General features: G+C 38.7%; 2 protein-coding genes and 1 non-coding gene across 3 annotated transcripts; 2 read left to right on the top strand and 1 right to left on the bottom strand.

Annotated features, from left to right (window-relative positions):
• The first annotated feature begins 49,500 nt into the window (after positions 1 to 49,500).
• Positions 49,501 to 49,607, top strand: LOC127098914 (small nucleolar RNA R71). The gene has a single exon (XR_007793598.1). It is a non-coding gene; the product is annotated as a small nucleolar RNA R71 (small nucleolar RNA).
• A 727-nt stretch (positions 49,608 to 50,334) lies between these two features.
• On the bottom strand, positions 50,335 to 51,365 carry LOC127092422 (ribonuclease S-7). The gene is made up of 2 exons (XM_051031288.1): positions 51,059 to 51,365; positions 50,335 to 50,978 (listed from the first exon to the last, which is right to left on the bottom strand). Exons 1-2 carry the CDS (start codon positions 51,335 to 51,337, stop codon positions 50,547 to 50,549), a joined length of 711 nt encoding a protein of 236 aa, XP_050887245.1. The 5' UTR covers positions 51,338 to 51,365; the 3' UTR covers positions 50,335 to 50,546.
• Positions 51,366 to 68,324: 16,959 nt separating this feature from the next.
• LOC127096548 (F-box protein CPR1-like) lies at positions 68,325 to 69,197 on the top strand. The gene has a single exon (XM_051035103.1). The coding sequence runs from the start codon at positions 68,325 to 68,327 to the stop codon at positions 69,195 to 69,197; it is 873 nt and encodes a 290-aa protein (XP_050891060.1).
• The last annotated feature ends 2,892 nt before the right edge of the window (positions 69,198 to 72,089 follow it).

Below are 72,089 nucleotides of genomic sequence, written 5' to 3'. Positions count from 1 at the left end.
TACGTGTAAAACTTCTTAGGCTTTTGTTCGCTTTTTAGCCAATCCTTTGGATAAATAAAAGTGCGGTGGCGACTCGAAACTTCATTGTATGCTTCGCTTATGGTTTAATCGATAAATCATATAGCGACGAATACACCGCTACAGAAAAGTGGCGACTCTGCTGGGGACCCTAGTTTCCTTGGCGGTAGTGCCTACTTTTCACCTTTGTTGTGATATATTGTTATTTGTTATTTGATTTATTCTTGTACCATTTGGGATCACTGTATTGACTGTAATGTGTGAATTGCTTGATATGCATTGCTGTTTGCTTTGGTGGTCTGTGAGATGAGTTCTATACCCGAACTCGAGTGCACTCTAGGATAGGAGAATGGCATAGTCTTGTCGACTGGTGTGGAGTATTCCTTAGCCAGTTGACTTGCGAGTCCATTCACTTGGTGGAGGTCATGTTGAATTAATAATGTCACACAAGTTATTTGTGGTTAGGCATTATTCTTTCAATCATGTGCCGCAGAAGCCAAGGACCTTAGTTTACCAAACCCATCTTGGCCTATTTTTAGGACCGTAGTGCGGAGGTCGTTCAGATGTCAGTTCTGATACGATTGTCACGCGATACTACACTCATAAGAGTTTCTCTTGAGAATATTCTTGGAATACGAGTATTCGTTCCTCCGATAATATTCGAAAGATGGAACGATGATTATGGGAACCTCTGATAGAACATGTCTGGCAGGTGTAAACCCTATTACACTCCCTTTGGGTGGTTCTTAACCGAGACTCCATGCTCGTGACTCTCAACAAACCCGTGATTCGTGGTTGAGTCGTTCAAACATTGTTAATATCAATGGATCCCGGATCAGGTGTAAAACCTAAAATCCATCAAAGCGGCTGGTTGATATTAAGAATGTTTGAACCGGCTCATGTACCGTTAATATCAATGGAACTTGGGTGTCGATAAGGTGAAAACCTAAATCCACCAAAATGGATGATTGATATTAGGGATACATAGGGCTTTCCCACGACCTTTGTCTGGTGTGCCTTGCTTGATCCTTGAGTGTGTTTTTTGCATTCATGCATTCACGCATTCATCCGCATACATGTCATCGTCAGAAAAAGAAAATTTTCAAGGAACTTAAAGGGTTATTTTGCAAAATTTTCAGACAATGGAAAGACCAAAGAGGCATACAAAGAAGTACAGCTTCAAGCAGCCCGATGTAAAAGAGTTAAGGAATCTGACATCGTATGTATTAGATCCCTTGGGTTTCAAAGCTCGCTATGGGAAGCTCCTGCCTCTGCTCACCACTCAGGTTGACGAAGGATTGATGAGTACCTTGGCTCAGTTCTACGATCCGTTGCATCATTGCTTCTTATTTCCAGACTTCCAGCTATTGCCAACTTTGGAGGAATACTCTCACCTCATTGGGATTCCGATTCTGGATCAAGTGCCGTTCAGTGGCCTAGAGAGTATTCCATCTGCTCGAGAGATTGCTAGTCTGTTGCACATAGACGAAGATCTGATTGGAGCTAATCTGACTACCAAAGGCGGAATTCAGGGTTTTCCTTCCGAGTTCCTCATTGCCCAAGCTACCTTCTATGGGAAGGCCATGAGTGAGGATGCCTTTGAGGCTCTATTTGTGCTACTCATCTATGGATTGGTACTATTCCCCAACTTCGACAAGTTCGTTGACATGAACGCCATTAGGATCTTTGCAGTCCTTAATCCAGTTCCGACCTTGTTGGGTGATACATATGTCTCCATGCACCTGAGGAACATGAAGAATGGAGGAGTCATTGTCTGTTGTTTACCCCTGCTGTACAAGTGGTTTATTTCGCACTTGCCGCAGACAGTTGCTTTCAAGGAGAACAAGGGATGTCTACGGTGGTCTCAGAGACTCATGTCTCTCACCAATGATGATATCACCTGGTATGATCGCGTGTATGATACCGTTCAGATCATCGACTATTGTGGGGAATTCCCTAATGTGCCTCTTCTTGGCACATGTGGTGGGATTACCTACAATCCTATTCTTGCACGACGTCAGCTTGGGTTCCCCCTGAAGGATAAACCTAATAACATTCTGTTAGAAGGCGCGTTCTTTCAGGAGGGTAAAGATCCCCAAGGCCTGAAAGCCAGATTTGTCCGTGCTTGGCGCAGTATCCGCAAGAAGAGTAGGAATGAGTTGGGTCCAAAGAACTGCATTGCTTTGGAACCATACACCTCTTGGGTCAGACAGAGAGCTGTCACCTACCTGATGCCGTATGATCATCCAAGACCTACACCGTTGGATATGGTTGGGCCTTCAACCCTCCCTACCCAACGTGTAGAGGAGTTGAGAGAGGAGGACCTTTCGCGTGCCTGGATCCGTGAGAGGGAGGAATTGCTGCAGCAGCTCAAGGAGAAGGATGCTATGATTGAGTTTCTCGAGCACCGAGTGATCGACGATCCGAACGACACTTGGACTTCTCTGCTTCCTCAGTCATCCAAATTCTGGAAGAGGAAGTATGATCGACTTGCAAAAGAGAAAGCTGACATGGAGGCTGCCTATGAGAGAGAGATCAAGAAGTTGTGCACTTCGCGTCTTCCAGCATCCCGAGCTTCTAGGGATCCATAGGATGTCATTTACCTTTTCTCTTTGTAATAAATCAAAAATGTTGTATTTCTTTGTCTCAATATATTGAATGAAACATTTCCATGAGCAATTAAAATGTTTAAATATTCAAATATTGCTAATAATACCCCAAGGGTTCCTTGAAAACAAAGCATTTGCACAAGCATTGCATGCATCATACTCATCTCATTTGCATAACAGGTGTTCTCAGGCCGTCTTCTCACTTTGATTCCTGTGTCCAGACAGGATAGCTGATCAAAGGCCGCACCGCTACTCAACGAGGCTCAACCATCAACGCAACATGGATCAAGTTCAAGCCGAGTTGGCAGAGATGAGGGCAAGCATGGCCCAGTTTATTCATATGATGCAAGGGGTCGCACAAGGTCAAGAAGAGCTCCGAGCACTGGTCCAGAGGCAACAAGCTGCATTGCCACCGCCCAACCAGCCTCTGCAAGAAGGAAATCCAGTTCCTGAAGTCCCTGCTGCTGCTATTCCCGTCAACAATTATGCTGTGGGTGAAGAGTTGAGGGGTATCCGAGTTGACGGTCAACCGATTGCTCTAGATGTTGTTAGTGCCAGAGCCATTCATGTTCCAGCCCGTAATAGAATTCCTATTGTTGACAGACAAGAGGATTTGTTTACTATGCTCAGCGAAGACGACGACATCTTGGGTAGAAATGATGCGAGAGATCGCAAAGTTGAGGCCCTTGCTGAGAAGATCAGGGCAATGGAATGTCAAAACTCCCTTGGTTTTGATGTTACAAACATGGGATTGGTTGAAGGACTGAGAATCCCGCACAAATTCAAGGCGCCATCATTTGATAAATACAACGGTACCTCCTGCCCTCGCACCCACGTGCAGGCATACTACAGAAAAATATCCGCATACACTGACGATGAGAAGATGTGGATGTATTTCTTCCAAGACAACCTATCTGGGGCGTCCTTGGATTGGTATATGGAGTTGAAGCGGGATTCCATCAGATGCTGGAGAGACCTGGGTGAGGCGTTCCTCAGGCAGTATAAGCATAATATGGACATGGCTCCGACCAGAACTCAGTTGCAGAGCTTATGTCAGAAAAACAATGAAAGTTTCAAAGAGTACGCCCAGAGATGGCGCGAACTAGCTGCTAGAGTTCAACCCCCTATGCTGGAAAGGGAGTTGACTGACATGTTCATTAGCACTCTGCAAGGTGTTTCCATGGACCGGATGGGAAGCTGCCCATTCGGAAGTTTTTCTGACGTCGTTATCTGCGGCGAAAGAACAGAGAGCTTGATCAAAGCTGGGAGGATCCATGATGCTGGTTCCTCGTCTTCTTCCAAGAAACCCTTCTCTGGGGCACCTCGCCGTAGAGAAGGAGAGACCAATGCTGTACAGCACAGAGGGAGTGCGTACAGAGCTAATACAAACAGGGACCAGTATCGTCCAGTGGCTGCAGTGACCATTCCTGCACCTCAACCTCGTCCACAACAACAAAGAGTTCAACCACAACCGCAACGACCTCAACAACAGCAGCAACAACAGCAACGTCCTTTCCAGCCTCAGCAGAGACAGAGGTTGAATCCTGATAGAAGATTTGACCCATTGCCCATGACGTACGCCGAATTGTTACCCGAACTACTCCGGTTAGGGTTTGTGGAATTGCGTACAATGGCGACTCCTACTGTGCTGCCTCCAGGCTATGACGCAAATGTCCGCTGTGACTTTCATTCTGGGGCACCAGGCCACCATATTGAAAGATGCCGAGCTTTGCAGCACAAGGTTCAAGACTTGATCGATGCTAAGGCGATCAACTTCTCTCCAGTTCCGAATGTGGTGAACAATCCTATGCCTCAGCATGGCGGGCATAGGGTCAACAATGTTGAAGATGGAGAAGCTGAAGACTTGATTGTGAATGTTGATGAAGTTCAGACTTCTTTGTTAACAATCAAGGGCCGTTTGCTGAAGGGGGGTGTTGACCCAGGTTGTGAAGAAGATTGTTTGGGCTGTGCAGAAGCCGACAATGGTTGTGACCAGCTGAGGGCTGGTATTCAGAGATTGATCGATGAGGGTTGTTTGCAATTCAGCCGGGCCGTTAAGAATGATGGGGCAGTGTCTACTGTCACCATATTTTACAAGCCGTCTGAAGGACGAGGAAGAGGGGCTGTCAGTGCGCCGACAACGAGCAATACTCCGGTTACCATCCCTGCTCCGGTAACCATCCGTGCACCAGTTACTATTGAGGCGTCCGGCAGAGGACGAGTTGAAAATAGTAGAGCCGTGCCATGGAGATATGACGACGCCTATCGCCGTGATAGGAGGGCTGGTAATCGGACAAGGCCAGTTAATCAAGCACCTGTTACAATCAGTGCTCCGGTGAGAACTCCTGCTGTTGCAAGTCCGGTAGTGGACAATGTTGGAGGGCCAGGAGGTTTCACCAGGAGTGGACGACTGTTTGCTCCTCAGCCTTTGAGGGATGCTAATGCTGAGGCATCTACCAGAGCTAAGGGCAAACAAGCAGTGGTTGACGAAGAACCGGCTCAGAAGGAGGCCGAGGGTTCTTTTCAGAGAGATGTTGAGGAGTTCATGAAAATTATAAAGAAGAGTGACTACAAGATTGTGGATCAGCTCAACCAAACTCCGTCGAAGATTTCGATACTCTCTTTGCTGATGTGTTCTGAGGCACATCGGGACGCCTTGCTAAAGATGCTGAATATGGCTTACGTCCCGCAAGAGATATCCGTCAACCAGTTGGAGGGTGTACTAGCCAACGTGAGCACCAGGCACGGTGTGGGTTTCACTGACCTAGACCTAACGCCTGAGGGTCGCAATCATAACAAAGCTTTGCACATCACCATGGAGTGCAAAGGTGCAGTGTTATCTCACGTGCTAGTGGACACCGGGTCGTCCCTGAATGTCCTGCCGAAGCAGATTCTAAAGAAGATCGATGTCGAGGGAGTCGTGCTCACTCCCAGTGACCTGATAGTTCGTGCATTTGATGGATCCAAGCGTTCTGTTTTTGGTGAAGTCACATTGCCGGTGAAGATAGGTCCGGAGGTGTTCGACATTGTTTTCTATGTGATGGACATTCAGCCTGATTACAGCTGTTTGTTGGGGCGTCCTTGGATTCACGCCGCTGGAGCAGTTTCGTCAACTCTCCACCAAAAACTCAAATATGTCTGGAACGGTCAGATTGTGACCGTGTGTGGCGAAGAGGAAATTCTGGTGAGTCATCTCTCCTCATTCAAATACGTTGAGGTGGATGGCGAGATCCACGAAACCCTGTGCCAGGCATTTGAGACTGTGGCGCTTGAAGGGGTTGCTTGTGCTGAGCAGAGGAAGCCAGGTGCTTCGATTTCATCATACAAGCAGGCCAAAGAAGTGGTTGATTCCGGGAAAGCTGAAGGCTGGGGCAAGATGGTTGACTTGCCAATCAAAGAAGACAAATTCGGCATTGGGTACGAGCCTCTCCAAGCAGAGCAGCATGTACAAGCAGGTCCGAGTACCTTCACCAGCGCTGGGCTGATGAACCATGGAGATGTCTTTGCTACTGATGGTGAAGACAGTGATCGTGATTTGGATGTCTGGGTCCGCCCTTGTGCACCAGGCGAGGTTATCAACAATTGGACGGCTGAAGAAGTGGTCCAAGTTACTCTACTGACAGAGTAATTTTCTTTTGTTTTTTCATTTTGCATGAAAACCCTACGTTCTGCCCAAGGCGTAGTGGTTCATTGTAGGGCCACATCATGTTTTACAATGTTTATAAATAAAGGACGTCTTTCAATCAAATTTTGAGATCTTCGTCTTTCTATTTTTGTTTTCCACTTTTTCAAAACAATAAAAATGGCAATGTTTTTTGTTTTCTGTGACTTTATTGAAATCTTTTTCTAAAAACAAAACATTAAACATGCAGAAGAGATCTTTTGGCATCCACTGTGAACGACTCTGTTATGGCTCAGTATGATTTCAACAATCCCATCTACCAAGCTGAAGAGGAGAGTGAGGAAGACTGTGAACTCCCTGCAGAATTGGTCAGACTACTGAAGCAAGAGGAAAGGGTCATCCAACCTCATCAGGAAGAGTTGGAGATTGTTAATCTGGGTACTGAGGACGCCAGAAGAGAGATCAAGATCGGGGCTGCTTTAGAAGACTCTGTCAAGAGGAGGCTAATCGAGATGCTAAGAGAATATGTGGAAATATTCGCCTGGTCATACCAAGATATGCCTGGGCTGGATACAGACATTGTGGTGCATCGGTTACCTCTTAGAGAAGAGTGTCCGTTGGTCAAGCAGAAGCTTCGTAGAACTAGTCCTGATATGGCTGTCAAGATCAAGGAAGAGGTTCAGAAGCAGTGGGACGCAGGTTTCCTGGCTGTTACCAGTTACCCACCGTGGGTTGCCAACATTGTTCCCGTGCCGAAGAAGGATGGCAAAGTCAGAATGTGTGTCGATTACCGGGATTTGAATAGGGCGAGTCCGAAAGATGATTTCCCACTACCTCACATTGATGTATTGGTGGATAATACGGCTCAATCCTCGGTATTCTCTTTCATGGACGGTTTCTCGGGCTATAACCAGATCAAGATGGCGCCAGAGGACATGGAAAAGACGACATTCATTACACCTTGGGGCACGTTCTGCTACAAAGTTATGCCATTTGGGCTGAAGAATGCCGGTGCTACCTATCAGAGGGCAATGACGACTCTCTTTCATGACATGATGCACAACGAAATCGAAGTGTACGTGGATGACATGATTGCGAAGTCGCAGACAGAAGAGGAGCACCTAGTTAATCTGCAGAAGTTGTTTGACAGACTGGTCAAATTCAAGCTGAGGCTGAATCCGAACAAATGTACGTTTGGGGTGAGATCCGGGAAGCTCTTAGGCTTCATTGTCAGTGAGAAAGGGATTGAGGTTGATCCAGCTAAGGTCAAAGCTATTCAAGAGATGCCTGAACCAAAGACGGAAAAGCAAGTCCGTGGGTTTTTAGGGAGGTTGAACTACATTGCAAGGTTCATCTCTCATCTAACTGCCACATGTGAACCAATTTTCAAATTACTCAGAAAGAACCAGGCGATCAAATGGAATGATGACTGTCAGAAAGCTTTTGACAAAATCAAGGAGTACTTACAGAAACCTCCAATCCTGATACCTCCGGTTCCAGGAAGACCACTGATCATGTACCTTTCAGTCACCGAGACTTCGATGGGGTGTGTATTGGGTCAGCATGACGAGTCTGGTCGAAAAGAGCATGCCATATACTACCTAAGCAAAAAGTTTACCGACTGTGAAACAAGATATTCACTGCTCGAGAAAACTTGCTGTGCTTTGGCCTGGGCTGCTCGCCGACTAAGGCAGTATATGTTGAACCATACTACTCTGTTGATTTCTAGGATGGATCCGGTAAAATACATCTTTGAGAAGCCAGCTCTCACCGGACGTGTTGCCCGTTGGCAAATGATCTTAACCGAGTACGACATTCAGTACACGTCACAGAAGGCCATCAAAGGTAGTATTCTGTCAGACTATCTTGCCGAACAACCAATCGACGATTATCAGCCAATGATGTTTGAATTCCCTGATGAAGACATCATGTATCTGAAGACGAAAGACTGTGAAGAGCCGCTTGTCGAGGAAGGACCGGATCCTGATGACAAGTGGACACTGATGTTTGATGGGGCTGTGAATATGAATGGCAATGGTGTTGGTGCAGTGCTAATCAATCCCAAAGGTGCTCATATACCTTTTTCTGCCAGATTGACATTCGACGTCACCAACAATGAAGCTGAGTACGAGGCTTGTATCATGGGGATAGAAGAAGCCATTGATCTGAGGATCAAAACACTCGACATATTTGGAGATTCAGCTCTAGTGATCAATCAAGTCAATGGAGATTGGAATACAAACCAGCCACATTTGATTCCGTATAGAGATTACACCAGAAGAATACTGACGTTCTTCAAGACGGTGAAGTTGTATCATGTCCCTCGGGATGAGAATCAAATGGCTGATGCTTTGGCTACTTTATCTTCCATGATAAAGGTTCATTGGTGGAATCAGGTGCCACATGTTGCGGTAAATCGACTCGAGAGGCCTGCGTATGTGTTTGCAGCCGAGTCTGTTAATGCTATTGATGATAAGCCGTGGTATTATGACATCAAGAACTTCCTCAAGACTCAAGAGTATCCGGAGGGTGCGTCGAGGAATGACAAGAAGACCCTGAGAAGGCTAGCTGGAAGCTTTTATCTGAATCAGGATGATGTGCTATACAAGAGGAACTTTGACATGGTTCTGCTCAGATGCGTGGATAGACACGAAGCAGACATGTTAATGCAAGAAGTGCACGAGGGTTCGTTTGGTACCCACGCTGGTGGTCATGCAATGTCGAAGAAATTGCTCAGAGCCGGATATTACTGGATGACTATGGAATCCGATTGTTTCAAGTATGCTCGGAAGTGCCATAAGTGTCAAATCTATGCTGACAAGGTGCATGTACCACCAAGCCCATTGAATGTCATGAACTCGCCTTGGTCGTTCGCCATGTGGGGCATTGACATGATTGGGAGGATAGAGCCAACTGCTTCTAATGGACATCGCTTCATCTTGGTTGCGATTGATTACTTCACCAAGTGGGTGGAAGCAGCTTCCTATGCCAACGTCACCAAACAAGTGGTTGCCCGGTTCATCAAGAAAGAAATTATCTGCCGTTATGGAGTTCCCGAGAGAATCATCACTGACAATGGTTCGAATCTCAACAACAAGATGATGAAAGACTTATGCAGAGATTTCAAGATTGAACATCACAATTCTTCTCCTTACAGACCGAAGATGAATGGTGCTGTTGAGGCGGCTAACAAGAATATCAAGAAGATTGTGCAGAAAATGGTCGTTACGTACAAAGATTGGCATGAGATGTTGCCTTTCGCTTTGCATGGATACCGTACCTCAGTACGTACGTCGACCGGGGCAACCCCCTACTCCCTTGTGTATGGTATGGAAGCAGTCCTACCAGTTGAGGTGGAGATCCCTTCTCTGAGGGTATTATTGGATGTCAAGCTGGACGAAGCCGAGTGGATTCGTACAAGGTTTAATGAGTTAAGCCTTATCGAAGAAAGACGGTTAGCAGCTGTTTGCCATGGGCAGTTGTATCAGAGAAGGATGAAGTAAGCCTTTGATCAGAAAGTGCGTCCCCGGACATTTCAAACTGGCGATCTAGTTTTGAAGAGGATCCTTCCTCCCGGTACAGATAACAGGGGCAAGTGGACTCCTAATTACGAAGGTCCATATGTTGTGAAGAAGGTTTTCTCTGGTGGAGCCTTGATGCTTACGACTATGGATGGTGAAGATTTTCCTTCCCCTGTCAACTCAGATGTAGTCAAAAAATACTTCGCATAAATTGACCCGCTGGACAAAAAGAACAAAAGAGTCCAGGCAAAAATGGGCATCCCGGCGAACCAAAAAACAGAAAGAAGAGGTTCGGGCAAAAGTTAGGGATAAAATGAAAAAACTGTACACCCGGTAAGTCGAAAACCCGCAAGGGCGGCTTAGGCAAAAATGGGTATCCCGGTGGATTGAAAACCCGAAAGGGCGATCCAGCCAAAAGAGGGACTAAAGCGAAGACTACAGTCTGAGTTATCTGTACTTCATCATGCTTCGTCAGCTGCCATCTCGACAGATGTGATCGGTCTAGTCAGTCTTCTCAGAAAGCAAGGAATTGGGAGGAAACTGATGGTCTATGAGTTATAACAGAGTTGGGAAACAGTGGATGTCGTGTTCACATTGCCATTAGGATAGTTTATTTTTCCTTTTGTGCGCAATTACCTCTTCCTAGGAATTGCTTCCCAATGTATTTGCCTCTTCAGGCACACTTTCAATCAATAAAAGTCGTTATTCAGATAAATTGCTCTCCTGTTTTTATTTTTACCGTTTTGATTGCAAAAACGTCCGAATTTTTGATAAACATTGCATATAAAAACATGAAGGCTAAACAATGACGTGCAGAAAGATTAAAACATTTGAAAATCATTTTGAATGTTGAGGACACTTGACCGTGTCTTGTCCATGTACTCCCTGGGGCATCTGTTGTCCCGATTTACAGGTCGTCACCTGTGAATATTTTCTCCAGTAAGGTCGTCACCTGTGAGCATTCCCCAGCAGTGCTTTCCCCAAACGGATTCATTCTCCTAACCATGGTTTGCTTAAGCCTTCCCCAGCGAAGCAGTTATCTCTCCAGCAGAGTTCATCCTATCAGTGGATTGGACAGGTGTCCAATGCAGACGGATGCCTACATCCCCAGCTGAGTCGTTTCTACTGGTGAACATTGTGGGTCGTCCCCGGCGGAGTAGCGGTTATTCCTCAAGGCACAGTCTATTTTATATGAGGTTTGCATAGGCCTTGTCCCCAGAGAATTGCCTGGTTTGGTTTCCCCCAGCGGAGCTTTCATTTCCCCAAGCGGAATTTTTGTGGATTGATCGGGCTATCCCCAGCAGTTTACCTTTGCTTTCCCCTAGCAGAGTGGCATTACGGCTCCCCAGCAGTTGCCTTCTTTTCCCCCAGTGGATTTATCTTGAAGATTCTTCAGCACAGTCGTCCTGTGTATCTTCCCCGCAGAGTTCTCATCATACTGCATTGCATATAGAAATCATTGCATCTTCAAAACTGCGTAGCATTTCCATCCCATATGGAGCATTACGCCATAGAAAAATTCAAACATATGCATTCATGTGTTCGAAACCACATCGGACTGTATCCCCCGGCAGAGGAGGATTGTCTTGTTCAACATCAACACAGCAAATCAGCTACAGTTGCTTCGACAGCATTCAGAATTGTTTATCCCCACAGAGGTTTATCTCCTCACCCGATGGTGACAGAGGTTTATTTCCTCACCCGATGGTGACAGAAAGCTTGTTTCTCCCCAGTGAGACCCCCAGCAAGTGTTCAGCCTTGCCTTGACATATCTAAGATATCGTTCTTGTGATACCAGTAAGTGTCATGTCAGCACCCGCGTGTGTTTCTTTGGTGGTGTCGGTAAACACCATCGCTTCGGTGTCGGTAAACATCGAGTCTCACCCAGTCATCGGTAAATGTCTGGTCATTTTTGGTGTCGGTAAACACCATCGCTTCGGTGTCGGTAAACATCGAGTCTCACCCAGTCATCGGTAAATGTCTGGTCATTTTTGGTGTCGGTAAACACCATTGCTTCGGTGTCGGTAAACATCGAGTCTCACCCAGTCATCGGTAAATGTCTGGTCATTTTTTTGGTGTCGGTAAACGCCATTGTTTCGGTGTCGGTAAACATCGAGTCTTTCTTTCAGTCATCGGTAAATGTCTGATTAATCCCCAACAAGAAATCCCCAGTAGAGTCATCGGTAAATGTCCTATTTGGTTTCCAGTTGCAAATTTTTGTTTGTCTCTCACCATAAATTTCCCATCCCAGTCATCGGTAAATGTCTGGTCATTCTTTTTGATGTCGGTAAACATCGTGTCTCACCCCAGTCATCGGTAAATGTCTGGTCATTCTTTTTGATGTCGGTAAACATCATCTTTCGATGTCGGTAAACATCGTGTCTCATCCAGTCATCGGTAAATGTCTGGTCATTCTTTGTTCTCTTGTTAATAAAATCAAAATCCCCAGAAGTCGTCGGTAAACGTCTTGTCTGTTATCACCACGAAGATTTTGTTCCTCCCCAAGCGGAGATGCCATCGGTAAATGGCCTAGTTTTCTTCGATATCGGTAAATATCGAATTCCCAGTTGCAGCAGCCATCGGTAAATGGCCTTGACATCGGTAAATGTCCAGTTTTCTTTGAAGCCACCATCGGTAAATGGTCTTGCTTCCTTTCTACATCAAATTGTTTCCCAGCAGCCATCGGTAAATGGTCGTGCTGAAGTTGATATCGGTAAATATCAAGTTTTAACCATCGGTAAATGGTTTTGTTTTTCAGAAATCTGTTTCCCGGCAGCCATCGGTAAATGGTCTTGCTGAAGTTGATATCGGTGAATATCAAGTTTTAACCATCGGTAAATGGTTTCCTTTTCAAAAGTTTGTTTTCCCCAGCCGCCATCGGTAAATGGTCGTGCTGAAGTTGATATCGGTAAATATCAAGGTTCCAGTCCTTCAACCATCGGTAAATGGTTTTTGCTTTTCTGAAGCTGTCATGCAGTTTGTCATCGGTAAATGACGTGGTTCTTGTATTATATCTAGTCGGTGCAAATTTCTACGGTTCTTTTGTATTCAATCCCTGTTTACCCTGAAAGTCTGACAGCCACTGCTATCATCCGTTCGGGTTCCCAGCTGATTGAATAGGGGCAGCTGTAGCACCTCAAATTTGCACCTATCATTGTGCATACCATCTCATATTAGGTCATAGCATATCATGATATATTGCATAGCATTTGCATTGTCCCCAGTTGCCTCAAGAGCAAGCAAGCAAGAATTAGGTCAAACTGATCAAGAGATCAGTCAACCAATCAAGCAAAGTGTGTTTCTCAAGAAGCCAAGGCCCTAGGGTTTGTCCAACAAGTTCACATGACTTGGAGGTCCATTTGAAGTGTTTAAGTCGAGGGTTGAAGGCTCAGAGGTCATCAGTTCATGCACAGACAGTCAAAAACCCTAGAAAGTCAACAGTCAGTCAAAGCAGTGGATGGTGGCCATTCTTGTGGAATTTGGGCACCATGATCAATAATCAAGAGTCTATACAACTTGGGACATCATTTGAAGTCAAGGTCTCAAGGAATTAGGGTTTGGAATTCATCAGAAGTGCACAGTCAGTCAAAAACCCTAGAAAAGTCAAAGTTGGTCAACTGTGTTTGATTCTATGGTTTTGATGGATGGAAATGGTTTGAGAGAGCTTATTCATGTCCCAATAGGCCTCATGTATCATGGAAATCAACATCATTGAAGAATTTGAAGCCAATCAGAAAATTTCCCAAAATAGAAAGTGGACCTGTAATTTCAACTGCCAAAAATGGAAACTTCTTGATCCTCAACTTACATCATGATACAAGCTTCAAATGAATTTTTTCCCAACATGAAAGTTGAAGATCTTGTTCTCCCATTTTCAAAAAGTCCAAGAACTCTCAAATCCCATGTATGGTTGTCAAGATATGATCAATTCAATTTCAAAAATTTGTGAACTTCAATAAGCCATATCTCATGAACCATAAGGCCAAATTTGGTGGGGTTTTTTCCTACAAACCACATTTTTCCTCCTCTTTCCAAAAATATAAACATCATGAACCAAAACCTTACCAATCAAAATGGCATTTTTTGACCTTTTGCATTTAAAAATCAAGTTTGACCAAACTTTGACTTTTTGATTCATTGATTTTTTCACCATTTTGCCAATTGGGAAATGTTCAATATGTCATTTGCAACTGGTCTAGAGCTTAATTTCATGTTCATGCTGTAACACCCTTCTAAATACCCCCAAATTATTATAATTAAAATAACCATATATTCATCAGAGTAATTATGCCCCGAAGGGTGTCACACAATCATCTCACAAACTCATTAAAATATCCTGTCATGCTCATTTATTTAATCAAAATAGGGTTCTTTGCATAATTCGCAGCGGAATAAAATTCAACTCAATGTAAAACATGTAACACAATACATGTAAATCAATCAACAAACAATATCAAATTAATTAAAACATTCCCTCCCGATGTTACATCTATCAGAGCATGACCCGTAAGAACTACTCTAGACTCCAAGCATTAGCTTCTACTCAACTCATTTCTCGTTACCTGAAAAATAGGTGTAAGGGTGAGTTCCTCAATCAATATAACAAGCATTATAGAACAACATGTAATGCTAAGTAATTAACACATTAATTCACCCTAACCAGACTACACACTCAGCAACGGCAGTATCCGTTCAAACATCATATTCAACAATAACATATAGCATATATATAATCTCAACCATACTCAACATCAACAACACAACACACAACACACATATAATACTGGAATACATCCATTCATATTATATGCCATACATTTATTATGCAATGAGACTCTATGCATGCGGTACCGACTATTTGTGAACATATAGTTCAACCTCACCGTCCAAATCCAGGCACGGCTACCAAGCTCACTAGTCCCACTCATTTGAGACATAGTGACTCACTCACTAATTCCTCACCATGGGAATTAGCTACCACCCCAAATGGGCCATGAAATGCACGCTACTCACCTAGCATGCAAACAATCAACAACAGTCCAATAATCACTAAACTCACTAATTCCTCACCATGGGAATTAGCTACCACCCCAAATGGGCCACAATGTGCAAGCTAATCACCTAGCAATTGCAACATCAACAACGAATTCAGAATAGACACATGTTCACACTCTAGCCACAAAACAGTCTATTCACAAATGCATCCATAACTGATACAATCACAGCATCATGCATATCAACACACATCGTTAACACGTTTTATCACAAAAGCATATCATATCATGCCACATACTCAACCACAGTATTAGCTCACTCCACTAATACCTATACTACTCAAAACAACGGGAAATGATCCCTACAACATCACACCTCAGCTAAGTACATCACTCAGCCTACACAACCAAAACCTGCACAACAACAGTTCAGAAAAACCACAAGTCTGCCCATACGCGTATCGCCTATGCCCATACGCGTATGGCGCATTCTCTCGCCCATCCCATACGCGTACCGCCCACACTCATACGCGTATGCTACGCGTACCACATCCTCATACGCGTACCAACAGAGACGTTTTCACGTTCAAAAACTTCATCTTTTCCACTCATACGCGTAAGGCATACCCCATACGCGTACCACTCCAGGGATTACGCGTATCACATGCGTATGGCGCGTACCAGCGCCAAAACCCCCATTTCCAAGCCAACCCATACGCGTATTGCCTAGTGCCATACGCGTATGACCAGAATACAGTCTTCCAGATCTGCTATGGGTTCTCTCTGCTACGAGATCCTATCCGATCCAACCTTCCACAGTCCAAATTACACAAAATAATCGTCCATATCATCTACACGAATCATATCCTATTCATCTTCACCAACCCTAACATTATCTCTTCTAATTCCTACGAATTCTTTTCAATTATCATCCAATTTCATTCATCCAATTTCATTCATCATGCATCAATCAAATCAGAGATACAACCAATGGTTATCACTACCCAGTACATATTATCATATAATACCCTTTAACCGATGATAAACCCCCCTTACCTGAGTTAATCCGGCAGCTTCCGAGCTCCAAGCTTCTCCTTCCTTCAACCTTCGTTCTCTGACTTTTTGCCCTTTCTGCCTCTTTTCCCCTTTTCACGTGAAAAATAACCTTTTTACCAAAAATGGGATTTTTCTAAATTCCAACTTATATATTATTCCAATAAATAATTATCCCAATAATTATTATTCCAAAATAATAATAAAATAATAATAATCCAAACTTCCAATTATTCAATTAAATTAATAAATAAAATATTAATTTAAATTAATTAATTAGCTTAGTTTAATTGGGGTGTTACAACTCTCCCCCACTAAAAGAGTTTTCGTCCTCGAAAACATACCTCAATCGAACAACTCCGGATAAGCCTCCTTCATCTGGCTCTCCAGTTCCCAAGTCACATTGCCACCTGCTGGTCCTCCCCAAGCTACCTTCACCAAGGCAATCTCTTTACCCCGCAACTGCTTCAACTCTCGATCCTCGATCCTCATAGGTGATGTTTCAACAGTCAGGTTATCTCTCACCTGTACATCATCTACTTGGACTACATGCGACGGATCATGAATGTACCTCCTCAACTGAGACACATGAAAAACATCATGCAAATTCGCAAGCGACGGCGGCAAAGCGATACGATAGGCTACCTCTCCTATCCTCTCCAAAATCTGATAAGGACCAATAAATCGAGGAGTCAACTTCTTTGACTTCAAAGCTCGACCAACACCAGTTATCGGAGTAACACGAAGAAACACATGATCTCCCTCTTGGAACTCAAGTGACTTCCTTCTCTTATCATGATAACTCTTCTGACGACTCTGAGCAATTCTCATCTTCTCCTGAATCATTCTAATCTTTTCTGTAGTTTGTTGAACAATCTCCGGTCCAACCACAGCACTCTCACCGGACTCATACCAACATAAAGGTGTCCGACATCTCCTACCATACAAAGCTTCAAACGGTGCCATACCAATGCTCGAATGAAAACTATTGTTGTAGGTAAACTTAATCAAAGGTAAATAACAATCCCAAGCACCTCCCTTTTCCAAAACACAAGCCCTCAAAAGGTCCTCCAGTGACTGAATCGTCCTCTCAGTCTGACCATCAGTCTGCGGATGATATGCAGAACTCAATCTCAGCTTAGTTCCCAAAGCCCTCTGCAAACCTTCCCAAAATTTCGATGTAAATCTAGGATCTCTGTCCGAAACAATACTCGACGGAATACCATGCAAACTTACAATCTTCTCAATATACAACTCGGCTAGCCTCTCTAACGGATAATCCATTCTGATCGGAATGAAATGAGCCGACTTCGTCAATCTATCAACAATCACCCAAATAGCCTCAAAATTCTTACTTGTCCTCGGCAAACCAGAAACAAAATCCATACTGATACTATCCCACTTCCACTCTGGAATAGCCAACGGTTGCATTAGCCCAGACGGCTTCTGATGCTCAATCTTTGACTTCTGACAAGTCAAACAGGAATAAACAAAACTCGCAATTTCTCTTTTCATTCCCGGCCACCAAAATAACTTCTTCAAATCATGATACATCTTTGTAGCTCCAGGATGAATACTCAAGCCACTACGATGTCCTTCTTCAAGAATACTCTTCTTAAGCTCGGCAACATCCGGAATACACACCCGGTCACCAAATCTCAAAACATCATTCTCATCAACTCGGAATTCACCACCCTGACCTGAGTTCACCAAAGTCAACTTATCAACCAAAAGCATATCAGATTTCTGACCTTCTCTGATCTCATCCAGAATACCACTTGTTAATCTCAACATTCCCAGTTTAACACCATTGTGAGTACTCTCACACACCAAACTCAAGTCTCTAAACTGCTCAATTAAATCCAATTCCTTAACCATTAACATAGACATATGCAATGATTTCCGACTCAATGCATCAGCCACCACGTTTGCTTTACCCGGATGGTAATTCAAACCAAAGTCATAATCCTTCAGAAATTCTAACCATCTCCTCTGTCTCATATTCAGCTCTTTCTGATCAAACAAATACTTCAAACTTTTATGGTCACTGAAAACTTCAAATCTTGATCCATACAAATAATGCCTCCACAACTTCAGAACAAATACCACAGCTGCCAACTCTAAATCATGTGTCGGATAGTTCCTCTCATGAACCCTCAGCTGTCTCGAAGCATAAGCTATAACCTGCTTATTCTGCATCAACACACCACCTAAACCCAACAATGAAGCATCACAGTAAACCTCAAATAGTTCCGACGAACTCGGTAATATCAGAATAGGAGTAGTAGTCAACCTTCTCTTTAACTCTTGGAAACCTTCTTCACATTTTGAATCCCAAACAAACGCTTGCCCCTTTCTAGTCAACATCGTCAACGGTAACGCCAACTTAGAAAATCCCTCAATAAACTTCCTATAGTAACCTGCAAGTCCAAGAAAACTCCTTATCTCAGAAACTGACTTCGGAGCTTCCCACTTAGATACCGCTTCTATCTTAGAAGGATCAACAGCAACACCACCTCTTGAAATCACATGCCCAAGAAAACTAACTTCTTCTAACCAAAATTCACACTTAGACAGTTTAGCAAATAGCTTCTTTTCTCGTAGAACTCCCAAAACCACTCTCAAATGCTCAACATGCTCTTCTTCAGATTTCAAATACACCAAAATGTCATCGATAAACACCACAACAAACTTGTCTAGGTACGGATGGAAAATCCTATTCATATACTCCATGAATACTCCAGGCGCATTAGTCACACCAAAAGGCATTACAGAATACTCATAATGTCCATACCTTGTTCTGAAAGCAGTCTTCTGAATATCCTCAGTTTTCACACGTATCTGATGATACCCAGATCTCAAATCTACTTTGCTGAACACACTAGCACCAACCAATTGATCCATCAAATCATCGATCCTCGGCAAAGGATACCGATTCTTGATCGTCACTTTATTCAGTTGCCTGTAGTCCACACACAACCTCATAGTACCTTCTTTCTTCTTAACCAACAACACTGGTGCACCCCACGGTGACACACTCGGACGAATGAATTTCTTATCCAACAAATCTTCCAACTGACTCTTCAATTCAGCTAACTCAACAGCAGACATACGGTACGGAGCCATCGATATCGGTCTAGTACCAGGTACTAAATCAATCGAGAACTCAACTTCACGCTCTGGCGGTAATTCATTCACTTCTTCCGGAAACACATCAGGAAAATCACACACCACAGCGAGATCGCCAATCACCAGTTTATCTTTAGCCTCCAAAGTCGCTAACAGCATAAACAACTCTGCCCCATCAGCTACTTCCTCATTCACTTGCCTTGCTGATAGAAACAAACTCTTTCCTTCCTCAATCTCAGGAAATATCACAGTCTTATCAAAACAATTGATGGAAACCCGGTTAAACACCAACCAGTTCATACCCAAGATAACATCAATCTGCACTAGTGGAAGACACACGAGGTCTATCCCAAAGTCTCTACCAAAAATACTCAAAGGACAATTTAAACAAACCGAAGTAGTAGTCACTGAACCCTTCGCAGGAGTATCAATCACCATACTTCCGAACATCTCAGATATTTCTAACTCAAGTTTCACAGCACAATCCAAAGATATAAAAGAATGAGTCGCACCTGTGTCAATAATAGCTACAAGAGGAAAGCCATTAATATAACACGTACCTCGGATCAAACGATCATCTGCAGAAGTCTCAGAACCCGATAAAGCAAAAACCTTGCCTCCCGACTGATTCTCTTTCTTCGGCTTAGGACACTGTGGGCTGATATGACCCACCTCTCCACAGTTGAAGCAAGTCACAGTCTTCAACCGGCAATCTGCAGCCAAATGACCACCTTTTCCACATTTGAAACACTTCTTCTCGTTACTGGTACACTCATGGATACGATGTCCAGCCTGACCACATCTGTAACACTTAGCAGGAGCACTAGAGTCTCCCCCACTAGGCCTCTTCATCCCACTCTGTCTCTGAAAACCCTTGCCAGCTGCATACGGTTTTCCACGATCAATCTGATTCTTGCCTTTCCTATCAACTCTCTGCTGATAGCTCTCAGCTCTGGCCTTGGAATCCTGTTCAAAAATCCTGCAACAGTCAACCAAATCAGAAAACACTCTAATCCTTTGATACCCAATAGCCTGCTTGATCTCGGGACGCAACCCGTTCTCAAACTTCACACACTTTGAAAATTCCCCAGCAGCCTCAGCATAGGGAGTATAATACTTCGACAGCTCTGTGAACTTAGCAGCATACTCAGTAACAGACCGGTTACCCTGCTTCAATTCCAGGAATTCTATTTCTTTCTTTCCCCTGACATCCTCTGGAAAGTACTTCCTCAGGAATCTCTCTCTGAACACAGCCCAAGTGATCTCAGCATCTCCAGCAGCTTCCAACTCAGTGCGGGTAGCAACCCACCAATCATCAGCTTCTTCTTATAGCATATGAGTACCGAACCTGACCTTCTGGTTATCAGCACACTCAGTTACTCTGAAGATTCTCTCGATCTCCTTCAACCACTTCTGAGCACCATCTGGATCGTATGCTCCTTTGAACATTGGAGGATTGTTCTTCTGGAACTCACTCAGTTGACGAGCAGCTCCCATTCCCACAACATTCGGATTCCCTCCAAGTACTCCAGCTAGCATACCCAGAGCCTCAGCAATCGCAGCATCATCTCTACCTCTTCCAGCCATCTCTGTTCTGAAAACCCAAACAAGCTAAACAAATAAGTACTGATAGGGTTACACAACACCTATCCCGTACAGGGAAACAGAATAACTACGACTCGACACGACCAACTATGCTCTGATACCACTAATGTAACACCCTTCTAAATACCCCCAAATTATTATAATTAAAATAACCATATATTCATCAGAGTAATTATGCCCCGAAGGGTGTCACACAATCATCTCACAAACTCATTAAAATATCCTGTCATGCTCATTTATTTAATCAAAATAGGGTTCTTTGCATAATTCGCAGCGGAATAAAATTCAACTCAATGTAAAACATGTAACACAATACATGTAAATCAATCAACAAACAATATCAAATTAATTAAAACATTCCCTCCCGATGTTACATCTATCAGAGCATGACCCGTAAGAACTACTCTAGACTCCAAGCATTAGCTTCTACTCAACTCATTTCTCGTTACCTGAAAAATAGGTGTAAGGGTGAGTTCCTCAATCAATATAACAAGCATTATAGAACAACATGTAATGCTAAGTAATTAACACATTAATTCACCCTAACCAGACTACACACTCAGCAACGGCAGTATCCGTTCAAACATCATATTCAACAATAACATATAGCATATATATAATCTCAACCATACTCAACATCAACAACACAACACACAACACACATATAATACTGGAATACATCCATTCATATTATATGCCATACATTTATTATGCAATGAGACTCTATGCATGCGGTACCGACTATTTGTGAACATATAGTTCAACCTCACCGTCCAAATCCAGGCACGGCTACCAAGCTCACTAGTCCCACTCATTTGAGACATAGTGACTCACTCACTAATTCCTCACCATGGGAATTAGCTACCACCCCAAATGGGCCATGAAATGCACGCTACTCACCTAGCATGCAAACAATCAACAACAGTCCAATAATCACTAAACTCACTAATTCCTCACCATGGGAATTAGCTACCACCCCAAATGGGCCACAATGTGCAAGCTAATCACCTAGCAATTGCAACATCAACAACGAATTCAGAATAGACACATGTTCACACTCTAGCCACAAAACAGTCTATTCACAAATGCATCCATAACTGATACAATCACAACATCATGCATATCAACACACATCGTTAACACGTTTTATCACAAAAGCATATCATATCATGCCACATACTCAACCACAGTATTAGCTCACTCCACTAATACCTATACTACTCAAAACAACGGGAAATGATCCCTACAACATCACACCTCAGCTAAGTACATCACTCAGCCTACACAACCAAAACCTGCACAACAACAGTTCAGAAAAACCACAAGTCTGCCCATACGCGTATCGCCTATGCCCATACGCGTATGGCGCATTCTCTCGCCCATCCCATACGCGTACCGCCCACACTCATACGCGTATGCTACGCGTACCACATCCTCATACGCGTACCAACAGAGACGTTTTCACGTTCAAAAACTTCATCTTTTCCACTCATACGCGTAAGGCATACCCCATACGCGTACCACTCCAGGGATTACGCGTATCACATGCGTATGGCGCGTACCAGCGCCAAAACCCCCATTTCCAAGCCAACCCATACGCGTATTGCCTAGTGCCATACGCGTATGACCAGAATACAGTCTTCCAGATCTGCTATGGGTTCTCTCTGCTACGAGATCCTATCCGATCCAACCTTCCACAATCCAAATTACACAAAATAATCGTCCATATCATCTACACGAATCATATCCTATTCATCTTCACCAACCCTAACATTATCTCTTCTAATTCCTACGAATTCTTTTCAATTATCATCCAATTTCATTCATCCAATTTCATTCATCATGCATCAATCAAATCAGAGATACAACCAATGGTTATCACTACCCAGTACATATTATCATATAATACCCTTTAACCGATGATAAACCCCCCTTACCTGAGTTAATCCGGCAGCTTCCGAGCTCCAAGCTTCTCCTTCCTTCAACCTTCGTTCTCTGACTTTTTGCCCTTTCTGCCTCTTTTCCCCTTTTCACGTGAAAAATAACCTTTTTACCAAAAATGAGATTTTTCTAAATTCCAACTTATATATTATTCCAATAAATAATTATCCCAATAATTATTATTCCAAAATAATAATAAAATAATAATAATCCAAACTTCCAATTATTCAATTAAATTAATAAATAAAATATTAATTTAAATTAATTAATTAGCTTAGTTTAATTGGGGTGTTACAACTCTCCCCCACTAAAAGAGTTTTCGTCCTCGAAAACATACCTCAATCGAACAACTCCGGATAAGCCTCCTTCATCTGGCTCTCCAGTTCCCAAGTCACATTGCCACCTGCTGGTCCTCCCCAAGCTACCTTCACCAAGGCAATCTCTTTACCCCGCAACTGCTTCAACTCTCGATCCTCGATCCTCATAGGTGATGTTTCAACAGTCAGGTTATCTCTCACCTGTACATCATCTACTTGGACTACATGCGACGGATCATGAATGTACCTCCTCAACTGAGACACATGAAAAACATCATGCAAATTCGCAAGCGACGGCGGCAAAGCGATACGATAGGCTACCTCTCCTATCCTCTCCAAAATCTGATAAGGACCAATAAATCGAGGAGTCAACTTCTTTGACTTCAAAGCTCGACCAACACCAGTTATCGGAGTAACACGAAGAAACACATGATCTCCCTCTTGGAACTCAAGTGACTTCCTTCTCTTATCATGATAACTCTTCTGACGACTCTGAGCAATTCTCATCTTCTCCTGAATCATTCTAATCTTTTCTGTAGTTTGTTGAACAATCTCCGGTCCAACCACAGCACTCTCACCGGACTCATACCAACATAAAGGTGTCCGACATCTCCTACCATACAAAGCTTCAAACGGTGCCATACCAATGCTCGAATGAAAACTATTGTTGTAGGTAAACTTAATCAAAGGTAAATAACAATCCCAAGCACCCCCCTTTTCCAAAACACAAGCCCTCAAAAGGTCCTCCAGTGACTGAATCGTCCTCTCAGTCTGACCATCAGTCTGCGGATGATATGCAGAACTCAATCTCAGCTTAGTTCCCAAAGCCCTCTGCAAACCTTCCCAAAATTTCGATGTAAATCTAGGATCTCTGTCCGAAACAATACTCGACGGAATACCATGCAAACTTACAATCTTCTCAATATACAACTCGGCTAGCCTCTCTAACGGATAATCCATTCTGATCGGAATGAAATGAGCCGACTTCGTCAATCTATCAACAATCACCCAAATAGCCTCAAAATTCTTACTTGTCCTCGGCAAACCAGAAACAAAATCCATACTGATACTATCCCACTTCCACTCTGGAATAGCCAACGGTTGCATTAGCCCAGACGGCTTCTGATGCTCAATCTTTGACTTCTGACAAGTCAAACAGGAATAAACAAAACTCGCAATTTCTCTTTTCATTCCCGGCCACCAAAATAACTTCTTCAAATCATGATACATCTTTGTAGCTCCAGGATGAATACTCAAGCCACTACGATGTCCTTCTTCAAGAATACTCTTCTTAAGCTCGGCAACATCCGGAATACACACCCGGTCACCAAATCTCAAAACATCATTCTCATCAACTCGGAATTCACCACCCTGACCTGAGTTCACCAAAGTCAACTTATCAACCAAAAGCATATCAGATTTCTGACCTTCTCTGATCTCATCCAGAATACCACTTGTTAATCTCAACATTCCCAGTTTAACACCATTGTGAGTACTCTCACACACCAAACTCAAGTCTCTAAACTGCTCAATTAAATCCAATTCCTTAACCATTAACATAGACATATGCAATGATTTCCGACTCAATGCATCAGCCACCACGTTTGCTTTACCCGGATGGTAATTCAAACCAAAGTCATAATCCTTCAGAAATTCTAACCATCTCCTCTGTCTCATATTCAGCTCTTTCTGATCAAACAAATACTTCAAACTTTTATGGTCACTGAAAACTTCAAATCTTGATCCATACAAATAATGCCTCCACAACTTCAGAACAAATACCACAGCTGCCAACTCTAAATCATGTGTCGGATAGTTCCTCTCATGAACCCTCAGCTGTCTCGAAGCATAAGCTATAACCTGCTTATTCTGCATCAACACACCACCTAAACCCAACAATGAAGCATCACAGTAAACCTCAAATAGTTCCGACGAACTCGGTAATATCAGAATAGGAGCAGTAGTCAACCTTCTCTTTAACTCTTGGAAACCTTCTTCACATTTTGAATCCCAAACAAACGCTTGCCCCTTTCTAGTCAACATCGTCAACGGTAACGCCAACTTAGAAAATCCCTCAATAAACTTCCTATAGTAACCTGCAAGTCCAAGAAAACTCCTTATCTCAGAAACTGACTTCGGAGCTTCCCACTTAGATACCGCTTCTATCTTAGAAGGATCAACAGCAACACCACCTCTTGAAATCACATGCCCAAGAAAACTAACTTCTTCTAACCAAAATTCACACTTAGACAGTTTAGCAAATAGCTTCTTTTCTCGTAGAACTCCCAAAACCACTCTCAAATGCTCAACATGCTCTTCTTCAGATTTCGAATACACCAAAATGTCATCGATAAACACCACAACAAACTTGTCTAGGTACGGATGGAAAATCCTATTCATATACTCCATGAATACTCCAGGCGCATTAGTCACACCAAAAGGCATTACAGAATACTCATAATGTCCATACCTTGTTCTGAAAGCAGTCTTCTGAATATCCTCAGTTTTCACACGTATCTGATGATACCCAGATCTCAAATCTACTTTGCTGAACACACTAGCACCAACCAATTGATCCATCAAATCATCGATCCTCGGCAAAGGATACCGATTCTTGATCGTCACTTTATTCAGTTGCCTGTAGTCCACACACAACCTCATAGTACCTTCTTTCTTCTTAACCAACAACACTGGTGCACCCCACGGTGACACACTCGGACGAATGAATTTCTTATCCAACAAATCTTCCAACTGACTCTTCAATTCAGCTAACTCAACAGCAGACATACGGTACGGAGCCATCGATATCGGTCTAGTACCAGGTACTAAATCAATCGAGAACTCAACTTCACGCTCTGGCGGTAATTCATTCACTTCTTCCGGAAACACATCAGGAAAATCACACACCACAGCGAGATCGCCAATCACCAGTTTATCTTTAGCCTCCAAAGTCGCTAACAGCATAAACAACTCTGCCCCATCAGCTACTTCCTCATTCACTTGCCTTGCTGATAGAAACAAACTCTTTCCTTCCTCAATCTCAGGAAATATCACAGTCTTATCAAAACAATTGATGGAAACCCGGTTAAACACCAACCAGTTCATACCCAAGATAACATCAATCTGCACTAGTGGAAGACACACGAGGTCTATCCCAAAGTCTCTACCAAAAATACTCAAAGGACAATTTAAACAAACCGAAGTAGTAGTCACTGAACCCTTCGCAGGAGTATCAATCACCATACTTCCGAACATCTCAGATATTTCTAACTCAAGTTTCACAGCACAATCCAAAGATATAAAAGAATGAGTCGCACCTGTGTCAATAATAGCTACAAGAGGAAAGCCATTAATATAACACGTACCTCGGATCAAACGATCATCTGCAGAAGTCTCAGAACCCGATAAAGCAAAAACCTTGCCTCCCGACTGATTCTCTTTCTTCGGCTTAGGACACTGTGGGCTGATATGACCCACCTCTCCACAGTTGAAGCAAGTCACAGTCTTCAACCGGCAATCTGCAGCCAAATGACCACCTTTTCCACATTTGAAACACTTCTTCTCGTTACTGGTACACTCATGGATACGATGTCCAGCCTGACCACATCTGTAACACTTAGCAGGAGCACTAGAGTCTCCCCCACTAGGCCTCTTCATCCCACTCTGTCTCTGAAAACCCTTGCCAGCTGCATACGGTTTTCCACGATCAATCTGATTCTTGCCTTTCCTATCAACTCTCTGCTGATAGCTCTCAGCTCTGGCCTTGGAATCCTGTTCAAAAATCCTGCAACAGTCAACCAAATCAGAAAACACTCTAATCCTTTGATACCCAATAGCCTGCTTGATCTCGGGACGCAACCCGTTCTCAAACTTCACACACTTTGAAAATTCCCCAGCAGCCTCAGCATAGGGAGTATAATACTTCGACAGCTCTGTGAACTTAGCAGCATACTCAGTAACAGACCGGTTACCCTGCTTCAATTCCAGGAATTCTATTTCTTTCTTTCCCCTGACATCCTCTGGAAAGTACTTCCTCAGGAATCTCTCTCTGAACACAGCCCAAGTGATCTCAGCATCTCCAGCAGCTTCCAACTCAGTGCGGGTAGCAACCCACCAATCATCAGCTTCTTCTTATAGCATATGAGTACCGAACCTGACCTTCTGGTTATCAGCACACTCAGTTACTCTGAAGATTCTCTCGATCTCCTTCAACCACTTCTGAGCACCATCTGGATCGTATGCTCCTTTGAACATTGGAGGATTGTTCTTCTGGAACTCACTCAGTTGACGAGCAGCTCCCATTCCCACAACATTCGGATTCCCTCCAAGTACTCCAGCTAGCATACCCAGAGCCTCAGCAATCGCAGCATCATCTCTACCTCTTCCAGCCATCTCTGTTCTGAAAACCCAAACAAGCTAAACAAATAAGTACTGATAGGGTTACACAACACCTATCCCGTACAGGGAAACAGAATAACTACGACTCGACACGACCAACTATGCTCTGATACCACTAATGTAACACCCTTCTAAATACCCCCAAATTATTATAATTAAAATAACCATATATTCATCAGAGTAATTATGCCCCGAAGGGTGTCACACAATCATCTCACAAACTCATTAAAATATCCTGTCATGCTCATTTATTTAATCAAAATAGGGTTCTTTGCATAATTCGCAGCGGAATAAAATTCAACTCAATGTAAAACATGTAACACAATACATGTAAATCAATCAACAAACAATATCAAATTAATTAAAACATTCCCTCCCGATGTTACATCTATCAGAGCATGACCCGTAAGAACTACTCTAGACTCCAAGCATTAGCTTCTACTCAACTCATTTCTCGTTACCTGAAAAATAGGTGTAAGGGTGAGTTCCTCAATCAATATAACAAGCATTATAGAACAACATGTAATGCTAAGTAATTAACACATTAATTCACCCTAACCAGACTACACACTCAGCAACGGCAGTATCCGTTCAAACATCATATTCAACAATAACATATAGCATATATATAATCTCAACCATACTCAACATCAACAACACAACACACAACACACATATAATACTGGAATACATCCATTCATATTATATGCCATACATTTATTATGCAATGAGACTCTATGCATGCGGTACCGACTATTTGTGAACATATAGTTCAACCTCACCGTCCAAATCCAGGCACGGCTACCAAGCTCACTAGTCCCACTCATTTGAGACATAGTGACTCACTCACTAATTCCTCACCATGGGAATTAGCTACCACCCCAAATGGGCCATGAAATGCACGCTACTCACCTAGCATGCAAACAATCAACAACAGTCCAATAATCACTAAACTCACTAATTCCTCACCATGGGAATTAGCTACCACCCCAAATGGGCCACAATGTGCAAGCTAATCACCTAGCAATTGCAACATCAACAACGAATTCAGAATAGACACATGTTCACACTCTAGCCACAAAACAGTCTATTCACAAATGCATCCATAACTGATACAATCACAACATCATGCATATCAACACACATCGTTAACACGTTTTATCACAAAAGCATATCATATCATGCCACATACTCAACCACAGTATTAGCTCACTCCACTAATACCTATACTACTCAAAACAACGGGAAATGATCCCTACAACATCACACCTCAGCTAAGTACATCACTCAGCCTACACAACCAAAACCTGCACAACAACAGTTCAGAAAAACCACAAGTCTGCCCATACGCGTATCGCCTATGCCCATACGCGTATGGCGCATTCTCTCGCCCATCCCATACGCGTACCGCCCACACTCATACGCGTATGCTACGCGTACCACATCCTCATACGCGTACCAACAGAGACGTTTTCACGTTCAAAAACTTCATCTTTTCCACTCATACGCGTAAGGCATACCCCATACGCGTACCACTCCAGGGATTACGCGTATCACATGCGTATGGCGCGTACCAGCGCCAAAACCCCCATTTCCAAGCCAACCCATACGCGTATTGCCTAGTGCCATACGCGTATGACCAGAATACAGTCTTCCAGATCTGCTATGGGTTCTCTCTGCTACGAGATCCTATCCGATCCAACCTTCCACAATCCAAATTACACAAAATAATCGTCCATATCATCTACACGAATCATATCCTATTCATCTTCACCAACCCTAACATTATCTCTTCTAATTCCTACGAATTCTTTTCAATTATCATCCAATTTCATTCATCCAATTTCATTCATCATGCATCAATCAAATCAGAGATACAACCAATGGTTATCACTACCCAGTACATATTATCATATAATACCCTTTAACCGATGATAAACCCCCCTTACCTGAGTTAATCCGGCAGCTTCCGAGCTCCAAGCTTCTCCTTCCTTCAACCTTCGTTCTCTGACTTTTTGCCCTTTCTGCCTCTTTTCCCCTTTTCACGTGAAAAATAACCTTTTTACCAAAAATGGGATTTTTCTAAATTCCAACTTATATATTATTCCAATAAATAATTATCCCAATAATTATTATTCCAAAATAATAATAAAATAATAATAATCCAAACTTCCAATTATTCAATTAAATTAATAAATAAAATATTAATTTAAATTAATTAATTAGCTTAGTTTAATTGGGGTGTTACACATGCCATCATCACGCCACCATTTTGGACCAAGGTGCAAAAGTGCAAATATGGCAAAATGGTTTGAAATAAGCAAGGCAATGTAGCAATTCATGAACCAACATAAAACAGCAGTTGTCAAAGTCAGTAGCAGCCTGGTTTCAAGGCCCAATCGTGCCAAATTCACACCTCTCTTTCCACTCATGCTCAACTTAGCAATTTGCAAATGGGACCATTTGAGCTAACTGAGTTTAACACATAATTAAGTGACCCTAAACAGACATATTTAAGGTCATTCTCTGCTCATTCCAACCCTAGAATCGTAGCTGCAGACCACAGAATTCCTCACTTCTTCCTTCTTGCATTTTTGCTCGAGCACCATTTCCACTCAAAACTCCCAAAGCACCACGAGCTCTCTTGCTTATTTCATGACTTGGACATCATTGTGAGCTCTCTACAGTCATCAAATACCAACTGTAAAGCCCCTTTCCTACTCTGCTTTATCCATGGACCAGCAATGGCATTTGTAGATTTGAGCGCTTGCAAGCATTTCTGAGCCAAGGTTCCTCAAGTATACATCAATATCAACCACAACCTGCATCTGTTTTTGCCTGCAACATCAAAATAGCCACTGCATCATCATTGTGCTTCAAACTTGGTAATATTTCGAATCTCATCATTCATTAAGCCATGCCATGTATCATGAAGGTCCTTCTCTGCTGATTGTTTTAAGCTATAGATTGTTGAAAATGGTTAGATATTGATGAAGATATGTCAATCTGAAAGTTGAGGTTCATGTTTATTTTTGCTCGAATCTTGGTTGTTTGTGCATTTTGATGAAAGTGGATAATGGATTTGTGATGTACAATGTTTACTGAGTGTATTGCCATGTTTAATTTGGATTTCTGGGTGATTTAATTTTGAGTTCATGATGATGATGAAGTTGATACCCTGTTCATAAACTTCAAACCTGCTCGGAAATTTGCTCGATTAGTTGTTTGTTTTGTTGTTGGCTGATGTTATATGATGATAGTGTTTCATAGGCCTGGTTTGGTTGGTGATGCTGGATGCGTTTTGTTATTCATGTTTGATGCACGAATGTTTGAAACTGATGAATGCATGATTGTTGCTGCATAAACCCTGTAGCTAAAACCCTAGCATTTCCAGAATTTTCCCATGATGACGTTTGTTTTGCTATTGGCTGATGTTGCTTAATGATGATGTTACATGGCCACGCTTATTTGTTGATGTTATTGTTCATGTTTTGATGATTGAATGATGAATGATGAAGATGCATGTTGATTGCTGTTAGAAACCCTAGTTACATGAGTTGCCATGCTGCTAAACCCTGTAGCTTAAACCCTAGGACGTTTTCCAGGTCTCCTTTGAATCATGCTTGTTTCCCTGTTGCCTAATGTTGCATGATGCTGTTTGCTATGATGCCGTGCTGTTTATTTGATGTTGTTTATGGTGATTACATGAAGATGAATGCACTTTGTTACAGCCAAAACCCTAGGTCGCATGAACATGAAACCCTGCCTAGAAGCATGAAACCTGGTTGGTGGCTGTTTTTAAATTTTCTGCATAATTACTGTTGCATTGGAAGCTAGCCAATGAGGTTATTTCGTTTGGCCATTCAAAACGCAGAGTTTTGATAAGTGAGACACGGATTTACCATTATGCCATTCAGTTGACCTTTGTTTGACTTATGCCATGCTATGTGTTCTTGATTTGCTTCAATTATTCATCAACTTCAACAATTCTTTTCTCCTTCATTTTTATTCCAAAAATTATGAAAATTTTTGCATTATCCTCACAAGCATGTCATCTATTTTATCATGAATTTTATTAATTTTTTTCTTGGCTGGATTTTAATTGGCTCTAGGGTTTGTGAAAGGTGACAAAAATTGATACCTCTTGCCATTTCTTTTGTGAAATACTCATGTTGCATCCTTTGAGCTTGAAATTTTTTGTGGTGAAACTAGACTCACTCATCTTCATTTTGGTATAAAGTTTGTGGATTTCTCATTTGTGGTTTGTGTGATATGATTTTTTGAAGTTAGAGGTTGTATTTTGTGTCACAACATGAATGTGCATTTTCCCAATTTTGTTTGACATGCTTCCTTGCATCCAAATGGCCCCAAATTTTGCATGATCCCTCCCTTTCATGTCTAGTTCATATGTGAATTTTCTTGGAATTAATTGTGCTGTTTTCCATTTGATTGTGAATTTTCTTCCCTGCCTAGTCAATGGTTGACTTTATGTGATACATGTTGCCAAATCATTTGGGAAATCCTCATACCATATTGTATGATCATGAAACTTCATATGTGATAACTAGACATCTTGAGCTTTGTATTGGTGTTAATCTCATCCATTTCTCATCTGTTTTCAATTTGATATGATTTTTTGAAGTTGACCCATGTTTGTTGACTTTCATTGTGCATGTTTGAAATTGTGTTGACTTCATGATTTTAATTGACTGCCTTCATCTCATCCAAATGCCATGAAATTTGACATGCTTACCATGTTAGATGTTAAGATTGAATGTGATTTATATGATGATTTTTGAGAATGTTTGGGTTGACTTTTGATGCAAGTCATTCTGTTGACTTCTTTGAGCTTTCATTTGCCTTACTTTGACTTCAAATGTTCATGAAATGATAATGATGCATGATTTGATTATGAATCCAATTGAGATAGCTTCTTAAATGTTTGACCTTGACTTTGGTTGACTTTTCTTTGCTGTTTTGACTTTTTCTTTCATCCTTGACCCTAGGCTAGTCCTAGTGGTCTTTTGAGCTTACAATTGAGTTCCTGTTTCAGGTTAAGCACCAATGCCTCAAAGATCATTCAAACTTGTTTGAATTTGATTGTTTATCATGTGCTAACCTTTGTTTTGTAGGTGTGACTCATATGGTTTGAGTCTTGTGTTATGCACTTTGGTCCTTCTGTGGTTAACTGTTATCCATTCCTTTTGATTTAAACCTTTGAACTGTTTGCTAATTGGTTTGACTTTTTCAGGTACTTTAGTTGCTTAAGTTCTTTGAACTTGCTTGCTTTGCTATTTAGCATTTGCTTTGAGGTATAATTACTTCTTCTTCATGTAGTCTGGAGACCCGGTCTGTTATTTGACCGGGCAAACTGTCTGAAGTCCTCCTTAAGAGGCCATGCTTGTGTGTGTTTAAAATTGTCCCAAGCAGGAAAAGTCCTTCAAGTAAGGCAATTGGTGGAAGGTAGGGATATGCAATCTATCCCCCACTACTCTTGTTGTGTCATCCCTCTGCTCACACTGCTGTGTGTTGATGCATTGGGATACAAACCCAAGATCTTGTACAAAGTGTACAGTGTCAGAGTCTTCGAGTATAGAAGGGTTCCCACTTTCTGGACCCATGCTCATTTGTCTATTAGCTCTCCCTGGCCAGGGATAAGAGCTGTGAGGTTTCATCCTCACTTCATCCTTTCATCTGCTTCACCCTAGCCTCTCAATGGCAAGGTTAAGAGCGACCTTCACCCATTACAGTGGACTTTCATAGTCAAACCCTCTTGTGTGAGCCCCCTTGTTTGGCTATAGAGTGTGCTGTTTGATTCTCATTGACTGTTGGAGTGCTTCATATGCATTTGTTTGCTTGTATGTTATGCATTTATCATCATCAATTGCCATTAATGCTTGAGCATCTCTTTTGTCTGTTTGACATCATTACTGTTGTTTACCCATTGAGGACAATTGTAAGTCCCACAAGTTGGCATTTGTTCCTATGATATGGAAGTGAGTATAAGACCATCACATTGGCCACTCATTTTATCTTTGCTTGTTGTATTGTTTGTATGTGAGGACACAATTGTAAGACCCACAAGCTGGCATTTGTTTTCCTAGGATCATACTGTGTATGTCAGAGTAAGCCCATACAAATTGGCATCTGACATCCTTGTTTGCTTTCTTTGTTTGTGAGAGGATGCAATTGTAAGTCCCACAAGTAGGCATTTGCTTTCCTATGATCATGTGTGGAGTTAACCTAAGTCCCACAAGCTGGCAGTTGACTTCCATATTTCATCCTTGTTTTCTTTTGAGGAGATTGGTATAAGACCAGTGATTGGCATCCGGTATCCGCTTTCTTTCCATTTCTTTGTAGAGGAGATTAGTGTAAGACCATTGAGTGGCTTCTGACATCCCATTCCATTTTTTAGGAGATTGGTATAAGACCAGTGATTGGCATCCGATATCCGTCTTTCTTTGTTTTGTTTGTTTGTTGTTATTCATGGCTATTCCAAAGGACACCCTTGAATCATTTCTCATATGATCTCAAGAAGTGAACCTCCTGAGAAGTTTTACAATCCATCTTCATCCATTCATCCTCATTATGTCTTAGAACCTTCTCACACTTTGATCTTAAACTTGACATAGACATTGTGCAAACTTCTTCATGTTTTTCAAACTGAAAACCTGGACCCCAAGTCCTTGACTTTTCCAAACTTCATTTCATAATACTTCTCTGAATCAATCCTAATCATACTTGACTTCATTTTCATAATCACAATCAATTAACTTCACTTACTCACTTGTTTTGGCCTTGTCCATTGTTTGTTTAAAATTGAATCCAACTCACTTTTGGAAATCTTTTAGCCGAACTACGGCGTTTTGATCCTTACCTTTGATGGAAGGTACGTAGGCAGCGGGTTTATCCGTTCAAACCCAATAAAAAATGTATATTCTTTTCTCATCATCCCAATCATGTTTGCACAATCTTTATGTCATAACAAATAACAATCTTTTACAACAAGTGTGAAAAGGGCTCCCTAGGAGTACCTAGGACGTAGTGGGTGCCTAACACCTTCCCATTGCGTAACTTACCCCTTACCCAGAATCTCTGATCTTTTTAACCATCCAAATCATATTTTGCAAGCTTTTTAACCATCCAAATCATATTTTGCAAGCTTCTAGAGTCAAGTCAAGCCAAACTGAAAGCAAGATCAAGCTAATCTGAAACTCCTCGAAGGTGAGACTTCAGAAACTTTTCTTCTTCGATCCTCCCTTATTACTCATCCATTCTTCTTCAACCCCTGTATCTTTTCATATACTTGGAATTGGACAAAATTGAGGCCAGATTTGAGATCCTAAGCATTCTTTTATTTAAATCCATGTCTTGCTTTTTCATTTTGGAGATGGTTGATGGTGGACCAGTTTGGTTAGGTCCACTAGAGAAGAAGACCGAAGCTCTGGCTCCGGTGATTTATTGTCACACATCTCAGCCACATGATCCATTTAAAATATATTAATCTCAGCCTTTGGTTCTGATTATAATTGTTGCAGCACGCTTGACCTGGTGCATGGTGGACCACTTGTTTCTCACCATCTGATATGCCACCTCAATTAATGAGGGAGATCAGATGGTTCTCATTTTTTTGAATTTCTGTTTATTTCATTTAATTGCTTAGTTTTAATTAATTCATATTAATTTCATTATTGATCCAAAAAATATGGGACTTTCACCAAAAAATTTCAAATATTTTTATCTTTCATTTTATGAATTAAAACTATTTTTTGGATCAATTTTGATATTTTTCATGATTTAATTGTTTAAAATACTTCTGACTATTAAAAAATAATGAAATTTTTTCTCCAAGGTCCTTTGACCTTGTTTGACCTATGATAAATCTATTGGCCATTTATTTGGTGTTTTGAAGAGGTTTTAGGTTTTCGATCAAACATAATTTAATTTAAATGCATTTTAATATGGTTTTTAATTGTTTAATTGTGTAGAAATTATGTTGAGCCATTTTTATTGACTTGTGAAGTTTGACTATGTGTTTGGGCCTGGGACAAGGTTGATTTGACTTTTGTTGAATTAAAATCCTTGGATTTAGGGGATTGATGAAATGTACATTTCATCTCCCAAAATGAATGAATGATTTTAATTTGATAAAATTCCTCCCATGACCAATTTGTGTTTGTCTCACCTTCCCTCCCTCTTCATCTTCAATCCCTTTCTATCCTATTCATCTTATTGACCAATGAAGTCTCCATATCCTAAGGTTAGTTGGTTCATCAATGTCTTTGTGTTAGATGAACCAATACAAGTATGGATGAGATTAGGTCCACCCTTTGATCATTTTATTTTTTGTGTGGTATGTTTTAGGAGGATGGTCCATCATACCATATCTCTAACATGCATTGACACCAAAATTTCTATTGCCTGGCCTCAGATAGTTGTGACTTCTACATAAGTCCAATTGCAATTGCTTAACATAGTGCTAAATTTTGACTCAAAGGCATAACATTATAGTAAGTGAGATTGTAAGTCTCCCCCCTTTCATGGTATTATGTAGAAAGTTGGCCTTTTTTCCTTCCTTTGGAAGATGTCTTGGTTCAAGGACCCATGCTTGTGAATAGAGGGTTGAGTTTTCTCCAAAGGATGACTTAAACAATTGAAAAGCAAAACTCCACTAACATCTAATCAAGTAACATTTGACCAACTTTTATTATTGTTGCTTTTAATTTCAAGTCATTTACTTTATGCACTTTAAATTCAAGCCATTTATCATTTGCCATTTTACATATCATTTAACTTGTTTATATTAATGTCATTTTCACTTTGCTCCCTTGAGTCATATATTGTGATTGTATATACTTGTTTGTGTATCTTGTTTGTGCTTGTGGTCTTAGGATGTTAACATACCTAATAAATAACAAAAACCCCTAAAAATGTTTGTGTGGACGGTTGGATTTGATCCGAGCTTTGGACTTAGAATTAGGCAACATTCCCTATGCAAAAGGATTTGGCCAATGCCAACATTTCTGAAACCAAGTTCTTGTGATTTGAAATTTCATCTGATCAAGTATTGGGATCCACTTGAGTTCATCTGCTACATGGTCTTGATGCAAATGTCACTTTGAACCTGTGTCTAATGCCTTATTTTGAGCTATTCACGGAGTATGTCATCTTATACATGGGGAGATTAAGAAGAAGATTATGAAGTTGCTGGCTTGGATGTTGCTATCTTTATTTGATGCCATGCTCTTCATATTTCTACTTGCTTATTGATATTGCTTGATTATAAAATCCAAAGGAAAAGTGGATTTCTATATGACATTCTTGTCTATTGGATTACATCCTATTGGTCAGATAGTTTCAACTCTTAACTTTTAAATTTTTGCTTAGTATTAGTCTCTTCATCTCCTCCCACTTCTTAAATTTCAAATCTCTCCCCTTTTTTTCAAATCTTCTTTGGTTGTGTTTTCTAACTTAGACTCGTTACTGCAAATTAGAAACTCTGGCCTTATGTCATTGCATTTTCAAAATATTTTCTTAACTCAAACTTGTAAATGAATCTAATCATATTGACTTAAAATTTCAAAAGACAAAAAGAAATAACACTCATTCAAACTCTTTTAGGCCCTTTGTGCCTCTTTCAAAATTTAAACTTTTGTTAAAAGCAATTCACTCACTTTGAAATTGATACCACGAACTATGAGGTTTTGATCCCTCATTTCTATGTTGGTACGTAGGCACAAGTCCGAAGGTCTAGTCAAACACAAAAATTTAATTAATGAATTCTTTTCTCATCCCCACACTCCATTCATTGCAAACATCATTTTATACCAAAACACATACACAATTAAAAAAGGGCTTCTTAGGAGTACCTAGGACACTCTAGGTGCTAACACCTTCCCTCTGTGTAACCAACCCCCTTACCTGTAATCTCTGACATTTTATTAGTTTTGATTTTAAAACTTCTTATCTTTGGGTTTTGTTCGTAAGTTTTCCTTTTCCTTTGGAAACATAAAAGCGCGGTGGTGACTATTGTTTTATTGACGTTAAGTTTATCCATAGCTTAATGGTCAGGAATTTACCGCAACACCTCTCAGCAACCAAATTTCGAACTCTATCAAAAGTAATAGTTCTAAACTCTTCCATTTGGTAGTTCATGTAAGGTGGAAGGGTTGGGCATATAGCAGAGTGAGGTGTAGAGGGACTAGGTAAAGGTAATGTGTTAGATTTTGACACAACATTTTTTGTCACTGAAGGTGCGTTGTGATGGTCAGATTGTTCAGAATTTTGGACAGGTTGTAGTTCTAGTAGTTGTCAGTTGTGGATCTTTTGGAGGTTAGTTTAGAGTTACTTGTTCAACCTCATTTTGAGTAGTAATTGGTGTGAGTGGGGATTTCTTGTTAGTGTTAGGGTCAATTTTGAGGTTCAAGTATTGGCTGGTCTTAGATTCCTTAATCATATTCAAATATAATAGCAATGTCAGATTGAACAAGGTTCAACATAAGGTGTAGTTTCCATAGGGATGACTTGGTAAGGCATGATGTTCATAGGATTCAAGTCGGATTTACCAAAACCAGTGCTAGAAGGCTTAGCACTAGACACCTCAATGTGTGGTTCAAGTATAATGTTGATGGGTGTTGGTTGTTCTGAATTAGACACATAAGTTGGTTGGTTATGATCAGAAGATAATTCATCAGCTAGGTGATTTGATAATTCCTCTAGAACAAAAGAATTTAATATTATATATGAGATATAATTAAGATGAGTACCTATTTTCATAGTAACTTTAGCATATGAAGTAGGTTGAACTTCCTCCTCATAGGCCTCACGAGTATGAACGACGACTTCTTCTTTTATATCAAGAGTACCAACATTAGAAGGACACTTAGCTTCCTTCTCCATAATTTTTGTCACAACCTCAACTTCTACTTGCTTCAAAAGAACTTCAACAATATAAGGCTTTTCCATAGCTTTATTGTGTAGAGCAGTAGCTATCCGTTTTTCTCATTCTTAAACATCTTATGCGGGAATTGGTCGTGACTTTATGAGTTTATCGGGTTACTAACTGCAAGCGCACAGTCTAATCGCGTAGTTTTAAAAGATATCGATCCCACAGGGACTTAATGAATCGATCTACCGTTTTTCTAGGGTTACTGCGTAAAGCTAAGGCGGATGATACTTTAATGATTAGGGGGACAAAATAAAACTAAATTTGGATCTAGATAAAATATCAAATAATATGGATATCAGTATGTAGTTCTTCGTATTTGGGGAATCAAATCTTCGTTGGTCTTTTTCTTAATTTTAAAATAAGTCTTTTCAGTAGACACTATTAATTAAAAGTCTTTTCCTCAAACTCTCGCTCTGTTGAATTAGACTATGACTTTATATTTTAACGTACACTCTCACTATTTCGTTAAGTCTAAAATCACTTTTGAAAATAATAGAATCTATAGAAACTCCTTTTGAGAAAATACTAACCGTTTAAACGCCCTCGTCTCAAACTCTCGCTCTGTTGACTTAGATTATATGATTAAACTTAAATGCTTAACTCTCGCCCTCAAATTTAACTTTTAAAAATAATTTTTGAAAATAATTAGAATTTAATTAACCTTAAAAATTGCTTTCGCCCTGATTTAAAGTTAATGTTCAATTTACACTGTCCAGTTAAAAACTCAAACCGTCGTTCTATTGATTTTAACTTCTTTATGTCTTTTACTCTCGTACAAAAACCTTGGCATTAACTTTGTAAATTGAGACAAGAAAAAGAGTGACTATATTCTGAAATAAATTTAAACCAACTCAATTTGGATTCCTTTATTCCGCTTACTCTACATACCGATATCTAAATTAATTAGCCAGACATGATAAACATGCATAAACAATAATCATGCATAAATACGGCCATATCAAACAAAAAACATATAAACAGCGGAACAAAGCATATGTAAATTAAAACGATAAATCAATTAATTAATGAACCTGGAAAAATACTAGAAATCTAGATTTTATCTCTTACGCTTCGATGCTCGAACACTCTACCACAAGTCGGTTGGATTTGTTCTTCACAATTCTCGATTAGATAAGAAAGTAAAAACAAGGAAATAAAATACTATGATCTAACGTATGGTTAGATCCAGTAAAAATTACACAATAGTTTCCGGTGTAGAAACTATCGTGAGAAAGTAAATTGTATGCTTCGGAAATTAAACTAAAAGAAAAAGAAAAAAAAAAGAAATAAATTGCTTGAAAAATTAGAATGCTGGAAAAATTGTACGGAGAAGAGAGCGCTTCAATTGGCTTTTGTGAGGTTTATTTATATTAACCTCCCAAGATAACCGTCTCCTAGAATGTGTCTTCAGTATGGTTCAAAGCGTCTCCGAGTGCATGAGAGAATTTAGGGGAAACCGTCCACTCAGTCACGCACGTAAAGCCCAAAATATAGGAGTGGAATGTGTGACATCCGTCACACTATGTGTTACGGTCGTAACACTAGGTCTTAGGACGTGGCGATCGGCACATGCTTGTTGCGGTCGTGACAACAATTTTTTTGTTCCAAACGTGGGTTGGGCTTTGGTGCTTCAGCTTGCTGCTTTTCTAGAAAATCTTTTTTTTTGCACCCCTTTTCTTTCTTTTTCACATGTGCTTTAAATAATGATACTTGAAATAAATAATAAGAAAATGCCGAGTAATATCGAATAATATAAAATAAATTGAATCAAATAACGATATAATTTAATTAAATCAAGTATAAAAATGTGATATAGTTTCATGTTATCAAACTCCCCCACACTTAGACTTTTGCTTGTCCTCAAGCAAGAAATAATGTAGAAATCGATTTTTTTTTTAAAATATTAGCCAGATGAAATTTCCAAACACACATCAATTCGTAATAGGTTGCAAGTAAATCTCGTTAGAAATAACCTGAGTTTAATCTTAACATCAAAAACTACCGTAACAACACTAAATAACCTCACCTTATGCAAACCAGTTCGAGTCATGCTATTATAGCTCAGCCTAGTTCTTTTACTCTTATTTCACCCGTTTTCATTCTAGCGAAATCACATTAAGCCCTTTATCTTTTCGTACACATAGTGGACTAACCGGTTAGCGATTCTGATCCCCTTTTAGTTAGAAGTTCTAGTACATAAGTTGGATAACTTCTTTATTTAGTCTATTGCAAATTGTGGGGGATCGGACCGTAGTCCGCCCTACCAAGTTCAGCACCAGAAACCGCTGAACCAACTCACAATGGATCGTTCATACTATGTTTTTTGTTGGGTCCGCAACCTTTGGATTAAATGATCGGGTAAGGATCACCTAACTTAATTAGTGCATTTCCTGATTTTTAATATGTTATTTTGGGAATCATTCACTTGTATTCATAGGCTCTCCACGTAGTTTACTATTAAGATGGTGCCGACTTCTCGTATAAACTACTCGGGGTTACTATAAAACTAAAAGTTCAAGGAATTGGTATAAAAGGTACTTAAACTGATCTAACATGCTGAGGTTTTTAGAGTGTTGGGACGGTAATAATTTTGTCTTAATTTCACTCAAGTTTTATAAAATAAGCAACCTTTATACTTATTGAGTGTGTTGAATTTTGTTATGGCTCAAGAAAATTGAGGAGAATAGATAATAAAAATTTTCACACTAGGGACTTGACTTAAGAAAAAAAAATTATTATTGAAAGGGAAATAACATACTTGAAAGGGGAATAAACATACTGATAGGAAATCTTAACATGAATGAAACAAAGTTTTCCCCCTACACTTAAATAAAACATTGTCCCCAATGTTTCAAAAAAAGCGAAAAAAAAGGAAAAAATGGTACCCAAACTCAATTCTATCTGCGTCCTCTTGTTCTCGGACCCTGTGATCGTTCACGTACTGCCAAGTCATCACACCTGTTAAGCAAGTCAGTGAACCTCTGGTCGGTTATTGCATTCCTCTCTTGTTGTTATTGTTGCATCTGGCGCATCAGTTGCATTACTTCGTTATTCTGCGCATGCATGGCATCAAGCCGTTGGTCTTGATGTTCAATAGCATCCATGATGTCATCATTTGTTGCAGGCCTTCTTCTTCGACGACGTCGGGAGGATGGACCAACTACATTATCGGAAGGATCATGTGGGACAGAATGTTGTTCAGGACCTTGATCACCTTGCTCCACTTCATCAAACTCGTCTGGGGGCGGGTTTGCTTGTGTAGGCATGGTAGGTTCGGGAGCATTCAAATCGTAGATGAATCTGTTGGGGTAGTAACATCGGTGAGTGCAATGTTGGGCAAAACGATGCTTGGGATTTCTTGGTTATTCAACATAAGATAATAATTCCCGCCTACCATATTTTTGATTAAGCGGCAGGAGCGACAATAGCTGATATCCATAAACAGGGGTGGCAAAGATTGCAAATTCTGAAGTCGGTCCCCTAAATTTAAACCGAGTGCGATGGTGGTTATTAATCCTCCAATCACAAAAGGTTGTTTGCCTCGAGCACAAAGGGTACGGTTATGGTGAAGTAAGAAAGAGGCGGCGTTGACCCTTGTATTTGCTGAAAAGATGCAGTGTAGGAAGAATAATTCTTTCACGTTAACTTTGCTGTTGTTGGCTCTTCCAAAGATGGTGTTTTGCAAAATACGGACAAAATACCGGACAGTGGGGTTGTGTATGTGTGAAGCAAGTAATGCATCCCAATTGGTGGTTACCACACCGGATATTTTTCAAAAAAGTTCGAATGTGATCGTGTTCCACTCTGAGTTTGGAGGGATTCTTGGGTGGACGTCGTCTCCTTCATGAAAACGTAGCATGGCACTCAACTGTTCTTGAGATAGTGCGTACTCAGTGTTGAACATACGGAATTTTACGACACCGGTTAAGTACTCGTCCTCACCGGTTGGAGTGGTGTATGAATAAGAGCTTAAAAACTCCAAGGTGAGTGATGGGTATGTTGGATGATTTTGTGTGCACAGAAAAGTTAAATCGGATAACCTAAGAAGCCATTGCACTCTTTGGTGTAATCCCAATTCTTGTAAGCAATTGAAATCTGGGTATCTGGTAGATGTGACACCGCATTGCTGGAAACGAACAAATTGCTCCCGTTGATAGTTACTATCTTCAGTTCGGAAAATAATATTTCCAAATTGCATTTCTTGATGTTGGTTCTCTGCCATTTTGATTGGTCGGTAGAAAAAAGGGAGAAAGGAAAAGGGGATGAATTTTTTTGTATAGAATGGTTTTTGGAATGATGTGGTGTAGGATGAAAAATGTGGTGAAGGTAAGAAGGAGTTTTGAAATTGGGAGGAGAAGTTGGTGAGAAAAAAAAATGGGGATAAAGAGGTGAATTGAATGGGGGTAATGGTCACGACAAGGTTACGAGGCAGCAATGTGTCACGTTCGTGACAGCATAACGGTCAAAAACATTTACGAGAAAGTAAGTTGTCACGTTCGTGACAGCATGCGTGACGGGCGTCATAGGGGTGTTGCGACCGTGACAGCATGCGTTACGCTCATCACACCTCTGATCATGCAACGGTCATCGTCACGATGCAGGGTGGCAGCATGCATTGGTTAAAATTCGTGACAAGTTTTTATTTTTTTATTATTATTATTATTATTATTATTATTATTATTTCTATTATTATTATTATTATTATTATTATTTTTGAATTTCCATGACCATAAATATCAATGCTACTTTGACTTTATAAATTGTGTCATGGATGCTACTTTACTACACCATAAAATATATATGTTTTTTCTCTAATAAGCAAAAATACAGGTTGTAGTATATAATATTAGGAGTAGTGTATACTTGTACGTGATCAAAAATTTAGCATGTAAGTAGTAGCATACAATATATATCAGCATTGGTAATTTTAGACAGTGCATAAATCAAAATGAAATTTAATTTAACCAATAATGCCAGTAGCTTCATAATGTAATATTTGACTGAAGATAAAATAAAACATGCAGAAAAAAAATCCTAAGACTAAAAATATTGTCAAACGAAACTATAAATTTCCTAAGACTAAAACTAGTTAACTGCAATTCTTCTAGCCACTTGTAGAATCTCTCGTCGGAGGAGCAAAGGAATTGACACGGTGTAGCAACTCGTGAAATTGATTTGTCATTCTACTCATGTGTTCCATAAATTCATGTCCCATCATAGTTAACTCTTCTCTAATGGCATCTTGTTCTGACATCAAAGCTTGAATAACGGTATTATAATCAGTTCCGGGCATATGATGTCTAAAATCAGGTATTATCGATTCTGCGGACGGGATAGGATAAGGTGGAGAGGCAACATCATGGTAACCAGTTGGTGTCTGCGGATCAGACTCAGCATTAGGAATCTGGTTGTCAAGAATCTCATAATCTTGGATGGTTTCAACAGATCTAATAGGAGAAGGCATTCCATCCAGGTTGTAGAGCCAATTATTTCGGTTATGGACACTATTCATCGGGCTAGGCATGGTGAATAGGTAAAAAGCTTGGTTGTTAATTAATAGTTCAAACTTTTCAGGTCCAAGATTTCCTATAAACATAGTGTTGAAAAGGAAATTTATATTCATAGGCTGAATACCGCAAAAAGGGTTCAAATCAAGCATGGCTTGGCGCAATCCAATAGCATTAGCAATCATAGTTATCAATCCCCCTTTTTGAATCGGTGCATGGTCATCTTAAATAAGGAGGTCAAAACTCGCCAACATATAAGTGGCACCATTCACTGGACGATTCTGGGAAGCACAAAATATTATGAAAAGTTCATCACGTGATACTGTGGTAATGTTTGAAATTTTCCCAAAAAGAGTGTGTGCTAGGATCTTGTGGAAATAACGAAAAGTTGGGTTATGTATGTTTCCAGAAAGAAACTCATGTTCCTCAGGTTCGTCATTTCCCGTCAAACTTCCCCAAAAATGCTCAAGCTCTTGATATTCAAAGAGGTCCTCTTGGTTCATGGTGAATGTGTCAAAAGAAGTAGGGAACCCTAAGAGGTTAGTAAATTCTCTAATGTTATACTGATACACCATATTGAACATCCTGAATTGAATGAAACCTCAGTTTATTCCTTTTCCATGGTTCGGTAAATAAATCAGGGAGCTAAGGAATTCTAGAGTTAGCCTCCGGTAAGTAACAAATTGTCTCCGAATAGGAGTCGTTTCCCACCCTATTTGATTCAGCAGATATATGACACTATCTCTTAGCCCAAGTACGGTCATTGCACAATCATCAGCATAAAAATTTGGGTGCATCTCTCTCTCAACAAGTTCTTCAAATTTTTGTCTCTGAGCTCTCCCTCGGAAATTAATACCCATGTGATCAATATGTGTCATCAGGTCAGTGTTAACTAAAGAAAAGAAAAACAAGAATTTTAGTCAAGATTTGGCCAGATGTCAAAAGAAGAAAAGAAGAAAAAATTAATAAAATAAAGAAAATGAAGAATGAAAACTGAATAAAATCAAAAGAATAATCAAATAAAAATAAAAATTTGTGGGTTGTCTCCCATGAAGCGCTTTGTTTAATGTCGCAAGCTCGACAGAAAACTATTAAATGTTAATCTATTAATTTTGGAGACAATACGTCTAAGTGCAGGACTTGCGAGTCTTCATTGTTTTCAGCATAATGATAATGTTTTAGACGCTGCCCGTTTACGATAAATGATTCAATAAATTTTCCTTTAATTTCTACAGCCCCACTAGAAAAGACATTAGTGACTTTGAAAGGGCCAGACCACCTAGAGCGTAGTTTTCCTGGGAATAACTTAAGTCTAGAGTTAAACAATAGGACTACATCGCCTTGTTTGAAAGTTTTCCTTGATATACGTTTATCATGCCATTTTTTCGTTCTTTCCTTGTAGATTTTTGCATTTTCGTATGCATCTTGTCTAAGTTCCTCTAATTCGTTTATATCTAGAATTCGCTTTTCACCGGCGGCGTTATAGTTTAAATTTAAATTTTTAATAGCCCAATAGGCCTTATGTTCTAACTCCACTGGGATGTGACACGATTTACCATAAATAAGCTTAAATGGGGTTGTTCCTATGGGAATTTTGTAAGCGGTTCGATATGCCCATAAAGCTTCGGGTAATTTTGATGACCAGTCTTTCCTCGATGTAGCGACAATTTTTTCCAATATCTGTTTAATTTCTCTATTAGACACTTTCACTTGTCCACTAGTTTAGGATGGTAAGGTGTTGCTACTCGATGTTTTACACCATACTTAAACAATAATTTTTCGAGTACTTTAGATATCAAATGAGATCCACCGTCACTGATGACTATTCTTGGGACACCAAATCTTGGAAAGATTATATTCTTAAAGAGTTTAATTACTACTCGTGTGTCGTTTGTTGGAGAAGCTATAGCCTCAATCCATTTTGATACGTAGTCAACCGCTACGAGTATGTACTTGTTACCAAAAGAAGGTGGAAAAGGTCCCATGAAATCTATTCCCCACACATCAAAAATTTCTACTTCCAAAATGCCTTTTTGTGGCATTTCGTCACGTCTAGATATGTTTCCTGTGCGTTGACACCTATCGCATTTCTTGACAGCGGTATGTACATCCTTCCATATGTTTGGCCAATAAAGACCGACTTTTAGGATTTTAGAGCAGGTTTTGGATGTACTTGCATGTCCACCATAAGGAGCGGAATGACAATGCTAGATTATACTTTCTACCTCTTCTTCAGGTATACAACGACGGAAATTACCATCGGAGCCTCTTTTGAAAAGTAAAGGGTCGTCCCAGTAATAATGTTTTATGTCATGGAAGAATCGTTTCTTTTGTTGATAGGATAAATCAAGTGGAACCACTCAGGCGGCTAAATAATTGACAAAATCAGCGTACCATGGTGTAACACATACAGCCAAGGTGGTCTCTACCTGTTTGTCAGCTCTATTTTCTTCCAAATTAGCTATACGTTTATCGTACGAGAAATCATCATTGATCAATGTTAGGTTTTCGAGTCTAGAGAGGTGATCTGCTACTACGTTTTCAGTTCCTTTTTTATCTTTGATTTCCAAATCAAATTCTTGTAGCAACAAGATCCACCTTAGGAGTCTAGGTTTAGTGTCCTTTTTTGTTAAGAGGTACTTAATGGCAGCGTGATCAGTGTAAACGATTATTTTAGCTCCGACCAAGTAGGAACGAAATTTATCTAGTGCAAATACTACTGCTAAAAGTTCTTTCTCGGTTGTGGCGTAATTCATTTGTGCTTCATCTAGAGTTCTACTCGCATAATATATGACGTGAAGTTTTTTATCATTTCATTGTCCTAAAACAGCGCCTACGGAGTAGTCACTTGCGTCACACATTATTTCAAAAGGTTCATTCCAATCCGGGGTTTGCATTATGGGCGCGGAGATCAATGCTTGTTTAAGTGTTTGAAATGCTTCTAAAAATTTATTGTCGAAGATGAATTCAGCGTCTTTCATTAATAATTCGGTTAAAGGTTTAGTTATTTTAGAGAAATCTTTAATGAATCGTCGGTAAAAACCGGAATGTCCTAAGAAGCTTCGTATTTCCCTCACAGTTTTCGGAGGTTGAAGGTTTTCGATTACTTCTATTTTGGCTTTGTCTACTTCAATTCCACTATTTGATATGATGTGTCCTAAAACAATTCCTTCTTGTACCATAAAGTGACATTTTTCCCAATTAAGTACTAGGTTTACTTTTACACATCGTTCTAGAACTCTTTCTAGGTTTTCAAGACATTCTTCGAAACTTTGCCCGCATACGGAAAAGTCATCCATAAAGACTTCCATGATGTTATCGAGAAAATCGGCGAATATTGCCATCATGCACCTTTGGAAAGTTGCAGGAGCATTGCACAAGCCAAACGACATTCGTCGATAAGTGAAGGTACCAAAAGGTCATGTGAACGTTGTCTTTTCTTGGTCATCAGGATGAATTGGTATTTGAAAGAAACCTGAGTAACCGTCCAGATAGCAGAAATGACAATGCTTGGATAGTCGTTCTAACATCTGGTCTATGAATGGTAAAGGAAAATGATCTTTTCGGGTTACTTTGTTTAGCTTTCTATAATCAATGCACATTCTCCATCCCGATTCAATTCGTTTGGTTATAGTTTCTCCTTTTTCATTTTCGAGCACTGTTATACCCCCTTTCTTTGGTACTACGTGTACAAGACTAACCCATTTGCTATCGGATATAGGATATATGATACCTGCCTCTAATAACTTCGTTACTTCCTTCTTCACTACCTCACTCATGATCGGGTTTAGTCTCCTCTGATGTTCCCTAGAACTCTTACAGTCTTCTTCTAGCATGATGCGGTGCATACAAATAGAAGGACTTATCTCTTTAAGATCGGTGATGTTGTATCCTAATGCGGTTGGATATTTTCTTAAGATATGTAGGAGTTTTTCGGTTTCAAGTTTTCCTAGGTCTGCATTGACTATTACTGGTCGTTCAAGTTCTAAGTCTAGGAATTCATATCTCAGATTTTTGGGAAGTGTTTTCAGGTCGAGGGTTGGTTTCTTAAGGCATTGCGTAGGATCTGATGTTATTGCTAAACATTGGTTCAGTCTGTCTTCTACACGATAGTCGGACAAATCGTCATTTTCGAATTTTGTTTCTTTTATGCATTCATCGATGATATCCATGAAGTAACATGTGTCTTCTATCGCAGGTGCTTTCAAAAATAGGGAAAGAATAAATTCAATTTTCTCTTCTCCTACTTCGAAAGTGAGTCGTCCTCGTTTTACGTCTATGATAGCACCGGAAGTTGCTAAGAAGGGTCTTCCCAATATAATGGGGGTAACTTCATCTTCTCTTATGTCCACAATTATAAAATCGGTGGAAATGTAGAATTGACCTATGCGTACGGGAACGTTTTCAAGAATTCCTACGGGATATTTAACGGAACGATCTGCTAATTGCACACACATTTTAGTTGGTCTTAATTCTCCCATTTCAAGTTTCTTGCATATGGACAAGGGCATAACACTGATACCGGCTCCTAAATTGCATAAAGCTTTGTCTATGACAAATTTTCCTATATGACAGGGTATAGAAAAACTACCAGGATCTTTAAGTTTAGGAGGCATATTTTGGATTATTGCGCTACACTCAGCAGTGAGTGTAACGATTTCGTTATCTTCAAGTTTCTTTTTATTAGATAAATGTTCTTTTAAGAACTTAGCATATGAGGGCATTTGTGTAATAGCTTCTGTAAAAGGAATTGTGACGTTTAATTGTTTCAGTAGGTCAACAAATTTTTTAAATTGGCCCGCGTTTTTGGTTTTAATTAGCCTTTGAGGATAAGGGATAGGTGGTTTGTAAGGCGGTGGAGGTACATAAGGTTCTTTTTTTTCTGCGGTTTCCTTATTACACTCTTCCTTTTCCTTAGGTGTACCTTCTTCCTCAGTTGACTTTTTAGAGTTTTGGTTCTCAATCCTTGGGTCAGATGGTCCTTCTACCTCTATACCACTTCGTAATATAATTGCATGAGCGTGGCCTTTCGGATTAGGTTGTGGCTGTCCAGGAAATGTACCAGTTGGGGCAGCAGTAGACGCTTGTTGTTGAGCTACTTGCGAGATTTGTGTTTCAAGCATTTTGTTATGGGTAGCCAGGGCATCTACTTTACTTGCTAGTTGTTTAATCTGTTCGCTAGTGTGTACATTCTAGTTTAAGAACTCTTTATTGGTTTGCTGTTGAGAAGCTATGAAGTTCTCCATCATGATTTCCAAGTTGGATTTCCTAGGAACATTATTGTTAGGTGTAGATGGGGTCGACTTTTGATATCCAGGTGGTACAGCCGGAGCTTGACTGGGAGCTTGACCTGGTGCGTATAAAGCGTTGTTACTTTTATACGAGTAATTAGGATGGTTCTTCCAGTTTGAGTTATAGGTATTCGAGTAAGGATTTCCTTGAGCATAGTTCACCTGATCTGTTTGAATTCCTGTTAGGAGTTGACAATCTGTAGGAGTGTGACCTTGAATTCCACAGACCTCACAATTTTGAGTTACGGCAACCACGGTGGCTGGAGGTGATACATTTAAACTTTCAATTTTCTGGGCAAGAGCATCCACTTTTGCATTAACATGATCAAGGCTACTTATCTCGTACATGCCACCTTTTGTTTGAGGTTTTTCTACCACTGTTCGGTCGCTTCCCCACTGATAATGATTTTGGGCCATGCTGTCGATAAGTTGATAAGCGTCGGTGTAAGGTTTATCCATAAGCGCACCACCGGCGACGGCGTCTATTGTTAACCTTGTGTTGTACAAGAGACCATTGTAGAAGGTGTGAATTACTAACCAGTCCTCTAAACCATCGTGTGGGCAAAGTCTCATCATGTCCTTGTATCTTTCCCATGCTTCGAAAAGAGATTCGTTATCTTTTTGCTTAAATCCATTTATCTGGGCTCTCAACATAGCTGTTTTGCTTGGAGGAAAATATCGGGCAAGAAAGACTTTCTTCAACTCATTCCATGTGGTGACTGAGTTGGAAGGAAGAGACTGAAGCCATCTTCTAGCTTTATCTCTTAACGAGAAAGGAAAGAGACAAAGTCGAATTGCCTCTGAAGTGACACCATTAGCTATAACAGTGTCAGCGTATTGGACAAATACGGATAAATGAAGGTTTGGATCCTCGGTAGGATTTCCAGAAAATTGATTCTGTTGCAATGCCTGCAACAGCGAAGGTTTAAGTTCGAAGTTGTTCGCTTTGATTGCGGGTGGAACAATACTTGAATGCGGCTCATCCTGTGATGGAGCAGCGTAATCTCAAAGAGCACGAGCTGGAGAGAATTTAGGAGAAACTGCCAACTCAGTCACGCACGTAATGCCCAAAATATAGGAGTGGAATGTGTGACATCCGTCACACTATGTGTTACGGTCGTAACACTAGGTCTTAGGACGTGGCGATCGGCACATGCTTGTTGCGGTCGTGACAACAATTTTTTTGTTCCAAAGGTGGGCTGGGCTTTGGTGCTTCAGCTTGCTGCTTTTCTAGAAAATCTTCTTTTTGCACCCCTTTTCTTTCTTTTTCACATGTGCTTTAAATAATGATACCTGAAATAAATAATAAGAAAATACCGAGTAATATCGAATAATATAAAATAAATTGAATCAAATAACGATATAATTTGATTAAATCAAGTCTAAAAATGTGATATAGTTTCATGTTATCATGAATGTTCTGAGCATCATTATACACAACCTTTGTTCTCATAAGGAAAGGTTATTCATCCTCTACTTCTTCATCATCAACAAATGGTAGCACAATCTTCCTCAACTTCTTCTTATTAACCTTTTTATTTAGTATATCTATACGGAAGCAATATATATATTACATCATCATTATAATTATAATTATAATTTCCATAAAAATAAGTTGCCACAAGATGAAGGCATTGTACAGTTGATGGCACTCATTCCGTCATGATCCAAACACATAATAATTTCATATAACTCATTTGGTGGAGAATTAGAACACATGAATCGAGGAGTGAATGTAACAGTGTCTTTGGTGTAGTGCTTTTTGATGGCTTTTGTTGCAGCCTCTGTAGTGTACTGCTTGCCTAATCCTGAAACAGGGACAATCCCTTCTGCCTTGAGTGTATTAAAAAGGTTAAATCCATTCCAAAACTTGTATGCTGTATTGAAGTATGTAAATTGCCTATGCTTCTTCCCATCGTAGTAACATGTTCCATGCTTCGACCATTCATATTTCCAGAACATTTCATTATCTCCTATTGCACTTGTCCATGATATCTTGAGCTTAGTTTGTAAATCTTTTGGAATCTGTCAAAAAAAAAAAAAGTTCATGTTATTGATACATGTAATATAAAACAAAATTAACAATAAACAAACAAACCCATCACCGTTTTCGTATTCAAAGTTTGTGCCTGCTTGTCTCCGGTCCAGCAATATTCTGGCTGAGGATCCAAGTGGTTGGAAGGCCATAAACCATGTATAATAAAATTGTTAGGCACTGTTAGACTGTTTTGACATTTAATTTTAATATCGGTCCTCCTGCAGTATCCGGGTTGCCATTGAAGACTCAACGACAGATAGTCATAAGTTCCTACACACATATTAAGTGAAAATGCAATGCCTATTAAGACTATTACTACACTCATTACTGATGATGATAAAGCCATTTTCACTAAGATGAATATTTTTACATCAAATTTCTCTCTTATTTATAACTCAACTAATATCTCCTTTCCATTTTAAACCACACTAGACACACTACACGCATACTTAGATAATAGTAAGTAAATATATTATCGGAATAAACAACAATTCTAACTCCAATTGGCTCCTACTTTAATTCATCTACTTGTCAATTAATTCTTTTCTAAAAAAACCAAGTTATAAAAAAATAGAAAAATGCAACTTTAATGAAACACATTATTTTTATATTTTCTTTTGTTTTAATCCAGCATTTATTTTGACCTTTTCCATCAACTATTTTGTTTTCTTATTTTTTCTATCACTATTACTATTATTATTATTAATAATTTATTATTTCGTGAAATGCTTCTTTTATACACTTTACTACTTTAAATTAATTAATTTAATTCTCTCATACAAAATGACGTAAATTTGCTTCTTATTTTTCATAATTGGTTACAATTTAGGAATATAGTTGCGATGATCTCTAATGATTTATGAACATCTCAATTATTTTCAAATACCATTTTTCTTAATTACTTTTCTATTCAGACATTTCAATTATTTTCATATGCATATGTACCAATAACTTTACCTCTTTCTCTCAGTATAATTGAAATGTGTTATGTTAAATCACAATGATGCAAATCAACACTTAAACATACTAAAGTTTGGACACTCTAATGATGGGAATTAAATAAAAATTCATCTTTTTTTGTTTATTCTAACACTATGTTAGAAAATTAATCATCTCAATGATTTGAACATTCAGAAAATTATATCAAAACATCATGCCACGTTTTAAAATAAAAAATATTAAAAAAATTAAGTGTTGTGATATACTGCATCTTCACCTTGAAGCGTTCAATCCATCTAAAAAGTTATAAAATTTAGTAAGGAGAGACCTACGCCAAGTGTCATTTCTGACGATGTCACCCAGTAGTGTCCTAAGTTTAGGAAATTGAGGAGGTGAAAGAGTATCATATCATTGATGGGCTCATAAAAGAAGCAACTAAGGATAATGACGACGAAGCGCAAGAAGAAAAAGATCAAAATGAAGAAAAAAATGTTGAAATGTTGAAACAAAGTTCGTCACGTGTGCAATAGAAGAACATCATGTTAAAAAATAATCAGACACTCATGACAACCAATTCCCCTAAAGAAAGAGAAACAAAAGAATTTATTGGCGTTGACATGTCAGAAAAAGATGTTTTGGAAGAGGAACCCTAGTGAGACTTTCTTGACTAATTTCATCCCGTCCTGGTGAAACTAGCATATAATTTCTCTGATCATCTGATCATTGCTTGATAAAACCCTCGTAGAACCCCTTTGATTAGTTTCCGCCTATCCGAGTGAAACTTGCATATGATTTCTATGATCATCCGATCATACTATTGGAATCGGGTAGGACTCTGATGATCCACCATCGTTGCTTGATGAAACTCTGATAGAACCCCTTTGATCAGTTTCATCCCATTCAGGTGAAACTTGCGTACGATACCTGTGATCATCCGATCATGTTATGGAAATAGGGTAGGACTCTGATGATCCTCTGATCGTTGTTTGATAGAATCATATGTAATAATTGATGGAAAGTATCCCATGTGCTGGATAGGTTACTAAGTCGGGGATGTGAGAGATGAACACCTGCTTACTAGTTGATAACGACCATGCGAGATGATTTATTTACTAGATATGTTAAACTGTTTGGGGAGGTCCTTTGTTAAAAAGGCTCTGTTTAGCGGGTCATTAATTGAGGAAGGCCAATAAGTGTTTTTGACCTGACGTATTGTATTGGTATAGTTAGGGATCAGACTTCTATGAGCAGTCACAAATCTTATGTTATGTTATGCATGTTCATGTGGATACATGTTTTTGAATTGATGTATGTATTTATGTGTGAAGCTTTATTTGCGTTATTGCCTCCTTTATGATGTGTGTCGCTACCAGGGCTGCACGATGACAACATCCCTCTTCACGACGTTTTCGTGGGCTTTCGGCTGAGCCGAGAAAACACGACCACTACGGGTCACTCCACTAACATCGAATATGCTTACAACAAAGGTTGAGGGAAACGGCACCTCCTTCACATCTTCAAGCATAACAACATTGTAACGGTACGGGACCGTTTTATCTGACACATATGGGACAGGGCCCGCTGGCTTTATCACAAGATTTGGCACCACCTTCCTTTTGTTGCCATCATACTTGATGACAACAGGATCATGAATATTGATAATAGGGGTAATAACATCAACTTCATCCTCATCACGATTTTGAAGTATCTCGATCATCCCTTGGTCTAACATCTCTTGGATGTCCTTTCTTATCTTGCGGCATCCTCTTTCATTGACAGTACACACATGGCACCTATCGTGATCGTGCTCATATTGACTGTACTCACACAATAGTCTATGCATTTCCACTAGGGACTGCTTTATATCATTCACATAAAGGACCTTATACTTGCCAGGGCAACCTTGGACCACGTTGACAGCCGCCTTCCTATGCTCGAGCAATGGGTTCTTCTTAACATTAGGGCTTATATCCTCAAAGGATAGTATCCCAATCCTCACGAGGTCTTGTACCTTCGTTTTCAACGGAAAGCAGTTCTCCATACCATGTCCGGGCGCACCGGAATGATACACACAATGAAGTTCAGGCTTGTACCACCATTGAGGATTGGCTGGAACAATAGGAGGATCACATGGAGTTACCAACTTCCTATCAATCAAGGAAGGGTACAGTTTAGCGTAAGTCATAGGCATCGGGTCAAAAGTCACCCTTTTCCTCTCATAATTGCTGGTGTTGTTGTTGTTATTGTTGCCACGGGGCTGGTAAGCCTGTTGTTGATGACGAGATTGTTTTTTTGGTTGTTGAGCTTCTCTAAAAACAGGTGCTATATGAGCCACCTGGTGTTGGTTGACGACTGGTCGAACTTCCTTCCTCCTCACAGAGGGCCTTCTTTTACTATGGGAAGAAACAACATGAGTCTCTCCTTCCTTCTTTCTGGCAAATCCTCCATATTTCTTTGCCGAAGAATTATCATCACGGGACAAACGTCCTTCACGAACTCCCTCTTCTAGCCTCATCCCTATATTTACCATTTCAGTAAAGTCTGAGGGAGCAATAGCAATCATACGCTCATAATAGAAAGAGCTCAAAGTCTTCAAAAATATCTTTGTCATCTCCTTCTTCTCCAATAGTGGCACTAGCCTCATCCCCATGTTTTTTTGATGGATTTTGTTACAGCCTCTGTAGTGTACTGCTTGCCTCCTGTAACAGGGACAATCCCTTCTGCCTTGAGTGTATTAAAAAGGTTAAATCCACTCCAAAAGTTGTATGTTGTATTGAAGTATGTAAATTTCCTATGCTTCTTCCCATCGTAGTAACATGTTCCATGCTTCGACCATTCATATTTCCAAAATATTTCATTATCTCCTATTGAACTTGTCCATGATTTCTTGAGCTTACTTTGTAAATCTTCTGGAATTTGTCAAAAATAAATAAAAGTTCATGTTATTGATACATGTAATATAAAACAAAATTAACGATAAACAAACAAACTCATCACCGTTTTCATATTCAAAATTTGTCCCTGATTGTCTCTGGTCCTGCAACTTTCTGGTTAAGGATCCAAGTGGTTGGAAGGCCATAAACCATGTATAATAAAATTGTTAGGCACATGTACCAAGAAGAGGTACATTGGAGAACTCACCACAAGAGTCAATAATTTTAATGCCATCATAAACACAATTATACCAAGAGATATCATCATTAGTGAGAGACATAAGTCTCGTGGACCACCGTAGACATCCCTTGTTCTCCTTGAAGGCAAGCGTCTGAGGCAAGTGCGAAATAAACCACTTGTACAACAAAGGTAGACAACATACAATGGAACCACCACCCTTGTTTTCTTATTACTTTTATATTCAGACATTTCAATTATTTTCATATGCATATGTACCAATAACTTTACCTCTTTCTTTATTTTAATCTCTAGCTACCCGCATTACTCACATACATCTTATATACATATTTCTCTCAGTATAATTGAAATGTGTTATGTTAAATCACAATGATGCAAATCAACACTTAAACATACTAAAGTTTGGACACTCTAATGATGGGAATTAAATAAAAATTCATTTTTTTTTGTTTTATTCTAACACTATGTTAGAAAATTAATCGTCTCAATGATTAGAACATTCCGAAAATTAAATCAAAACATCATGCCACGTTTTAAAATAAAAAATATTAAAAAAAATAAGTGTTGTGATATACTGCATCTTCACCGTGAAGCGTCCATTCCATCTAAAAAGTTATAAAAGTTTAGTAAGGAGAGACCTACACCAAGTGTCATTTCTGATCATGTCAGCCAATAGTGTCCTAAGTTTAGGAAATTGAGGAGGTGAAAGAGTATCATATTATTGATGAGGTGAAAGAGTATCATATCATTGATGGGCTCATAAAAGAAGCAACTAAGGATAATGACAACGAAGCCCAAGAAGAAAAAGATCAAAATGAAGAAAAAAATGTTGAAATGTTGAAGCAAAGTTCGTCACGTGTGCAATTGAAGAACTTCATGTTAAAAAATAACCAGACACTCATGACAACCAATTCCCCTAAAGAAAGAGAAACAAAAGAATTTACTGGCGTTGACGTGTTAGAAAAAGATGTTTTGGAAGAGGAACCCTAGTGAGACTTTGTTGACTAATTTCATCCCGTCTTGGTGAAACTAGCATATAATTTCTCTGAATTGGTCTCAAATTTTTCTGACTTCAAATGAATTTTTAATGAATTAATGAAAATTAAATGAATTAACAGAAAATAAAAAGAAAAATGAAATAAGGGAAAAATGTAGAGCCATTAGATCCACTTCATTAATTGACGTGGCACTAATGCATGGTCTATATCTGAGGATACACGGTAGGCTTCAATCAAACGCGCCACAAAACGAATTAAATAAAGTAATTGAAACGGACGCGTGAGATTAGATCGTGGAAGGGAGATCCAATGGTCATAAGCATGCACACGTGGTGGTGGTGGTGGTGGAAACCACCATCTTCTCCGGCCAGACTCACAAACTCCGGCCAAAAGTTGCAGAAAACAAATCTTAACAAAAATATGAAACAAGGATATGGAAATGAAGCTCATGTGATGTAGATCATCACTGTACCAATGGATTTCTTTCAATGTTCCTATATTAAGAGAAAGATGAAGGAGAAAATCATGGTGTCCACACAGATTGTTCATGAAATGGCAAATCGAATGCATCAAAAGCTTGCCTCAAGTATGAGGACTTCAGAGAACCACAAAGCACAAGAAAGCTACATTGAATTAGGAGTTTCAGATCCAAAAAGTTTGAGTTTATACCTTTGAATTGATGAACTTCTGGCCACGAATTCTCCAAGATCTTTGCTCCTCTTTGATCCCTGGATGTATGAAAGATGATTGGCTAAGGAATCTGGCTTTAAAACTCAGCTAATGTTGCTGAATTTCAAGCTCGAAAATTTGAAAAATTATGAGTGATTCCTTTGGTGAGGGTTATGGTTTTAGTACAGCAGCATATGGGATCTCCCAAAAGGTTGTGAAATGAATCTCATGAGGTGTTTATTTATAGTTGAATGTGGCTGAGTTCACACTTTGCTCGTGTGCATGAGAATTAAAAATTTGAGTGCATGGGCCTTTGTGGACGGGTGGAAGGCCCATGGATGGCTGAAGCAACTTGATGAGTTCACATAGAAGGCATTTGGACGTGCACATGAAGTGGGAAATGCTTGCATACCAAGTTTAATCATAAAATATCAAAAATGCACATAATGAAAAGAAATTCGAATCTCCCAAATGGTAGACCCCAAGAACTATTGTGAATAATGGTTGGAAAGCACTTGAAATAAGGAACAAAAGTCATTTTGGGCAAAAAATCATTTGGCATGTGCAAATTGATCAAAACTGGCCTAGAAAATTCAAGTGTAAAACATATTCAAATCATTTTGAAAAAGTCACCCAAAAGTAAGCTTAATCAAGCCCCTCTGTGCTCATGATACAAGATTCAAATGAAACAATTGCCATCTTTAAAGTTGTAGATATTTTCAAGTTAGTCAACTTAGACTCAAAGTTTTCATCATTTGGATTTTCTATGACAATGTTATGGGCATTTGAAGTTGGGTACTTTTTCAAATTCAATGAATTAGGTCCAAGATGACCTATAATGTTTTTCATTATCACATGTATTTATTTTAGGATTATGAAATTTTTTCCAACATAACATTTGAAGTATACATCTCTATATTTTCAATTACTTTGGTCTCACCTCTAAATCATAAAAATTAAGGAAGTTATGCCCTTGGTAAGTTGACCCAAAATTAGGGTTTCAGTCAAAATGACCTATAATATTTTGAAATTAATGATGACATTCCAAGCTTAAAATGGATTTTTTTATGAACATGAAAGTTGTTAATATGGTTCTTAGGAACATTTTTTCTCTTGGGGTCATCTTCATTTGACAAACAAATCAAATCGTATAGCTCACTGAACCTCAGCTTAGTCAGATGACTTGACTGGTCAACTTTTCGAAGTCAAACCTCCAATCTTGATGAATAAATGATTGAGAGACCTAAAATAGGCTCATATATGCATAAAATGGTGAATGAAAGAACTTAATTTGATTAAATTTGATCAGAGGTTCAGATTGCTTCATGGGCAAGGCACAATCAAAGCACAGTGGAATTAGGGTTTCCTTGGGAAACAATCTTCAAGCCCTTTGGGTTATCTTGATCAAATTGGAAAATTCATATACTTGGGAGACATATATGATGATTAGGAAATTTGTGGACCATTGTCATGCTTCTTCCTCATCTTCATCTAGCCATTGCATTGGGCTTAGGAACCTCCTAGGAGCATTGTGGAGCACATGATCACTTGAGCTTCAAAAAAAAAAGAGTTAGTGACATATTTTTGTGCTTTTGGTTATTAATCAAATAAGAAAAGCAATAATATACAATACAAGCATGCTTCGTGGTCTCAAAACACTCAAACAAGTCCCAACCCTAGGGTTAAGGAGCCAAACATGCTATGACCCTTGAGGCAATGCACTTGTGCAATAACATGATGTCATGAGGGATCTTAGGGTCAAAATTAGGGTATTAAAATAAGTATGACTTGAAGTAATGGACCATCCTCCTAGCCTTTTTGCTTGATCATTTCTATTTTTTTCTTTTTATGTGGCATAGCTTTAGATGAACCATCTTTCTAGGTTGACATTCTCTTGACTTTTGGAACTCATGGAGGATCATATATGTGTAGGATGATGTGATGTGAAGTATCCCTTGAAATATTTGATCAATTGTTGAAGAAACTTGTTGAAGAAGTCACATAAGATACCCAGATGAATTAGGGTTTCCAAGGCAAACAATCGCAAACTCTTGGTGAATTCTTGATCAAAATGACATGTGAAGATCACGGGGATCCATATATGATGTCTAGAGTCAATGTGAACCATTTATTGATTGAACTCCTTGAATTAAGGGTCTCAAACCCTAGATGTGAGCTTGATAGAGCATGGGTGAACACGCACACTACCTACAAAAGCAACAAACTATTCATTGACATATTTTTGGTATTTTGGTTAGTTAATAATGAACAAAGAATGATAAAATCAAAAGTGCTTGGTAAACTCTCCCAATGCAAACCCAATGAATGAGGGGTAAGGAGAATGCAAATGTGTGATCCCAATGTCAATGCATATGATGAGATAGCATGAGGGATCTTAGGGTCAAAATTGAGGTCTTATAGAAGCCGATGCAAATAAGTGTATGATCTTAAGAAAAAATAAATATATATATTCTTTGTTATTTTTTCAACCTCTTTTTCATTCTAGCGCAATCACATTAAGTATGCTATCCATACACATTCAAGGCAGGTGAACCTGTTAGTGACTATGATCTCTTTTTCAATTTTTTCGCACTAACTTAGCAAATTTTGCTTAAGTATCAACTGAATTTTTAAGAGTTCGTACCGTTGGGCTAAATGACCGGATGAGGATCACCTAACTTAGAAGGGACAAATCATATCACTAATTTTATTCATTATATAAGTATGAATTGAAGTATTGGACCATCCTCCTAGCCTTGTGCTTGATCATTTCTATTTTTTTCTTTTTATGTGGCATATGTTTAGGAGAATGATTTACATATCATTTCTATAGTATGTATTAACACAAAAATTATTATTGACCGACCTTAGATAGTTGTAACTTCTACATAGGTCCAATTATGATTGCTTAACATCAAGCTAAATATGTCTCGAAAGTAAGTCATTTTCATAATTGGGTGATCAGTGCATTTTGATGCATGTTCTTCCATGTTTTTATTTAAGCATTTCTTCGGTTTGCTTTGATTATTTTTATGTTTTAATGTGTTTTCATAATTTATGTTATTTTCGCACTTATTTAATTTTCGTATTTAATTTTCAGCATTAGCAGCTTTCGCGAGAAAAATCATATCTTGAGCTAGGAGTATCGGATAGAGACGTGCTACCAGTAGATGGAAAGCTAAGAAAAATGTCTACAACTTTTGTTCATAAGTCGAGAGCTGAATCAGAATGTAGTAGGTCCAGAAAATTCGTCGAAGTTGCAGCATTAGTTTTATTTAAGTTTTGGGTCATTAGTTTTGGGCTTGGGTTATGTTTTCGATCCAGTTGGGTTGTAAACCAAATTCCTTGTTTTCCATATACCTAGCAGCCGCATAATATTAGCAGGATCGCTATTCACGAAAGACTTGAAAGCATTGGCAAGAATTCTCATGAAGAACTAATCGATCCAAACAATTTGCTGTATTCGGGTTTCGATACCTTGAGATTTTAGTAATTCTTATTCAGATTTTTTATTCCTTTCAATATTAATATATGTATTTTGTTTGCTTAATCCAATTTACATATGCTATATTGATTTAATCCGATTGATTGTGTGATCCTAACTATAGTCACGATTTCGTTTGCTTAATTCGTTATCGAGTCCGTTTAATTCATGTTTGCTTAATTCATGAAACTTAATCCCGTTTGCTTAATTCGGATAATAGGAACATACAACTTATAATATCAATTGCGCTTGTCAGTTGATATTATAATCAAATAGGAATAGTTAATCTGCGGTTGGAATTTCGATAGTCGATGATAGGCAAAGACCGAATCAGTAAATTGTTGCTACAGCTTATTTCAATAATCACTTATTTTAATCAATTTTTTTTAATTGAATCCTAAACCAATCAAAACCCCATTAATCGTTACTATCATTGGTTAATTCATTCAAGAATCCTTGTGAGAACGATAATCCAAGTCAATTTGTCGTTAACTACGTTTTGTCAAAAATACTCGTTTTTGATCTGCGCGCGACAACGGATCAAATTGGCGTCGTTGCCTGGGATTCTTGTCGAATTAGCCAATAGTTTAGTTTTAATTATTGTGTGTTTTTTTGTTCTGCAATTTCCTGTTATTTTTCCGAATTTTTCTACAGTTTCGCGTTCGGAGTTGCGTCTAGAGTCAGAAAAAACGGGTTTTTGGAAAATTTGTGTTTGATTGTATAAGTTTTTTACCTACTGGAAGCAGAAAAATCATGCAATCAATACTTCCTTACTCTTAGAGTAAGGGACTCTGACGTCAAATTTGCCAAATCCTTGTTTTTCTATTTTTAATTGATTTTTTACTGTTTTCATAGTGTCGAAAAAATCCAAAACAAATCTCAAATTTTTTATTTCACGTCATTAGATTAAGTTTGGTGCTTTTGTATTTTTCTGAATTTATTTTAATCTTTTTTCTTCTTTCTATTTGTTTTTGTCTATTTCGGACATAGTTGGTATTTCTGTGTTTTTTTTTATTACATGGATGATCAAAGAACGTTAAGGCAGTTTGCTACTCCTGATGTTAATTATAATGACTTTTGTATTGAATATTCTGATGTTTCGGTTCCTTTTGAATTGAAATCTAGTTTAATACACCTATTTCCAAGGTTTAGTGGTCTTGCAGGTGATGATCCACATGAGCATCTGGAGGAATTTGAGGTTGTGTGCTCTGCACCTTCTGGACCTTCACTAGAAGATATTGTCAAACAAATGGCTGCAAATAATCTCTAGTTTCAACAACAAGTAGATTCTACTTTAAAGACTTTGCAAACACAGATTGGGCAGCTTGCCACTTTGGTGAATGCCATGCAGCAAGCTCAAGGATCAAACCAACAACCCTTGGAAGAACATTCTGTTTTTCAAATAGATTTGATTTCTGAAATTGTTGATGATACTTGTAGTGATTTGTTTGCATCTGATTTTCCATCATTGTCTGGTTTTGATGATGTTTATTCTTGTGATATTTGTACTGAAACTAAAATTTGCTCTGTTTGTGCTGAAATTGAGGTTGCCTTGCAAGTTGATATTCTTACTGCAGATGAGGTTGCAAATAAAGTTGTTCATGTAGATAAAGCTCTTAACGTCCCGGCTGCCCCAAACACTCCTTCTATTGAGCAGCCACCTTCCCTCGAGCTGAAGCAACTTCCTGAAAATATGAAATATGCTTATTTAGAGATGAATGAAAAACTACCGGCTATAATTTCTTCTAACCTTGATTTCGATCAAGAAAATAAGCTTTTGCAGGTTTTAAGGAAGCATAAAAAGGCATTTGGTTGGACATTGGCTGACATTCCAGATCAGATCACCTTCACGTGTCCATTTGACACTTTTACTTTTAGAAGATTCTTTGATCCTGGAATAAGAGGTGAAGATACTAATAAAAATTTCAAGTTCAATGGACATTACCCAAAGCTATTCCATGACAGCCCCACTTTGGAAGAAGAAAATGTAGAATTTATCTCTTTGGGAAAGGCTGCTTATGTGATCACCTATCCTCCTTGACTACTCGGGTGTGTTCTTTCCTCTCTCTTCTCTCTCTTATTTTATGTTTGTTTCTTTCATTGAGGACATTGCATATTTTAAGTGTGGGGGAGGGAATACTTTATTTTCTTCTTTTTTGTTCTTTGTTTTGTTTGGTTTTTGTTTTCTTTCTTAAAAAAAATGCATCTTCTTGAAAGTTTTAGGCTATAGGTTACTTTGAGTCGAGTTTGCGGAGACTTGGGAAAAATTAACAAGATCGGTATTGTTTTAACACCGTAAGTCTCCTGCATATGGAAATTGATTCGAATTCTTATTATGTTTTAGCCTTAAATTCTCATCCTCTGACAGCTCTTGAGTAGTTTATTTCAGCAGTCAGCACCATCTCACACACACTCTACGTAGGGAAGCCGATGAATATAAGTGAGTGTTTTGAAAAAGAAAAAAAAGAAAAAGAAAAGGGAATGCACCTTCTATGTTTGGTGACCCTCACCCGGTCACTTAACCCAACTGATGTAGAACCTTCAAAAAAATTTGAAAATAAGACTCGTTGTCAGTTGGTTCAGCGGTTTCTAGTGCTGGACTTGGTAGGGCGGATTACGGTCTGATCCCCCGCAGCTACAACTGAATAAGCAAAGGGTTATGCCACGTAAGTACTAGAATCCCGTGTAAAAAGGATCAGAGTCACTAACCGGTCGCCTTGCTATGGGTGTGTGGAGATAACGGGCTTAATGTGATTGCGCCTGAATGAAAAAGAGCAAAAAGAAGGATGAGTAAGTTAGGCTTTAACATAATAACATGATTCGAGTTGATTTGTGTATTCAGGAGGTTTATGACTGCACAATTGTGGATTAGTGTTCCTATGATAACCTTAGTGTGCAAGATTAGTATCTATCAATGCAAGCTTAACCGAAGATGACTTGTAGCCTAGAATGAGTAACTGTTGATGTGTCTGTGTTTTGTTTTGTTTTTCATTTTGCTCGGAGTGCAAAAGTTCAAGTGTGGGGGAATTTGATCAGTGCATTTTGATGCACGTTCTTCCATGTTTTTACTTAAGCATTTCTTCGGTTTGCTTTGATTATTTTTATGTTTTAATGTGTTTTCATAATTTATGTTATTTTTGCACTTATTTAATTTTCGTATTTAATTTTCAGCATTAGCAGCTTTCGTGAGAAAAATCATAGCTTGAGCTAGGAGTATCGGATTGAGACGTGCTACCATTCGATGGAAAGCTAAGAAAAAGATCTACAACTTTTGTTCATAAGTCGAGAGCTGAATCAGAATGTAGGAGGGCCAGAAAATTCGTTGAAGTTGCAGCATTAGTTTTATTTAAGTTTTGGGTCATTAGTTTTGGGCTTGGGTTATGTTTTCGATCCAGTTGGGTTGTAAACCAAATTCCTTGTTTTCCATATACCTAGTAGCCGCATAACATTAGGAGGATCACTATTCACGAAAGACTTGAAAGCTCTGGCAAGAATTTTCATGAAGAACTAATCGATCCAAATAATTTGTTGTATTCGGGTTTCGATACCTTGAGATTTTAGTAATTCTTATTCAGGTTTTTTATTCCTTTCAATATTAATATATGTATTTTGTTTGCTTACTCCGATTTACATATGCTATATTGATTTAATCCGATTGATTGTGTGATCCTAACTATAGTCACGATTTCGTTTGCTTAATTCGTTATCGAGTCCGTTTAATTCATGTTTGTTTAATTCATGAAACTTAATCCTGTTTGCTTAATTCGGATAATAGGAACATGCAACTTATACTATCAATTGCGCTTGTCAGTTGATATTATAATCGAATAGGAATAGTTAATCTGCGGTTGGAATTACGATAGTCGATGATAGGCAAAGACTGAATCAGTAAATTGTTGCTACAGCTTATTTCAATAATCACTTATTTTAATCTATTTTTTTAATTGAATCCTAAACCAACCAAAACCCCATTAATCGTTACTATCATTGGTTAATTCATTCAAGAATCCTTGTGAGAACGATAATCCGAGTCAATTTGTCGTTAACTACGTTTTGTCAAAAATACTCGTTTTTGATCCGCGCCCGACAGCGGATCATTTAGATTGTAAGTCTCATACTCTTTAAGCTATTGTGTGAAAATATTGCTTCGTTTTCATTTATCAAAGCTAGGGGCATACTTGTTGATTTTATCCAAGTTAGAGTCCTTCTAATATATGATATAAAGGCCCATGTTTTCATGCTTGTGAGTGGATGGTTAAGTGTTCTCCAAAATATGACCAATTGCAATTCCCTTTTTGATTACTAATATCATTTACTAACCTTTTAACTTTACTTTAAAGTCATTTATCTTATGCTCTTTATTTCTTGCTATTTACTTTATGCTTTTTTTTAGCCCATATCATATTTGCCCTTTGTCCACTTGGACCTTTGTTTATGTTTATGCTCTTTTTCCTTTATCCATTTGGACTTCCTTTTCTCTTGAAGACACTAATAAAAATGAAAACCCCTAAAAAAATTGGTTCTCTTGATTTTATGGACTAGAGGTTACTATCCTTAGAATTGTTATGGAGTTATGGACTTAGAGTTAGGAATTTGACCTTTGCTTTGGGAGATTGTGATGTGAGACCTTGGGATTCACCTGATACCTTTGACTTTGGATTTCTCTGTGAAGACTTGACTTGGTTATTTTGATTTCATCTGATACATTAATTATTCTTTGCTTATTTGACTTGCTTGAGGCTTAATCCAAAGGAGGGAATTCCTGCTTGACTTATGTCATAAAGCTTGCTATTTCTTGGTTAGATCTTTCCTCCTTAGATTTTATTTTATGCTCTAGGGTAGTCTCTTCTTCTCCCATCTTTCTTTAATTTTCAAATATTCTCCCTCTTTTCAAAATCTACTTGTTTTCAAACTTGAACCACTTTCTTAATAAACCTTGACCTTTGTCAAGTGATTTTCAATACATTTTTTCTAATAAAAGTTAATCCATCTTAAGCATGTTCAAACAAATTTCAAAATACTTAAGAAAATGTATAACTAATTCAAATTATTTTGTGCCCATTTGTGCACTTTTCATTTTAAAACTTTGATGTTTAGACATGAGTCAATTCCATAGTTGAGATATAATTCTCCTATCCCCATAGTATTGACGATAATTCTTTTCCATCTAAGAGAGTTATTGGCATACTTAAGGATCTCTATCCAAGTTAGAGCTCTTCTCATGTTGATGCAAAGTTCTCATACTTGTGGATGACTAGTTGAGTATTCTCATTAAAATGACAAAATATCTTTTCAGTAAAATGAATGAAAACAAACATCTTTGTTACTTTTACCATGAACTATGTGGTTTTGATCCTCCATTACACTTTGTTGGTACGTAGGCATGAGACTTCAAAAGTCTTGGCAAACACAAAAATTAAGAAAACTATTTCTTTTCCCATCCCTCCAATATTTTTCAAACAACACCTTTTTAAAAACTAAAATGTGATTATTTTCAAAGATGTTCCCATGGAGTACCATAGATGTTTAGGATGCTCATACATTCGCTTTGAATAACTAACCCTCGGACCCTTATCTCTTTTTATTAGTTTTTTATTTTAATTTTCTTTGGGTTTTGTTCGTACTTTTTCCCTTTTTCTTTTGGAAATAATAAATGTGCGATGACGACTCTTGCTTTATGTGTTAAGTTAATCAATAACTTAAACTCAAAAATTTTACCGCTACACTAGTGACTGACGATGCTTGATAGCAATAAGACTGTTATGCCAGTCGTGTATTATGGTTGTTGTGAATGTGATACTCTTTAGGGTTTTAAAAGATATGTATGATGATTTAGAGTCCCATTTTTTTTAGGCGAGAAGTGTTTATATACGCTCGTTTTGGTCAATGTTGTAGAGTTAATGGGCAGTTATGCCTTACCTTTATGACAAAGGAAGGAGGATTTAACATGTCATCCACTCTTTTATACCTGGAATCCCACTTAATTTCATAATTTTAAAAGTTCCCATGCTCGAAATTTGAATTAAATTTGCATACAAAATTTTCGAAACTAATTTCAAAATTCTGGTACAATTAACTAGTAGTGTATTCAGAATTTCGGGTATGAATTAATGCTAGAATTTTAAAAAAAAATCGGTACGCTTGAAATTTTTACAGGTATTTTTAAAAAGTATTATGTTATACCGAAAATTTCAACCAATATGAAATTTCCATTAGTGCAATTTTATAAGATTTCCAACGGTTACGATTTTGAAGACAGTTTTGGACGACTATGATTATACCGACCGTTTTGTATGGTCAAGAATGAATTTAAAGTTGTATAAATAAAGGTCATTTGTTGTTGAGAAAAACATCTCAAAATGTCCCTTCGTCAATTTTTGATTAAGGAAGAAGTGTACTTCAGTGGTGTTACACCTCCAATAGAGTTCCAGCTTCTGAATGACACCACTTCTCTCGTTATCGGGTGCTACGGGATGCACATATCTGCCCCTACTCAGCCAACCATTTCCAATATGAACCGGTTAAAACTACTCGTCTAACCCGTAAATGAAAAGACTCTGCCTCAGCAGCCCTAGTCTGGGATGTCTCTCTATCTGTGGGCATGCCTGCAATGGTGTGGTCTTTTCCCTTAAACTTCACTGCAAAATGAAAAAAAAAAAGCAAAAAATTAGTTAATTACCGCCAATTTCAAAATTTCCTACATATCACTGGAAATTCTAAAAAATAATTCTAATATATATATATATATATATATAATTACTCATAATAAAAAATAATTTTATACCATTATTCAATGACAAGGTGCGGATCTCATCAAATTATGTTATTATTTATAACAAAATTAAATAATTTAATAGATTAGTGATTTTTTATTGAGAGATTATATAAAAAAAAATTAATGCTAACTTGTGTTCTTAAGGCAAAAGTTTATATTAAAAATTATAATTAAAAAATTAATTTTATAAAATATATATAGACCGTGGACATCCACTAAACTCATTATCTTTTATTAAAAAATATTTGCTCTTTTTCCTTAAAAATAATTTTTATAATCAGGTTGTTTGATTTGTTTTTACCAAAATTAATTTAAATATATACTTACTATAATAGAGGTACAATGAGTTTATTTAGTTTGAATATTAATTCATTTAATTAAAATTTAAAGATAAAAAATCAGAATCAATGAATAATATTCAGTTTGATTTACATTTTAGAATGATTTTTCACAAAATCTAAATCAAATGAAGGGTCTGTTTTAGCTCTAATTATTTTTATTTTTTTGTATTTTCAAAAATAAATTTTATGAAATTGATTTTCAAAATATTATAAATTTTATTTATATTTATTTTTTCTAAATTTAAAGACTAGTTTTGATATATTATAATATAGACTAAAAATTTAAAGACTAAAAATTGTATCTCAAAAATGATATTTATGAAAAATGATTTGAAATGACTTCAAAATTAAATAATTTTAAAAAAATATTAAAATCCAAAATAAGTTTTAATAAAATAAGAAAATATTTAAATTAGCATTTTAAAAACTATTTGAACTTAATTTACATTTAAATCTTTTATGAATTTTTTTTAATTATTTTTCCATAAAATTTTATTTCATTATAATAATAATATTTAAAAGTTAAATTAACCGGGCTCCAAATTTTCAAAAAAAAGAGTTGTTGTATTCATAGAATCATTAAACATAAAAATAATTGTATTCAAAAGCAAATTACTAAAAAAAATTGGCTTTTGAGAATTTTTTGAAAAAATAGGTCATTTGAGTAAATTTATATATATATATATATATATATATATATATATATATATATATATATATATATATATATATATATATAGATATATATATATATATATATATATAACACAAGAAGAAAACACAAGCAACAACGGTATCGATGAATTGAAGAAATTTCCTCTCTTTGTAAGCGGAATCAGCCGAAGCTATCACCACCGTTCAACTCGACCATGGATTATTTGCAGAAGCAATCACCGTCGTTCAACTTGACCACAGATTATTTGTAGAAGTAATCACCGCCGTTAAACTCGACCACGGATTATCAACATAAGAAATCATCACCGTTCAACTCATTCATGGATTATCAGCAGAAGCTATCACTGCCATTCAACAAGTGGTCTGATTCAAAGGTTAGCAGAAAGTATATTGACGATGATGTTGCCTTCCATGTTCTTTCGAAACTCCCCGTTAAATCATTGAAGCGTTTTGGTTGCGTACGCAAATCATGGTCCATTTTATTTGAAAATTCTCATTTCATCAATATGTTCCGCAACCATTTCATATCTCATAGCAATTCCGAGGATCATCGTACATATCTCCTCATATTTAAACGTGATTGTGCTAATCGTTACCATCCTGAATTGCATTTGCTCGATAGTAGAATCAAATTAATTTTGCCACCTCCATTTCAAGAGGATGTTTTTTGTATCGGGACAAAGAATGTAAAGGGAGGTTCTAATAAGGTCAAATATGTATTGTGGAACCCAGCTATCGAAGAATTCGTTGTCATTCCTCCTAGCCCCGATGAGCTTGTACCAAAACACCCTCGCCTTGGCGTGTTTCATGACTTTCATGGGTTTGGTTATGACCAAGTAAGAGATGACTTTAAGGTGATTCAATATGTAACATTTGATAGCTGTAATGACTATGATCCTGATTCTCCTCCACCACAAGGTATAATGTATTTCTCCTTTTTTGAGATATATAGTCTAAGAAATAATTCTTGGAAGATACTCCACATGGATGATATGGCTCAATGGTGTGTTGGTAACCCATTTAATGGGGAGGAATTGTACATGAATGGTGCATCTTATTGGTTGGTTAAGGAGAAGATTATTGTTGTTATACCGGACTTTACAAGGAAAGCCTTCTTTCGATTGGAGGATCAAGTAACTAGTTTTTTTTTCTCTTTTTATTTTCACCCGGAGGTATATTGCTATGGTTATTAGGATTTTTACCATGTATACAAAGTGATTTGTCAACTTCAGAAATTCATAATTATTATATCATGTATTTGACAATTTAAGAAGACAGTTGGTGATATGGATCTTGTTTTATGAATTTAATTTTAATTTGCAAATTGATTATGTCTCTATTTCATTTGTAAGAATTGTATACTCTTTTTTAATTTGCAAACTGATTATGTCTCTATTTCATTTTTAAGAGCGTGAATATGCTGAAATGCAGGTAGTGAAGACCATAACATATATACTTGAGTTTTAGGAATAAACATTGTGTAACTTTTCATGATACTGATGCATATCTCTATATGAAAACAATGTGTGTATTTTGCATGTCACTGTTTTCATCTTTAAAATCCATTACTCCTTGTGTTGATTTTACGGTATGGAAATGGGTACCAATATAACTATCGATGGTTATTCAACTGTTTTTAAAAGAAAAATAAGAGCTTTCAATATAGATAAATAAACACTAATTAATCGGTTGTAAAATAGATAAATAAACACTAATTAATGTCTTTCATAATAGATAAATCATTCATAGTTGCTTCCTTTTTATTTAGTATATCTATACGGAAGCAATATATATTACATCATCATTATAATTATAATTTCCATGAAAATAACTTGCCACAAGATGAATGGGCTTAACATCCCAACCCATGGCGCTTAGAGGAAGCTTACAAACCTCGCTTTAGGTGCAGCCCCTGAGGGCTCATACTATAGGGAAATAAAGTTGCACCCTCACTAACAGCAATTGCTTTTAGCGCAGTGGTAAGCGCTTGATCATACAAGTGGTATTAGAGCTTGGTCATGGATTCGAATCCCCCCGGCTGACACTGGGGGAGAGATTGTTGGATAAATAAATCTAGCGTCACCCTTAGGGATTCGAATGGGCTTAACGTCCCAACCCATGGCGCTTAGAGGGAGCTTACAAACCTCGCTTTAGGTGCAGCCCCTGAGGGCTCATACTATAAGGAAATAAAGTTGCACCCTCACTAACAGCAATTGCTTTTAGCGCAGTGGTAAGCGCTTGATCCTACAAATATTTGGTTATGCATCTGGCCTTTAGTTTTAATGATAATAATGCATTGTTTCTTAGAGAATAATTTTCTACACTAATGGTTTTTATCTAGTGTGTAGCTTTTGCTAACATGTTCTGACTCTGAAGAACTGACGTATGACGTCATCAAATTCTGGAATCAACACACTCTGACTCTGAAGAGATACAAGTGCTCTACAAGAGGTTGTTGAGTTCTAGAAAGCTCTTAGACAACGGTTTTGATGATTGTTTGTGCTAAAGCTTATGAATATGACTCTGATTGAATAGTCTCTGGAGGATTGTCAGCCTTCAAGATTCTCCGCTCAAGTTCTGAAGCTTATGAAGAACAAGATCTGAAGACTCTGAAGACCAAATTCTGAGGAATTGTGTCAAGACTTTGAAGACCGAGGTGTCGCATTACGCGAAAAACCGACGGGAAACAAGAACAACAGAGCCGCCACCGTGCGTTATTTATCCTAAAAGAGGGAAAGGAAACGCTCGAAGTAAACCTGGAAAAGACATGGTCTCGCGACCAAAGAGAGTGGGATCGGGAGTCGGTTATGCGAAGGGAAGGTATTAGCACCCCTACGCATCCGTCGTACTCGACGGGATCCACGCACAATAGGAAGGAAAATGGTTGCTAAAAACACTGCTTACACACACACAACTGGCTGAAAGAGACACGAGAAAACAAACAAGACTGACTCGGCAGGATATCGCATCCTGGGCCTACTTAGTCTATCAGGCATAGACATCAGAGTCAAAGTAGTTCGGACTGGGGAAACGACACATGCTCGCTAGGATATCGTATCCTATGCATACGTATCTCCTTGGACTAAGGAGAATCAGAGCCTCCGTAGCTCGGCTAACACGCACACAAAACACAACAGACAAAGGCAAATGTGGAATCCGAATGCCAATCGTTGGACTTATATCAGCATCCGAACCAAACAAAACCACACTGGAACCCGAATGCCACTCGATGGACTTACATCAGCTTCCAAGCACACAACAAGACAAAACAAAGACACAGGCGCCCAGAGAGATCTGTTATCTCCTGCCTACGTACCTCATCTGGTATGAGGATCAGGGCGACGTAGTTCCCCTACGGAGGGACACATGATTAGCCTAACCAGAGACCAGAGGGAGACACAACTAGGGAGACTAACTCGAGCCTAGATGTTATCATGCAAGATTATCCCTAAGTCAAGGTTTCTAGCTAACTTGCACAGGAAGCAAGCCTATCCTATTCAACACAAGCAAACAGCAAATCAAGCATTCACAAGTAGCACACACTATATGCACACAAATGGGGCTCAATCAAAGGGTAAGACTGCAAGAGCAAGTCATCTGTACAGGGGTGAGGTTAGCTCTTAACCTTGACATTGAGAGCCAAGGTGAAGCTGATGAAAGGAGAGTGAAGATAAGACTTCACAGCTCTTATCCCTGGTCAGGGAGAGCTTCAGACAAAGAAGTGTGGGTCCAGAAAGGAGGAACCCTTCTACACTTAAGACTATGACACAACTGTACATTGTACAAGATCTTGGGTTTGTATCCCAATGCATCAACACAGTGGTGTGAGCAGAGGGATGACTCAACAGAAGAGCGGGAGATAGATTGCTTATGTCTTTTATCCGCCAATTGCCTTAATCAAGGACTTTTCCTGCTTGGGGACAAAAATAAACAATCACAAACATCTCCTCTAAAGGAGGACTTCAGACAGGTGCCTGGCCAAGTAACAGGCCAGGTCTTCCAGACTACATGGAGACAAGAATGTTATACCTCAGTGCAAATTGCTTATCAAGCAAAGCAAAGCAATATTAGCAACTAATGTACCT

The sequence above is a fragment of the Lathyrus oleraceus genome, chromosome 6 (assembly GCF_024323335.1).
Source record: "Lathyrus oleraceus cultivar Zhongwan6 chromosome 6, CAAS_Psat_ZW6_1.0, whole genome shotgun sequence".
In the NCBI taxonomy this organism is placed as follows: domain Eukaryota; kingdom Viridiplantae; phylum Streptophyta; class Magnoliopsida; order Fabales; family Fabaceae; genus Lathyrus; species Lathyrus oleraceus.
This window is presented reverse-complemented; position numbering and strand designations above follow the sequence as displayed.

Excerpts from the sequence above, each read along its gene's own strand:
- LOC127096548 (XM_051035103.1), top strand. The coding sequence starts at position 68,325 with ATGGATTATCAGCAGAAGCTATCACTGCCATTCAACAAGTGGTCTGAT.
- LOC127092422 (XM_051031288.1), bottom strand. The coding sequence starts at position 51,337 with ATGGCTTTATCATCATCAGTAATGAGTGTAGTAATAGTCTTAATAGGC. Across the intron at positions 50,979-51,058 it reads AAACTTTGAATACGAAAACG|ATTCCAAAAGATTTACAAAC; the intron begins GTGATGGGTTTG and ends TTTTTTTGACAG.